The sequence below is a fragment of the Macrotis lagotis genome, chromosome 1 (assembly GCF_037893015.1).
Source record: "Macrotis lagotis isolate mMagLag1 chromosome 1, bilby.v1.9.chrom.fasta, whole genome shotgun sequence".
Taxonomy (NCBI): domain Eukaryota; kingdom Metazoa; phylum Chordata; class Mammalia; order Peramelemorphia; family Peramelidae; genus Macrotis; species Macrotis lagotis.
The window spans coordinates 509,799,670-509,871,758 of record NC_133658.1 but is presented as its reverse complement, the minus strand read 5'-3'; positions in this window follow the sequence as shown (position 1 = coordinate 509,871,758).

Genomic DNA, 72,089 nt, shown 5'->3' with positions numbered 1-72,089 from the left:
TTTACTAAAATCTATTAAATTAATTTGCTAATAATTTTAAGATTAAATAAATTAAATTAATGTCTCAATAATATATTGTACAAAAGATCAAAGGAAGAACAATCTCTTTTTTTATTAAAAGCAGAGTACAATTTGTTGACTGTAAGTCTCCTGTAAATGGTGAAAAATGTTAATTACTCTAAAACAACTGAATATATAGTATAACAATTCAGTTCTTTCAAGATAGTATTTCAAATCTCTCAGTAATTCTTTTCTGATTGACTTTTATCCTGAATGTTTAAAACTCAAATCTCTCAAAATGTCTCTCTAGAATTGCTAAAAGAAGATACATTTCCAAATTCCCCATAAACTCATTCTCAAATGTCAGTTTACCTTAGTCTCTCACAGACATTTTCTCTATATGTGTTAACTTTGCCAATCTCCTTAGGAAAGAAATTTTCTTAATATTCTCTTTCTTTTTACCTTTTTATACTTTCTTAAATCTTGTATTTGAAGTTCAAATTTTCTGTTCACTTCTGGTCTTTTTAACAGGTAAGTTTAAAAGACCTCTATTTCACTGAAAATTCATCTTTTTCTCAGAAAGAATATGCTGTATTTTACAAGAAAGTTGATTCTTAGTTAGCAATACTTTGCCTTCTGAAATATCATATTCCAGACCTTCTGATTCTTTCCTGTTGAAGCTGATAAATCCTGTATAATCCTGACTGTGGCTCCCTGACATTTAAATTGCTTCTGTTTGGTTGCTTACAGTATTTTCTCCTTAAGCTGAGAATTCTAAATTTGGATACATTATTCCTTGGAGTTATAATATGGGGATCTCTTTCTGCAGGAGACTGATGGATTCTTTCAGGTACATTTTGTCTTCTTGTTTTAGGATATTAGGGCAGATTTCCATGATAATTTCCTGAAAGATGTTGTCCTGGTTCTATTTCTGATCTTGGTTTTCAGGTAAACAAAAAAATTACTTCTCCTGGATCTATTTTCCAGATCAATCCATTTTCCTAAGGGAATTTTTACATTTTCTTCTATTTTTTTTAGTCTTTTGGTTTTGTTTGGTAGAATCTTGATGTTTCATAGCATCATTAGTTTAAATTAGACCAATTTTAATTTTTAGGATTTTATTTTCTTCACTTAGCTTTTGTTTTTCTTTTTCCAGTTGGTTATTTTACTTTTAGAGGAGTTGTTTTCCTTTTCAACTGATCAGTTTTACTTTTTAAAGATATTGCTTTCTTTAGTCATTTTTTTATAAATCTCCCTCATGACTCATTTCTTTTTTCAATTTTTCTTCCTTTCTCCTTTAGTTTTTAAAATCTTTTTTGAGTTCTTCTAAGAAGTCTTTTTTGATTTGAGACCAATTCATAATCCCTTTGAGGTTTCATATGTAGGCATTTTGTCAGTGTTTTCCTCTTATGAAATAGAATTTTTATTGTCCCTATCAGAATAGTAGTTTTCTATACTGTGGCACAGGGAGAATAGTGTCAAGTTTTTTTTTTTTTTGTTTTTTTTTTTAAGCTGGGGGCTTTTGGTTTAGTTCCTGGCTTACCGTTGTAGCTTCTCAGATCCTCATGGTTTGCTCATGCATTAGGGTAACTCAAAGGCACACCAGTAATTCAGGGCTTGAACATTGCTCTCTGAGTTGGTTTGGGACCCTCATTGCTGGCCTTCTGTATCACTAGCCTGCTGAACCAAGGACCTGAGCTGTGCTTCTGGAAAGACCTTCCCAGTTGTCTTTCCAGATCTCCTGTCTTCAGTGGAATACAATTCTCTTTTACCCAAATGAGACAGACCTTTTCTGAAGTTCCTCTAAGGTATCCTGACTTGAAAACTTGTTTCACTTTGTTCTACTGTGGGTTCTTTTGATTTAGGTTCTATTTAGAGGATATTTCCAAAGTTGTTTCAGGAAACTCTCCAGAAGCTTCCTAACTTCACAACATTATATTGACTCCATCCAGGAAGTTCTGTAATGTTATTTTTCAAGGATTTTTATCTCAAAATTATTGATTATTGAACCAATTCAAGCTTTTCTATTGTTTCTCGAGCTTAGTTTTCCCCTAGTTTTCAATAATGATTATTGAATAACCACTGAACCCCATAGGCCAAAAAAAAAATTACACCAAACTCACGATTAATAGTGACACAGCACTGACTGCAATGTAGCCCTTATATGTTCATTATGATTAAACATCATAGCCGTAGAAGGGATTTGGGACAGCCACGGAACCAAATCCAAAGTACTATCATTCCAATCTAGTCTGAGAAAATTTCCTGTGGGATATTTCACTTTCTAGTTTTGAGAGCAACTAAATTGCCTAGTGAAGGATCAGGAAAACTCCCAAGGATTTTCAAGCTTCTTAGAGTATAACTTTGTTTACATCCATCAAACTGACTCTCTCAGTTGTTTAAAGTATCGGCCTTCCATAACTTTTAACTCAGCCTAGTATCAATTTTTTTGTTGTTTTTGTTTTTGTTTTTTTTGCAAGGCTAGGTAATTATTAAGTGTCTGAGACTGGATTTGAACTCAGGTACTCCTGACTCCAGGGCTGGTGCTCTAACCACTGCACCACCTAACCACCCTGTAGTATAAATTTTTGAAGTTTATCTTTCTAGAACTTTTTTTGTGTGTTGGTTTGGATTAAATAATGTATAACATAATTCTTACACCCTTCACTTCATCATTCATAAAGTAGATCACTTCATAAAGAGAGAACGAAAAAAAAAAAAAAAGGAAACAGCCCAGATAGAGGATAAAATGAGATTGATAGAAAAACTTTTAAACTCCTAGTCCTTGTTTTGGAAGCTAATTTTGCTAGGTTCTAGCTTTTCATTCAGTCTCTCTATCTGTGTGAATTCCTAAGTGAATAATATTTGTTATATTTTAGCTTACTCATACAAATGGTTAGATTTTATTTGATTCAGATTATAACTTAAAGCAAACTGTGAAATGTGTAGGAGCAAATTTGTAAGAAAAATATTAATCAAATCTTTATTTCAGTTTTAGAGAACTGTTTAATAATAATCCCATTTCCATTTATTCCAGGATTATTTACTCTAAGGAACAAAATCAAAATAAATGGATAAGTTTCTTGGAAGAGTCAAAATGAAAACATTTCTGAACTTAATTTTAATCACAAAGATATCATTAACTAATTACAGTTAATTTCCTGTCAATCAATTAACCCCTTTCCAAATAATTCCCTGTATCATGATTATTTGTAATCTTTTATTATTTCATATATTCTGTGTTCTTTCCCATTTCTTTTCTATTCTCCATTATGCCATCTTGTCAAACCCTTAAAAAACAAAGAAGAGCTCACATACTGCATAAATACTATTCTCAAAATTACATTTAAACCTCTGCCTCTTGACAGAATCAGTAATATCCACCCTCCATTTGATAAATTAGATAATCATCTTTTCTGAGAACTCTATGGTGGTAACAGTGACCCTGCTTTATGGTTTTCAACAGCATACCCTTTTAACACTTAAAGAATATAAGAATCTTGAAAGTGTTGTTCCCACCCTTTCTGTCCCTCCCCAACAGCTAGTATAATGCCTTAAACATAGTAGAGGTATTTGTATTCAATTATGATAATCAATAGCAATTATTTTAGCCATCATTGCCAACTGAAGTGGGAAGGTGTCTGGACCTGTAATGTCACTGTGGCATAGAATTCCTAATGAAGAAACTTCATCTAGCAATGCTTCACATAAATTCAGTTCACTCGCAAGTCAAGACATCACCCTTCTGACCTCTTTGGTCCTCTTCAAGAACAAGAACTAACAAAAACAGCAGCAATTTACTAATTCAAATTGGCAACTCTACTAAAACTTATAGTCTTAGATCATTGTACTGGTGAGAGGTCAAGTGACTTTCTCGGGGTTACTTTGGCATTATTCAGGAGAATCTGGACTTAAGCCCAAATCTTCCTATTATGAGACACCAGCTCCCTAACTCCTCTACCATGCTGTCTCTCTCAAAAAAAAAAAAGCTGCGCCTTTTTGTCAGGAGGCAACTGGAGCCATGTAAAGAAATTTGCAACTTCCAAAGGCAACCCATAGACCTTTCCTCCTTTTGTTCAGTTCACTGTCTATTTGCAGTGCTGTCCAGGGTAGATGTATTGATGGACAAATTTAAAGATTGTCTATTCAATTGCACATCATATCACAATAGGCATTTTCTATGTACTTCATTTTTTCCTGCCTACATAATTAGTCTAAACTCTTTAGAGTGATTACGGATCTCATTTAGGAGACTCCATGGTGTTTCAGGGCTTGGTGTAATCAGCACAATGTCATCAAAACTGAACATCATTCAAAAGGCAATGGAAATGCATATGGTGGGTATGAGAAGATAGCAGCATATTACAAAATAACATGATCCTCTCAGCTACCCCTCCTCAAATAAATTCACATATTGATTTCTTTAAGAGATGATTAACCCAAGTTTAAGATACTTTGTAGATCTATACTCCTAAAACTCATGAGGTCCTCCTGTCCACTGGTGCATTTATTTTGAATTTAGGCAGCCAGAGAAAAAAATTAGCTCACAGCAAAGGCATTTAGGGAAATGGTACAATAAGAATAGTAGCAGCAAAAATCCCCTCACCCCAAACTTGGATTTCCTCCCCCCCAAATAAAGTGTCAGTGGGTAGATTGGACGCAGAGAAAATTCAAAAGCAGCAAGGTATACAAATAGGAAACATATGTGACCAAGACATGTTGAGGTTGTGTGGGGGCAGGAGAACTCACACTTCCAGTACTACAGAATTTCTGGGACACTGATAATATTTATCTTACAGTTTCTGACAGCTGTTGCTTGACTTGATTTTGATCGAAGCTGCTATGTTGGATGATGCTGTAGTCACCATCTCCTCCATTTTCCTTCTCAGCTAATTTCAGGTTCTAAGGCAATGCTATGGACTTTCAGAAAGAATTCTCTGCTCAGAAGATTCTCAGTTCTGGGGAATACCATCCCTATAACAGGCACAAGATTCTTGACTCTTTTCATTTACTTGCCCAGATTCCACAGCTTGGATTCAATCCATTATGATGCTGCCATGTGCTTCTGTTGCAAGATGGCATTGCCAGTGGAGGGGGGAGAGAGGTAGAGAAAACTCACCCCCACTTTCCTGCACTCTTTTAGAGGCCTAAGAGAAAAGGTAAAGAGAAAGCTCTCAAGATGCTGAAACACAGGAATCTTCCTACAGAGCCAGGCTATGCAGGAAGGTAAATTCTCTTCCTGAATGTCTCAGAGTGAGATCAACTTGTTTTTTTTTTTAATCAAAGCTATAAAAGTAATGGCTGATCATCTTCTTAGGCAATCATGGCTGATTTAAATCTAAAGATCTGCCATTGTTGAGGCCACCTTAAACCAGGTCATGAGAGCTAATTATATTTTTAGTATGAGCATTTTCACCTCAGAAATTGATAAATATCATAAATCAGGACTTGATTCATTGGTTTGTTGGTTGTCTAGCATTAAGAATGCACTGGAGAAAATGTCAATGATACAAGTTAAACTTAAAAGTGTCCTATGTAGATTTTGTTTTTGCTTTTGTTTTTGTTAAACATTTGCCAGCATACCCCTGGCAATACCCTCTTCAAGGTACAAATGAGTCACTCCAAAGTTTCACTCCCTTACATGGTAAAAGCAGACCATTCAAAATCTGAAAGTGAACATCCTTATGTATTATTACTTCAGTTACATTATCCTTGAATTTGTAATTTCATCAAGTGGGAGAGTTCAATTAATCAAAGGTACCCTGAGTGAGTCTTACTGCTTAAAAAGGATATGAAGGATAAACAGTATAAAGACTGTCATCAAATAAATATAAAAACTGAGGGGTGGCTAGGTGGTGCAGTGGCTAGAGCACAGGCCCTGGAGTCAGGAGTACCTGAGTTCAAATCTGGCCTCAGACACTTAATAATTACCTAGCTGTGTGGCCTTGGGCAAGCCACTTAACCCCATTGCCTAGCAAAAGCCTAAAAACAAACAAACAAACAAAAAACTGATAACAAAATCTAGGGCAGGTAAGTGATGCAGTGGATAAAACACCAAACCTGGATTCAGGAACCAGTCTCAGACATTCATTAGCTGTATGACTCTGGGCCAATCATCTAACCCTGTTTGCCTCAGTTTCCTCAACTCTAAAATTAACTGGAGAATGAAATAGCAAACCAAATGAGTTTACAATGAATTAGACCTGACTGAAAAACTCAACAGCAACAACACCAGCAACAATAAACAAAATAGATGTGATAAGAGTTAGGGAAGATAACCTAAGCTACCTAAGTTCTCTACTGGTATAAAAGATGATATCCTAAGAAATATTACCCCCCCCACCCCTCGCCAGATGTTAAGTGGACCCTCTTTGTCAAATTCATGAGAAGACAGGACCAAGAATTGCATAGACTAGAGATGCATGGATGGGTTGAGTTTTTTTAATTAGTTGGAGGCACTTCAAAGAAATCATAAATCTATTAGAGTCTTTGGGTATTTGAGATCATTAAATTGAGTTCCTGTTTTAAACAAAGCTTCAATCTGATTAAGCAGATACTTGAAGAAATCCCCAAGAAAATGCTCTTTCACAGCATAAACACTGGCAAACTATGGGTTTTACATTTTTATAACAAAAAAAAAAAACCTCATTACATTGCTTTTGTCTTTCTCTTATTCACATTTCTCTATTATGGATATGATTGATCAAGCACATAAAGTGTACATTTGTGAAATTTTTATTATCTCCATGTTGACATACAGAAGTTGTACATAAGGTGGACCATTTTGTTGTCATTTAGTCTGTTACCAGTTTGGGAGTGGGATGGCATTTTTTTTTTTTTGCTTGGCTTCAGATCACTTTACAAAGAGTAATTTTTTAATTCTATACTTTAATCCCATTTGAATCTCCTTCATGTAGTCCTTGTTTCATTCATCTGGCAGCTCCCATAAAGATCCATTGCAAGTCATAGTCTTTTAGAAAAAAATTAATTGAAATATCATAAAATGTAATTTTTCCAAGCCAAATGTTTGCTGTCTATTTCTCAGATCTACTTGTTCTATAGAACTATCTACATATGAAGCACAATAGACCTATTCAATCCCATGCATATATCCTAGAGCTTTCTGGGTAACAAAACAATTGTCAAAATGGCTTCAGCAGCAATACATTTATACCATTTTGAAGAAATTTTGAAAAATTAAGATTCTATCTATGATGCTATAATGTCACCGGTTTTCACTTCTTTATTCAGATTTTACATGAAACCAATGGAAAGTATGGGTAGATAGGGGACACAATGGATAGAGCACCAGATCTAGGGTCTAGAAGACTCATCTTTCTGAATTCAAATCTAAACTCAGATAGTTAATTTTTGTGAGAGCTGTGACAAGTCACTTAAACCTGTTTGCCTCAATTTCCTCTTCTATAAAATGAACTGGAGAAGAAAATGGGAAACCACTATCTTTGACAAGAAAACTCCAAATAGAATAACAGGAATCAAATACAACTACTGAAATGACTCAACAACAACAAATAAAGTTGAGCTACTATTCTGATGGATCTTACTTCTTCAAGTATAGAATATAGATTTTTAAAGCCAGGTAAGCTAAATTAAACAGTTAGTTCAAAGAGAGGGATTATACAAATGGACAGAAATATCCAGTAACCAACTTGAAAAGAAATGATTGTATATAGGTGGGTGGGTGAGTGGTGGGAAAGCTCTTCTAGTCAAGAGTATAGTTTCAGGAAAAAACAGCCTGACTATAATTAGCTATATATTAAAGGGTTGCAAAGATTTCAGTTACTGGTGGAAGGATTCATTATTTATCAAAACTGCTGGAGAAATCAAATCAGAGAAAGCAAAAGGATCCTATATATCCCCAAACTTATAGTAACTTGGTTTTTTATAGCAAAGAAACTAAAAGGAACAAGGATAGTGATAATTTTAGAGAAATCTTATATGAATTGATGAGTAAAGCAAGCAGAACCAGAAAAATTTGGTAATAATAAAAATATGAGAAAGGCCACCATTTTTGAAAGACTTTAGAGGTGTGATAACCAACTATGATTACAAAGAAATAAAATTAAAGCAAGCTACCTATCTCCTGAAAGAGAGTGAATGGATTTAAAATGCACGAGACAATTTTGGACATAACCAATGCAGTTAATTGTTTTCCTTTACCATACATATGTGTTATAAGAGTTCTCTTTTTCCTTTCTATTTTTCTTTCAACTAAGAAGTGAGGGGGAAAGGGAAAGAAAACAAATGCTAATTTAAAAAATTAAAAATTAGGGGCAACTAGATAGTGCAATAGAGTGCTAGCCCTGAAGTTTGAAGGACCTGAGTTTACTTGACATCTATTAGCTGATGTGACTGGTTAAATCACTTAACCCCAATTGCCTTACCAAAAAAAAAAATTAAATTAAAATAATTGGAGAATTTGGATGATATGAACTCAAGAATGCTTAAAAATCCAATATTTAGTGATTCCAAGAATTGTCTGATCCCAGTTCTATTCTCATCTTTTCAGTATCAGATCAAATAGGTTAAGGAATTTGGCATGTAGCAACAAACTTTTAAAATAAATTTTAAAATAAATGCAACTAATATTTTTAAATGTGTTTTCCAACTATAAGTGGGTAAGGGATTCAATGGATACAGTAGTAGGCCTGGAGTCAGGAAAATCACATAATTATATGTGAATGAATGAAAAAAACACTGATTAATTGCTTGTTAAATTCCAGGCACCAAGGATATCAAATAATACCAAGTCTATTTCTATCTAAATGCAGTCAGAAAAGATGAGAATAAGATCATCTCCGTAATCATAAAGAAAAGAAACTTACATTCAGAAACTCATAATCAATTAAGAAGTAGTTAGTTATTAATCTACCTGTATAATAATAGTTCTTAGAATATTAGATATAATATTAGAATATTAATTCTTTAGAATACTAGTAGAAAAGAATAATAGGCTAACTATTTTAACAGGATAACATCATTTCTATTTAAATATTTTCAGAAAAAATTACAATCAGATAAAAATAACAATAATAACGATCTCAATATCCTATACAAACATAATATGCATTGCATTTATATAATAATATTAATAAAATTAAATATAAAATAAGAATAACAACTTTTACCATTTCTATCTGAATCCTATTTAAAAAGATGAAGAATGAGATAATAGTGGAAATAATAATTATTGTTAAAATGATAATATTCATAAGACAGGTATATATAAAGAAAACAAAGGAGCAAAAGGATTGGTGGAAGTTCTCAGAGTACATGTTAGATTTATTTATGTATTATTTTCACTATCCATTTATTTATTTAATATTATTTTTTATTTCATTTTGATGATTTATTATTTTATTTATTATATTATTTATTTGTTTTATTATGATTTATTATTATTACATTTATTTATTCAACAGCTGCAGGACAAGCTTTTTATATAATCTTATATGATCCTCAAAACCCCCATTTTATGGATGAGGAAACAGGTTATGTATCTTATCCAGCATCACAGAGGTAAGAAATGTTTGAGGTTGTCTTCTTGACTTGAGGCCCCTAGTTCTCTATCCATTGCACTACTTAGTTGCCTCAGAATTAAAAGTGGATTTAAAATTTAAAAGTGGATACAATAGCTATTGAATAAATAAATGCTTGTTTCTTTCCCTTCCTCAGAGCAGTTTGATGGGTCCTGTCCATCTATATACTATTTTTAGCTGTATTTTAAAAATCCAGTAGTCTGTATGTATCATCCTTACTCTTGTTCTGTAAGTAATTCTTTTTTTTAAAGATTTTATTTGAGTTTTACAATTTTTCTCCCAATCTTACCTCCCTCCCTCCCCCCACCCCCCCACAAAAAACAATCTGTCTTTATTTTGTTTCCATGTTGTACATTGATCCAAACTGAGTGTGTTGAGAGAGAAATCATATTGTAGGGTTCTGGTTTTTAATCCACTCTCCTATTCGCTTATATTTTAAGGGAGAGTTCCTCCCATTCACATTCAAAGTTATGATAACTTATTCTTTATTGCCCTCCATGCTATCTTCCCTCTGTTTGTATTCCCCCCTTTCCCCTCCCTTTATCCGTATTCCCCAGTATTTTCTTTCTGAATTATCATCCCCTTCAGTGTGTTTGCCCTCCTATATCACTCCCTCTGCTTTCTTTGCCCTTTCCCTTTTCCCTTTCCTTCCTTTTGTTAGTTCCCCTTTTCCCCCTCCCCTTCCCTTTTTCCATTCCCCACTCCCCTTTTTCCCCCTTTTAATACTTGAAAGGTTAGGTGTTTTTTAAGTTAACTAAGTATGTATAAATTGACTTTAAGCCAAGTCTGATGAGAAGATTCAGGTGTTTCTCATCTCCTCCCTTCTTCCCCCTATTACCATAGGTATTTTGTACCTCTTAATGTAATGAGATTTACCTCCATTCAATCCCCTCCCTCCTCCTGTCTCCTTTCTGTCCCCCTTTTTAAGGAGGTAGTGTTTTTAAAAATCATTCTATCTGAGTCAAAGAAAATTCTGAGTATCCATCACTTCTAGCTAAGTACATTCTATCTAATAGAGTTAAAATTCTTGAGAGTTGTGAGGGTCTTTCTCCCAAGTGGGGTTAAAGCTAGTTACATCCCATTGGATAGCAGTCTCAGGAATAGGTCATGAATGTCCATCACTTCTGGCTAGGTATATTTTCTCTGTTAGAATTACAATTCTCAAGATTTATGAGAATCTTTTCCCCCATGCTGGGATGCAGCTGATTTCAATTTGTTGGATAGCAGTTATTTTTTTCTTTTACTTTTAACACCCCCCCCCTTTTTTTACCCTTTCATGTGTCTCTTGAACCTCCTGTTTGATGTCTATTTAGCTCTGGTCTTTTCATCAGGAATTTTTAGAATTCTTCCATTTCGTTAAATGTCCATCTTTTTCCCTGGAAGAGAAGGCTCAGCTTTGCAGGATAGTAGATTCTTGACTGCATTCCAAGTTCCCTTGCTCTTCGAAATATCTCATTCCAGGCCCTTTGATCCCTTAATGTTGATGCAGCTAGGTCTTGTGTAATCCTTACTGTGGCTCCTTGATATTTAAATTGTTTCTTTCTAGCTGCTTGCAGGATTTTCTCTTTTATCTGATAGTCCTGGAATTTGGCCACAACATTCCTTGGTGTTTTCATTTTAGGATCTTTTTCTGGTGGGGATCAATGTATTCTTTCAATAACTACTTTGCCCTCTGGTTCTATGATATCAGGGCAATTTTCCATCACTAGATCCTGTAATATTAAGTCCAGGCTTTTTTTTTCTCTTCAATGTTTTCAGAAAGTCCAATAATTTTCAGGTTGCCCCTTCTTGACCTATTCTCTAGGTCAGTGGTTTTGCTAATGAGGTATTTTACATTTTCTTCTATTTTTTCTATTTTTAGATTTTGTTTGACAGGCTCTTGCTGTCTCATGAAGTCATCTGTTTCTGCAGACTCCATTCTTTTTTTGGGGGGGAGGAGTTTTCTTCATTAACCTTTTGCAATTCCTTTTCCAATTGGTCAATTCTACTTTTGACCAATTGAGGTTTTGAGAGAATTATTTTCTTTTTGCATTTGCCCAATTGAGGATCTAAGAGATTTATTCTCATTTTGTATTTGTCCAATTGTATTTTCTAAGGATTTGTTTTCTTGTTGCAAGGTATTCATCTTCTCTTGGGTTTCTTTTGCCAAATTTTCCAATTGATTTTTAAACTCCTTCCTTAATTCTTCAAGGGAGTCTTCCTGTACTGGAGACCAGATCATATTCTCCTCAAAGGTTCTAGGTCTCTCTGAGTTAGGGTCTTTTCCTTCCAAGAATTTTTCTATGGATCCACCTTTCTGCTGACCCTTCTTCATTTTGCTAAGACCTTGAGTTGGGGAGGGGCTGGTTCACAGGGGTTTGGTGTTGGGATCTGTTACAGGATTTACTCACTGAGTGAAATTTCTCTGGCTGGCCAGTAGGAGGTGCTGTTTGCTTTCTCTGGAGTTTCTGTGACCTTGATTGAGGCCTTCTCCCTTAGCTTGAAGGATGGGGTTAGAGCTATTGAATTCTTTTGCCTTCAATCAATGTTGGGCTTTACCCTGGGGTGAGGTCATCCTTCTTCCTATTGTCAGCTGGGCTGGTTCTTCTGCTCATGCACCTGTGCCTGAGGCAAAAGTAGTCTGCAATTGTTTCTTCCTGGAAAGGCCTCAGCTGCAATGGAGGTGTGGACTCAGAGTTCCTCAGACCTGAGGAGCCCAGGGATGGTGTCCACAGCTCTCCTGCACTGCAACTCTCTCCCCAGCCCTGTCAGCAAGCTCCAGAGGTTCAGCGCACCTCTGCTCCCTAGGTGACTCAAGTCCCCGGGTCTAGCCCCACCGCTGATTCAGCAGGTCCATCTCTTGGGCCCTCAGACTCCCTGGCTCCAATTTAACAGATAATCTGACTGATCTGGGGCTGATCTGGGGCTGATCTGGGGCTGATCCGCCCTCTGCATCTGGATTTGCCCACCCAAACTCACCCAAAGCTGCAGAAGACAAATCCTGAGGTAGATGTTCTTTCTCCTGGCTTGTCTTTCTGGGTTTTGTGGGTTGGATTTCTGTTAAGAGGTTTGTTTCATATGATAGATGGGGAAAGATCAGGAGACTTTAGAACTGTGCCTGTCTTCTCTGCGCCATCTTCTCCAAAAGTCCATAAGTAATTCTTTAAGTTCTTAATCTAATATATAAATACATTGAGAACTTCTACCAATCCTTTTGCTCCTTTTTGACAAAGGAATCTTATTTATCTTTATATACTTGTATCTGGAACATCTCCCTGAAGGCAACCAACTTGTCAACAAAGAACTGAATGATATGGATTTATTTGTAGAAATGCTGGAGTTTAGGATTGCAATCCAGGACCCTATCATTACCATCTGATATTGTATTTGAAATGTCTTGAAATTACCATCACAGATTTTGTAAGGAAAGAGTAGAAACTGGGCAATACATTTCAATAGGTTGCAAAAACTTGATACTTGCTTAATACTTTATAATATGACCACATGGTTAGAATAATATGAATAAAGTTTCTTATCTTTCCTAAAAGAACAGATGAAAAATTCCCATATTACTTGTGCCATTTAAAATATGCTAGTGAATTTAACAAATAAACTATACTGAAACCAGACTATCCTCATAAATAGAACTTTTGCCCACAGTTGCTAACACATAACTTTAAATCATAAAAATTTGAGAACAATGTTTATAATTTGAGTTGTTATACCAAAAGTTCATAATCTCTAAGTTTAGTGGAACAAAAATGTTTTAAATATCTAGAGACTTAGGAGAATAGATGAAAATCATATCAAAAGAGGTTGAGGCTCATATCATTTCTTTTATCCTGTCAGAAGCAATTAGGTCATGCTTCAATTTCCTTAAGTGTAAAATGGGAAGACAGTATCTGGCACATAGTAGGAATTGTCAACTGTCAAATTTTTCCCTCCCTGTTTGCTATTAGAGTTGTGCAAAGATGTTTTCAATTAGCCTACAGAATTCAAGCATAAATCTTCCTTTTCAATGAGGATGCTCAGGACAGTCAAGTCTTCATTCCTTTCTAGGTTACATTTTCTGACTTGGAAACCTTTGCTAATAAAGATATTATTGTGATGAAGTAATCTAATGCGAATACTAATGTTAGGTTTAAAATATGCTATATAGAAATATAGCTAATGTTATAAATCTATATTTTAGTGGGAAATTATGTATTTTTAGGCAAATTCAAAGGTAACTGAAATAACTTTTAAAAGTAATTATGTCTACACAAAGATAGAATACCATATTCCAAAGCAGGAAGGTAATCATTAAAATAAAGACAAAGAATTTTAAGAAAGGGTTTATCAGGCTAAAGGAAATAGCTGAAAAAGATTGTATAGGAAAACATTGCTTAAGAGAAGAATTTTGGCAGTCCAAGTAGAAATCATCTCTCTCTGAAAGTAAAAAGATCAGGACAAGGATACAAGCTTTATTGGTTAAAAGATATATTCCTAATGACCTGAAAGATAAAGGGAAATGCCACCAAATGTGGAGAGGCCTCATCACCTAAAAAGAGCACAGAGAAATTGTGAAGGCCTATAAGAACAAGAACTAGAAAGCTAAAGTCACAGAGAAAAAAAGAAAACTACAATTTAAATCTATCAAATTTAGTGGAACAAAAATGTTTTTAACATCTAGAGATATAGGAGAATAGATGAAAATCATATCTATATAAATCTCTCAAATATAATTGAGAGATCAAGAAGAATATTTACTAGACAGGAGGGAAAACTGAAATACCAGATAACAACAACCCCCAAACTTGTCTTTACATGAACAGAGAACTGAAAACCAAAGCCAATAGTACAGATTAGAAAGGCAGGAATCGTGCCAGCTAGTTGACACAGTGAGTAGAGCACCTGTCCTGGAGACAGGAGGACCTGAGTTCAAATCCAGCCTCAGACACTTAATAATTACCTAGCTGTGTGGCCTTGGGCAAGCCACTTAATCCATTTGCCTTGAAAAAACCTAAAAAAAAAAAGAGTTCACTAATGGTGAATAATTCTGGCTTGTCAGTTTCCCTTCCTCTGAGTTCTTGATTTTCCACAACTTTAGACACTGGCTTAGAATAGGGAAGAAGGTGGGGTCCAGAAGATGCTATAAGAATAATCATTTTTATTGTAGCTGACAACAACAGAATGTCCATCAAATAGGGAGTTGTTGAACAAACTATGTTGTGTTGTCACAATGGAAAGTAATTGCACAATAATGAAAGATGAAAGAGGCATTTTCATGAAAACTGAGAAGACTTGTATGAATTAATGTAGAGCAAAGTGAGAAGTGTGTGATAACAATTTGTATAGTACATTGTAAAGAAAAACAACTTTGTAATAAAACAACTTCGAATGACTTAACGATTTAAGAATTCAGACCAATGAAAATGATCAGTAACTATTCCAGAAGGCCTATGATGAAATATGCTACTTCTTGGGAGGTGATGCCATGACAAGCATATGAATTGGATTTGAGTGAGGAGGAGCCATGCTAAGTCACCAACCTCACTTTTACCTCCAGGGCCATCTAGGGCCAGTGGCCAGATATGAATCAGAACTACTGGAGATGGTCCTGGATGCAAGGCAATCAGGGTTAAGTGACTTGCCCAAGGTCAGACAGCTAGTAAGTGGCAAGTGTTGATAGTAGCATATTTAATTCATTTATTTTAAAATATACTTTTAAAACTATAAACTTTTAAAAAATAAGTTTCTAAGGTACTCTTTTTAGGTTTTTTGCCAGGCAAATGGGGTTAAGTGACTTGCCCAAGGCCACACAGGTAGGCAATTATTAAGTGTTTGAGACTGGATTTGAACTCAGGTACTCCTGACTCCAGGGCTGGTGCCTTATCCACTGTGCCACCTGACCCCAAGGTACTTTTTTAAAAAAGTACAAGAAATACTCTTTTGTGTTCCATTTTGTATAAGGAAATTTCATTTTTTTTGATGTTCATTAAATTAATTAAATTCTGATCTCTTCTTTCAGATTCCAGGAATATTTTTTGAATCTTCTGAAAAAAATCTATAATCAGTCCTCCCAATTTTCCTTTAGATAGATATTTTTCAGTGAATAACTATTTTTCTCTTTCAGAATCAGAACTTTGTCTCCTGGTTGATGATATAATCATTGGACTTGATACTGAGTTTTGTAAATTTGCTACTTTGAGTAGCAAGATCTGGGTTAAGTGTAGTTATATTCATTGTCTACTCCAAGAACTACAAAAGAACACATCTAATTGGTATAAAATGTATTAGTATGCCTTTGAGCACTGCTACTTGTGTACAAAATTGGAAAACTGACAAGTTTATTCAGGAAGACATGGAATTCTTTTGGGTCATATTATATAAACCAATCCTGGAGGCCATCCCCACACAGAAATAGCCAACAACTGTTAAGAACAGAAACATTTCCTAGCAATCAGTAGGTGTCATTGCATAGTCATCATTAAACACCCCCCTACTGATACCTTGGAAAAAACCTGAAAAAGTTTTTAGGGTCCGAAAATAGCTGAAAGCATATTCATGAATTCAAGAGGTACTTCAACACCATTTCCTTTCTTCCCTACCTCACTTTTTGGCATTAATTCATAGGAGAAGCAATGCTAGAAGCTATAGGGGCCACATGAACACTCTAGAGTATGCTCCAGACAAACTGGCCTGACAGCAGTTTGATCCCATACATCAAAATTCTAATTCTTGCTTCAGTGCTCCTATATTCAGAATGCCCTATGCCTCATATCTACCTCTTTGAATTCTTAGCTTTTTTCAAAGGTACAATCAAGGGCTATCTCCTACACAAAATCTTTTTTTTGATTCCTATTATTATTAGGACTCTGTCTCCCTAAATTTTATTTTGTTTAATCATCTTTTTAACTGTTGTATCTCCCTCTAGATTGCAAGTAACATGAACAAAACCAACACCAAAATCCCCCATCTTTTTATTGTTTTTATTCCCAATGCATTAGACCCTGTACACAGTAGATAATAAAGATTTATTTTGTTTAAACAACTAAATAGAAAGTATCTTATACAGTTTTTCTTCAAAAGGAAAATTCCAATATTCTAGGTCTGTCAGAGGGATAAATGTCTTTCCATGGGGGAAAAAAGATTGGTTTAAGGTTAGGAGTTGAAAGGGGAATTAGAAGTCATTTATTCCAACTTCTTTATTCTAAAGATGAATGACTAAAGTTCAAGAGAGCTTAAGTAACTTGTCTAGGAGAAAGGATTCAAAGCTAGGTCTTCTGACTATTTTTATTAGTGTTCTTTCTATCATATTACAAATGTGTGTACCTAAATTTGATTAAAAATAAGAAGAAATAAAATAACAGGAACTAACAGAAAGGAAAAGAAACAACAATAAACTTTAATAATAATGAATTTAAATCACCCAGACAATGGAAATAATTTTAAAGATGAATTAGAAAAGAGCCCAAAATTTGCTTCAAATAAGGAACTTAAAGACCGATGAAGAATAACATTAACATAACAAATACAAAAAGAGGAATGTAAGGGAGAAAATCTTTTCATTGAATATAGCTAATAAGGATCTGATATCCATGATTATAGGATGTAACATATCAAAATTAAAAGATCAAAAGTCATTTTCCAATTGATGACTGTTCAAAGCTTATGGAACCAGTACCAGCTATGTGGTCAGTATTAATAAGATAAAATCTAGCTTCTAATGTTTTCTACCTGTTACTCTGGGCAAGTTCTTAGTCTCCTTAAGTTCATGTGTCCAAACCTCTCTACTTTTCATATCTCTCAAAAATTAGAATTTTGCATAAGAGGTAAAGCACCTATAAATATCCTCAAAGTCTAAGACACCTGGAATACTAATAAGCTAATAACTTGATAAATTAAAAGCAAAGAATGCTAATCCCTAAATACCAAACAACTGTTTCCCCACTTGGTCCTACACACTCTGACAGGGCTTTAAAACAGGACCAACATGTTCATACGTGAAGATCCACTTAGCAATATCTTTATTGCTAATTCAGTCTGCACCATTCCTTTATTTTCTCATCCCTCAACTATGAAGAAGAGAGGGAAATAGATGAAAGTGACCACATCCCATCAGCAGTGCAGTAATGTTTAATTCAGAGAATCAAGATATAGAGTGAAGTGGAGCAGAGTGCCAACATATATAAAAGGAAATGTTGCTGGCATACAGTTGAGACCTCTCTCTTTTCCCCCACTTCTGAAGTAATTTGGAGAGAGAGAGAGAGAGAGACTGAAATCAATGAAAAGCCAATTACCCAGCATGGAAAGAGATAGAGATAGTTATGAGGTCCAGTTCTTGAAAAATCTGCCACAGAAGGGGAAGGAGTCAAAAGGGGAGCAATAATGTAATATAAACTAAAAAAAAATCTCCTGAAATTACCAAATGTCTCAGGGGGAGGAAAATTCAGTTATATACTTATGCTTATACTAGCAGCTATATTAATGGAGAAGACTTTACTAGTGGAAGTGCATATGGCCTCCAGACATATATGACTAAACATTGCAAAATAAGTATTGGAAGACAAAAGAAAAGGAATTGACTTCTGATAAGGAAGTAGATTCTATGGGTTTCTAAGAGAGCATGAAACCATTTCAGGATTTTCCAAAATGATTCAAGAAAAAAAAAAGAATTGCTAAAGAAGTATTTATGCAAGCAAACAAATGGAATTATAAAAAACCTTTGAATCCGCAGTAGCAAATTTCACTCTCCAAAACAGAGAATGACTGATTGAAAATGCAAAGACAGAATTGAAAGACAATTTAAAAAAAAGAGAAAGAAAAAGCAACAATGATAAAAGGAAATATGATCTCAAGGAAAGTAAAACATATTGAATTTAAACATAGAAAACATAAAGACAAATTATGGATCATGCATCTTCCAGAAGAAAATGACAAATCAAAAAATGATAACACTATAATGTGATATATGAAATACTGAATGAAATATGGAGTTCAAAAGTTTCATAACTAGAAACAGAACACCAAATGAAAGAATGTTATCCATTCCAGAAAAAAATAATTGAAATATAGATATATAATAGTTAAATTTAATGATTCCAATTAGACACATCATACTTTACAAGAAACCAAGAGAAAGTCTTTCAATTATAAAGGAAAAAAATTACAATGTTACATTTTTCTGCACCTATCGGAAAGTCCAAAAAAAAAAACCCCTCATTATTTTGTTCTAAAGAATAAAAGCAATCAAAATGAAAAGCAAGGTGACATATCCTGCAATAATAAAACTGATAATCAGAGAAAGATATGAACGTTTGATTTTATATAAGAATTAATATGGAGGAATAAGCATTTTTCTTATTTCTGTGACTTCTCAAACCTTTCCACAACAAAAATTATGCAAAAATCAAAGGTAAAGTAAATTCTTCTCTCGCCATCTTCTAAGGCATCAAGAATTTTTTTTAAATTTATTTTTATTGGGGGTGACTAGGTGGCATAGTGGATAAAGCACCAGCCTTGGAGTCAGGAGTGGGTTCTGGGTTCAAATCTGGTGTCAAACACTTAATAATTACCTAACTGTGTGGCCTTGGGCAAGCCACTTAACCCCATTTGTCTTGCAAAAATCTTAAAAAATTATTTTGATTAAAGATATTATTTGAGTTTTACAATTTTCCCTCCAATCTTGCTCCCCCCCCCATGGAAAGCACTCTGTCAGTCTTTACTTTGTTTCCATGTTGTACCTTGATCCAAATTGGGTGTGATGAGAGAGAAATCATATCCTTAAAGAAGAGAAGAGAAGTCTAAGAGGTAACAAGAGCAGACAATAATATATCTTGTTTTTTTTTTTCTAAATTAAAGGGAATAGTCCTTGTACTTTGTTCAAACTCCATAGCTCCTTATCTGGATACAGATGGCACTCTTCTTTGCAGACAGCCCAAAATTGTTCCCGGTTGTTGCACTGATGGAATGAACGAGTCCTTCAAGGTTGAACATCACTCCCATGTTGCTGTTAGGGTGTACAGTGTTTTTCTGGTTCTGCTCATCTCGCTCAGCATCAGTTCATGCAAATCCCTCCAGGCTTCCCTGAAATCCCGTCCCTCCTGGTTTCTAATAGAACAATAGTGTTCCATGACATACATATACCACAGTTTGCTGCATCAGGAATTTTTAAACAAAGTTTTAACCCCCTCATCCCACAAAATTCAATGAATTGATGTTTACAGACCCTGAACTCAACACATCTATCATACTTCCCACTTTATCAACAGGAAGACTATGCTAAGGGGTAGAAGGTTTTGATATATGAACTTGCAACAAAACCCACTTCCACATTCTGGTCCCCTTTCCAGTGCTTTGGAGAGCCCAACTCTAGGATGTGGGAGTTTATTCTGACTACAACAGGGAGGCAGTATGGTAATGGTCTTTCAGGAGCAAAAAGTCTATTGGGGACCACAATTCTAAAGTTGTATCATAGCAGATAACTCCATACCCCAGTGCCAGACCAGAGAACTAAAGAACAGAGGGAATAGGGTACCAGGATAGGTTTTAAGTCCAAGGAAAAGAGCACAGCATTCAGCTAGAAGAAGTTTTTTATCATTCAAAGTCACTTGGGGGAGAGAAATATAAATTGCTTAATGTGTAAAGAAGTTGAGATGCTTTGAGATATATTGCCCAAGAAAACCCCATAATCCAAACCACCATAATCAAAAAAGACTTTTAAAATAAGCAGATAGATTTACAGGAGAACATAGCATCAGAAGGGAATATGAATTCCAGTTCTAGTAAACGAGTTCAGGCAACTATGAAGAAATATTGCAAAACAAAGGAAAATGATCCAACACTTAATGTGACAGAAGACTGTGTGAAACATGAGAGAATGGAACCACAAGATTCTGTACCTGAGTGGCTTAAATTTAACAAATCATTTCAGAAACAAATTCTGCAAGCCATTAGGAGAAATACATGTAAACATAAAGGAAGGGAAATTAAAATACTTCTAGACAATTGGCTATAGACTATTGGGTACCTCCCCAATAATGAAAAACTTAGGAGAGAATGGAATAATGTATTCCAAAGAACTATGGAACTGAGACTAGAGCAAATGTACATAATCTGCAAATCTGAGTTTAGTTATAAATGAAAAAAGAAGATGGACATTTAATAATAAATATATAAAACATTTTTCATAAGAAAAAAAGAACTGAAGAGTTTATTTCCTTCTCAAACACCCGAAATAGAACTTCAGGAGTAGACATTAAATGTTAACAGCTATGGACAACAAAGCATGATAGCAGAAAAGTCATTAAAAGACCTTTTAAATATATATAAAGAAACAGGTATGGAAGTGGAAATCCAGTGAAGGTAATAGTGAAGAGATCATGGAACACCAGGGACAGAACTTGTTGACACACTTCCTCAAGGATGTCAGTTCTATTTTATTTATTTGGCTTTTTCCAGGACAATACAACATGGAAGGGTACATGAAAGAGGGAGAGGAACAGCATAATAGAAAGGAATATGTGTTGTACTGAAGTCAAATCAAGAAGCAGCAATAAGGAGAAGACTCCCATTGTAAGACTAGGTGCTATAATGAATAGTGTGCTTGATCTGGAGTCAAATCTCAGATATTTATTATCTCTGTGACCCTGGGAAAATAATTTAAACCTGTTTGTCTCAGTTTCCTCATCTGTAAAATGAACCAGAGAAGGAAATTGCAAATTACTCCAGTCTGCCAAGAAAACCCCTCATTGGATCACAAATAGTTAAGACACAATCAAAGTAACTAAACAAGTTAGTTCTTCCATAGGCTATCAAGCAAATTCTCGGTTACCCCTGATGTTGGTCTGATCCTCAGCACAAATTAAACACAATGACCAAGAATCTTGGCATTTTGTTAAATTTTAAGTGGTAAAGTTCCCCCAAAGCCCCCAACATCCTCTCTGCCATATATTGCCTTTGAATTCAGTGGCTAAAACATATAACTAGTTAAATAGATTCTGTGTTCCTTATTCCTCCTAAGAGACCAGTGTAAACCCTGTGTATCTTGTTATAACACTGTGCTTGACAGAGAAATAAAGCACTGTAATTTTAATCCATAATCCACAGCTAAGTACCTTTAAGATGCTTAGCTTTATGGCAATTATTACTTACTCAAGGTAATGAAATCTTTCTCTATCTCATCCTTCCTTCCTTCCTTCCTTCTATGAATGAAGCTGTCATGGGAATAGATATGATAATCATACATTTTTCCTCCCTGCATGATCTAATGGGGGAGGAAGGTTTAGATGGGGGAGGAGGACAGGAAACTAGAACGTAGCAAAGAAATTGAGCTTTGTTTCATGAAGGCTGTTTTATATTCTCCCTTTTTTCCCCCTTGGTAACTCATGTTTCATCATTTTCTCAGTCTTTTCAAATTGTCTATTGCCAAAAAATGTTTAATTTCTGACAAAATGCCATAGAAAGATCCCCTTTAAGTCATGGCTGATGAATGACAGGCAGAGCAGCCCAGTCTGCAATCCTGTGTTTAATAGTTGATTCTAGTTTCCTTGTTCCTAATGAGTCCAATAATAATAGTCTCATAAAAGTAATAGGGTCAGAAAAAGCTCAAGTTCATTTTGTCCCTCTCATTTTCTTTTCTCCATTTTGTCTTGAGCAGTCAGGTCTAGAAATTGTTGTAGCTGGAGAAGGGGTTGACTTTAGCTCCCTGACAGTACAAACCATGGGTATGTTGGTAAATGTTTAACAATTGGATCTATGAAAAACAGGACATTTTAAAGTTTAATCTTCACAACCAATATTTTCCCCATCACTTTTTAAACTGTAGACAACCAACAAAACAATAAATCATACCCTGATTTTTAGCTTTTACTGATTTCTGAGTTTTCCACATGAAAATTTTAATAACTGGCTATTGTGTTCTCCAGCACATCTATAGTGAAGACTCTAGTGTAAAGGAGTTTTTGAAGGAGGACATGAGTTTGAAGAGGGAGAAAGTCAAATTGAAGAGGGAGAAAGTCAAATGAGATGAAGCTCTCACTACTTTGGGAGCAGGGTAGACAAAAAAACCCCAAACATGTCCTTTAGGGAATTTGGGAACAGATCTTACTGACTCCTGAGAACCTAATGTTAAATTCTCAGAGTACCTTCATTCACCTTGAAAATCAGCAAACACTACAACTCAGGACTTGATTTATTATTTTGTTGATTGTCTTGATTCAAGAAAGTAATGGAAAATGTGTGAATAGTTCAGATTAAATTTAAAAATATGTGTGTGTATTTTTTTTAACCCAGCTGTTAAACATTTACCAGCATGGCTTAGCATGGTGCTATTGTTGCCTTCTACCTTTCCTGCCCTGGGACAAAGCTCCAGTCATTCTGTTCTATTTATAGCCCTGATTATGAAAATCAATATGCCTATCTATGCAGTCCTTTGAAAAGAGTCCAAGGTTTTTAAAGGTTGAAGGTAACAGATGACTAGATACACTCAAAAACAAATTTAGTTCAGGTAATATTTTCCTTGACTTAATTTTTAAGTTACTGCTTTTTAGGTTTATGGAAAAAAAGCTATTTATGAACACAAACAGGTGTGTTTACAAGTGGAAACCAAGTAGTTGGTTACAAGGGTCCTCACTTAGCATATGATTAAGTGATGATTATATATGCAGATTTAAACATTAAAATTAGTCTGCAGAAACAGGCACTTCTGAAACTCTGCTTCTAAATGTTGCTGTTTATGCACACTTGTAGTATATTTACATTACTCCATCAGGAGTTGGATTTTCCCACACATGGGAATTGTCTGTAGAAATCTAGAGGGGGGAAAATGAAAAAGTTGTCTTTATGATGTAAATCCTATGCCTCCATTTGCCAAGAATAAAAGGGTGGTTAGATAAAAGGAAATGTTCCTTAATTATCAATTATCTTTTAAATTGTCTTGCCTGTACTAAAGTGGTGTGGTAGAGCTTTTCATGTAGGATTCTATATGCTGGAGATACTGGCAGAGTGTTTTCGGAATCAGCTTTATAGTTCAGAGGCATCTGGTGGAGTGGGACTGGTTATTGTTGTTTCTAAATCAACAAAATGCTTGCTGTGCTGGGAGCCAAGAATAATTGTGGGAGAGATGAATGAAGGTTTTCTTCTTTAAGGAATGCGAGTGTCCTGAACCAGGCTTTTGATGTTTAGGGTCTTTTTACCCTATGCCAATATGGTGTACAGACACTTTGGGGGCTGAGCCAGTGATAGAAGAAGGGGACTGTTGGACAGAGAGGAAATAACAGTGTTTCCTCTCCCTCTACCACTATGGAAAATGAAGTGTTTTTCCCCCTATGTGACTTCATCAATGTGTAGCCCTTTCCCCCATACACATTGCCATGGAGACTAGGAAGGCAGCTGAGAAAAGACTGACAAGCTTACCATTTACTACAGGTTCCCTAAGGTTTTAGATATATTTGACCTCGGGGCAGGGGGGGGGTATTCACTGAGAATCAAATAACAAACATTTTTAAAGTGAAATCCCAGTCCCAAAGTTCCTTGGTATGAAATTCTCTTCTTATTAGTGGAGATCAATGTCTGTGCCTGTGTGAGGGAAAGGATATAAATACTACCTACTGCCAGGACTGTCATAAGTGAAGGGAAAATAAATACAAAGAATGGGACAATGCTTCCTGAAAGGAACTTACATTCTAATTCAGAGAATGTGAAGGATCTGGGAGGGAAGTGAAGAGGAGGCTAGGCACAGTTCCTGCAAAAGAAAGCAAGGAAAGCATGTAGAACTAAAACCCATATGGTGGTTGAGCATGCATGGAGATGGAAAGAAAGGAAAATAAGATTCCAACTGACTGGAGTAGAGAGCAGACTGGATGAAACAAATGGTTATGTAGATGAGAGGGCTCAACTTTAGCCCTCAACTTATTTACTTAACTAGCAATCACAGTGGGTAAACTCTACCTGCTCAACCACTTTCATGTCCTATTCTCCCTTCTACTATACTACTAGGCAGTAGGTTTACCACCATTCCACTACTATATTAAACTGAGCATTGATATTTTAATGTTTGTTTATGTTGCTGTACCATTAAAATTACTAAGAAAGTATATGGCCATTTACAATGATTTTACTACAAGTCAATAAATGTAGTCAACAAGTCACCTAACTACATACACAGGGGCTCAATTGAGTTTTGAAGCTGTGACCTTGAACATATATCATTAATTTAGTCATCAAATAGACATTTTCTTGATCAAAGATGTGTTTACTTCCCTATACTATATTTGATTTGCACAAATATGCCACCAGTTCCCCTTTTTTCATCTTTCTTTCTTTCTTTCTTTCTTTCTTTCTTTCTTTCTTTCTTTCTTTCTTCATTTATTTATTAATTGATGAGCCAATCAGCATTAAATGACTTGCCCAGGGTCACATAGCTGGTAAGTGTCTAGTGTCTGAACCCAGATTTGAACTAAGATCCTCCAGACTCCAGGGCTAGTGCGCTATCCATTCTACTATCTAGCTCTCCCCCTTCCTTGTTATTAATATAATACTAAAGTAGCTTGCAATTTTTCAGAAAAGGAGGTGTAGGAGGAAGGTAAGTTAAGATACTGGCCCAAATTTAAATTTTTTTCTTTGTTTTACATAAGTATTAAATATCTCCAGGGTTTTATTTAGATTAAAAATTGAATTTTTGATTAGGTATTTCTAGGGTTCTAATAGAACTATATTCTTTAGCCTCTCCCATATTTCCTCTACTCTGATCACCATTCCAAGAGAGGTAACTCAAATTCTACCAGTCAATAATTGGTTAGATAATCTTGTGCAAATCACTTCCCTTTTCTGAGTATCATATTAGTCACCTGTGAAATTTAATTCAATAAATATTTATTAAGGGCCTGGGTAGTAGAGACATACATGATTCAAATAAGTCTGACTTTATGGAACATATAGTAAAATGTGGGAAGAAGACCCAAACACAGAATTATCAAATGCAGAGTTGTAAGGGAATGATGATGAGTATGATGATGATGATAATAATAATACTCCTTATATTCCGATTTAAAGTTAGTAAAGTATTTTACCTATAATTATTTTACCTACATTATTTATATCATTTTATTTGTTATTTATTTATTATATTTAAAAATTATTTTGTATTTTTTATAATTTTATATTTATTTTCATATTTTAATTTATTATTATATTATTTTACCTATACCTATATTTATTTCATTTGATTTGAAGGGACAAGATTGTTTAGGGAAATAACAAAGGCAGGGTATAAAAATGTAGAGTGCTGATAGCACTTGCACTTATATTCCTTCAAGAGAGTAGAAATGGCTGCCATTTAAATCTAAATAAAGAAGTAGGAAATTGAAAGCAGGTTTTCTTTCCCTCCTCAGCAACATTCGCAGATTAAATTTCTTCTTGATTCAGAAACAATTTGTTCCCCTCCCCATCTTGCAGCCTCCCTTGTGTGTTATTTTCTCTGCCTTTGTGAATAGTGTACCCAAAAATTCCGTCCACCAATCACGGTGGTCAAGAATTCTGTCTACCTATCATGTGGTGTCCCAGGTTAATATATCATGTGGTTTAATTCCAGGTGGCTTTCAAGTCCAGTGTTTTTCCCAATAAATTTTTTCCAAACATAAGAGATGGTGTGCTATGCTTTCTCCATGTAGGTTAGATGTGGCTTAAGGGAGGCAAGGACAGATCTCTCTAGGGCCTCTTCTACCCACCCTTCTCCAAGGGTTATTTTGATTCTTGGCAAACGGGGAAGTTAGGAAATTGGATCACAAGACCAGATACTTCATTTACCTCAGATGGTTGGGATATCTGGTCAGAATTGCACATATACACATTCTTATACACACACACACACACACACACACACACACCCACACATATACTTGCGTGTCATATAATTCTGACATATATAGTAATATATATATATCTGTCTATAGCTATATAGATAAAGCTAAGCCTTCTCATATATTGGGAGGATAGAGGAAATAAGTTTTAGGTTCAATCTGAAATCTTATTCTTTAGCTCTTAATAAGGAAAGTGTGTCCCAATCTATAGATTTCCTCCCCATCAAATACCAGTTACACAAAGACAACATATAATGAACTGGAAATAACCTCAATTATTCAAGCTGATAGCAAATAGAAATCAAAGAAGCTATGCAGATGAATTAATAGATTCTCTTATTTGGAGTAAGAAATCTCAGTTCAACCTAGACAGAGTCCTAGATCTCTCTCAATCAAAAATTATCTTTAGTCTCTTATAAAAGGAGACAGGGTCTTCCGGCCAAGATGGTGGAGAGAAGACAGGCACAGTTCTAAAGTCTCCTGATCTCTTGGCCAACTATCACATGAAACAAACCTCTTAAAAGAAATCCAATCCAGAAAACCCAGAAAGAAAAGCGAGGAGAAAGAACATCTACCACAGGATTTGTCTCCCACAGTAGCCTTGGACGAATCTGGGTGGGTGAGTCGGGGCTCAGAGGGAGGATCAGCCCTGGATCAGCCAGATTAACAGCTGAATTGGAACCTGGAGTCTGAGGGCCCTGAGAGCCAGACCTGCTGGATCAGCAGTGGGACTGGACAAAAGGGGCTTGGGTCCATGGGGAAACAGAGGCATAGGTGTTGGTACTGTCCCCCTGGAGCTCTGGGACCAGGCTGGGGGAAGTATTCTGGTGCAGGATTTCTGCAGACACCATCCCTAGGCTCCTCAGGTCTGAGAAACTCTGAGGGCACACCTCCATTGCATAGAGGCCTCTCCCCAAACAAAGGCAAACTACTTCTGCCTCAGGCCCAGGTGTGTGAGCAGAAGAACCAGCCCAGCTGAGGAATGACATCAGGCCAGGGTAAAGCCCACCATTGATTGAAGGGAAAAGAATTCAATAGTTCCAACTCCTGCCTTCTGGCAAGGGGAGAAGGCCTCCCAACCAAGGTCAAAGACACTCCAGAGAGGGCAACCAGCACCTCCTACTGGGCAGCCAGATAAACTTCACTAAGTAAAGCCTTTAGCGATCTCAAGCCCAGGTGAACCAGCCCCCCCCCCCAAATCAAGGTCTTAGCATAATGAAGAAGGGTCAGCAGAAAGGTGGATCCATAGAAAAATTCCTGGAAGGGAAAGACCCCAACTCAGAGAGACCTGGAACCTCTGAGAATACAATCTGGTCTCCAGCACAGAAAGACTTCCTTGAAGAAATAAGGAAGGAGCTTAGAAATTTGGGAGAGACAATTAATACCTTGCAACAAGAAAACAAAACCTTAGAAAGTACAATTGGACAAAGTAGTTATTGAAAGAGTACATTGATCCCCACCAGAAAAAGCTCCTAAAATGAAAACACCAAGGAATGTTGTGGCCAAACTGCAGAACTATCAGATAAAAGAGAAAATCCTGCAAGCAGCCAGAAAGAAACAATTTAAATATCAAGGAGCCACAGTAAGGATCACTGAGTTTTTTTGACAGTTTTTTTCTCATGGTTCCCCTCTTACTTAATTAAAGTCTCCTCAACCTCTTTTTTGAAACATTATTCATATTTTTACCTCTTAACTGTGAATATGCCCCTCAGATTCTGTTCTAGACCTTCTGTCTATATACTCTCTTGGTGACCTCTGTAGCACCTGGGAGTTTAATTGTATAGATTATTATTTAGATAATCCCCAGATCTGTATATCCATTTCTAGCACCCTGAGCTCCAATCCTACAATTTCAAACTCTATATCCCATAGACATGTCAAACTAAAAATGTCTGAACAAATCCTTAAAATTCATCCTCCATCTGGACTTTCCCTTCTGTCAGAAGCACAATCATATTTGAAAATACATAGTAATAATGCTTGTTAATGCTTAATAAATGCTTGTTGAATGACTCTTTGAAGATAGTCAAAGTATATTAGAAGTTATGGATCAGAAATGAGGAAAGAGAAAGACCAAAGATGTAAACACTATACAGAAAACTCACAACTCTATATCATGAATTTTCTTCAAAAACAGAATTGTAAACACTGGACATGGTGAACATTGAATAACTTCATTAATGAAATAGATGATATTTTAAGACAGGATTAAAAAAAAACCCTCATTAATGTAGTAGAAGTCATTTCTTAATCGTTATCTATATTACCCAGGCTACCAATTTGTTAAAATCAAAATCAAAATTTGTATAAAACAGAAGAAAAAATAATAATGAAAAAATACTGCATGCAATTGAAACAATTTAATCCTGATCTATTTTAAAAAGTTTTTGATAATAATAATGGTGAGGAAGGAAGGACATTAGCATTTTTAAGTGTGCCTTGTTTGATCTTCTATGTATCAGGCTTTATAAATATCATTTGGGCAGTGAATAGAAAATCCACATTGATATGGATTATAATATATTCATACTGAAGTTTTTCTAATTTAAATAAATTGTCATAAGAAGACTAAAATAGACTAACAAATGACTTGGACAAGCAAACGCTCAACTAATTATCAAGCACAGAGGGAGGGCAGTCAAAGGTAATGTTAACTGTGAATGTTTATAAAATCTTACTGAGAAAAATTATGGAAGATTAGGAGTCATTTGAAAAATATAAAAGAAATATAGAATGGGAGAGAATATGTTAAAAGAAATATTAATGAAAAACCCAAGCAAGCAAAGTCATCTAAGATTAGAATGTTAGTTCATTGAGAGTAGAGATAATTTCTTTATACTTGTAGATATATAATGTGATACATAGTAGGCACTTAATAAAATCTTATTGATTGATTGATGATTGATTAGATCATCACAAATAAGAAAAATTAAAAATGCCTGCAAAAATTTTTGTAACATCCTGTTAGTGAATGAAAATCTAAGTCATCAAGAATGATGACTTCTGAGAATTTCAGTGTTATAATTGCATACTTAGTTCAGAAATTTTATATTTATTGTTAAAATATCAGTTGTCAGAAATATGTTTTCTTTTAGTAACTGTTTTAGTTGGGTCCTATATGTTTTGGCTCACTCTGTTTAATATTTTGGTTGTATTTATCTAGTTCTGAGAGGATAACTTAAACTCTCTAGCTCTGAGAGGATAACCTAAAGTCTCCTATCTTATGGTGTTATTGTGATTGAAGATTAGCAGTCATTGGGAAGGAGCATGAGAACCATTGAAAGAGAGAGAATATACCCACAGTCCTGAAGCCATTATGATTATAATGAGTCTCTTCTTCCACCTCTGCCCTTTCACTCATCTTCTTAGCTTGAAGAGAAAAATGACTATCAAAAGAGCAATACTGATCTTTCATGACCTGCAAGAAATGTAGTTGATTGATTGTGTTTTTTTTCCTTCTGAAACACCATACTGACTGATTTCTGAAGGACTATCACTATATGCAGAATGCTCTCCTGGCATCTCCTGGTTCACTGAATGTAAAGACAGGATGGAATTATTTCTTTTATACTTCTACTTGATTCTTTTAATGCTGCTTTTCACATTTTGATCTAAAAGAATTCAAAATTTTAAACTTTTAGAGTATATTATTTTAATATGTGTTCTTATAATTTCTAATCATAAAAATAGTTTAAAATTGGATTTTATGATACATAAGTTCCTAATTGCATATTCACACCTCAAAACTGAGTTATTGGATTAAAGCTAATTTAAGTTTTTGCTATAACAGTTACTATCAATATCTTTTTTGCAATTTTGCTTTTGCTTTAAAAAATTTAACCATGCTGCCATTAGATACGTATAAAATTAATATTATTATTTCTTCATTTTCTATGATACCTTTAAATATAATATATTTTTTCTATGTATCTTTCTTTATTTTTATCAATTTTATTGTTGCCTTATCTGAATTCATGATTCCAACTCCTACTTAACATTCTGTTTTATCTCATAATTTTTAGTATACCTTTCTGCTTTGAGGATTTTTTGAAAGAAGAAGATATTGGGGTTTGTTTCCTTATATACTTTTCAATTATTTTTTCTTTTTGTTGATGAATTTAATCCAGCAAAGTATATGATTATAATTATTTTTGTGTGTTATATTTCATATAAACATATACACATATATATACACATACACCTATAAATGTATGTGCAAATGTGAATTTAAACACACATCTGTATGTATAACTGTGTTGTGAGGATGTATAACTCCTCTTTCAAGTCAGCATTTAACCTATGTGGAGTTTTTTTGCATATGTTAATCAGACCTAATTTCTTCCTGAAACACTTCTTGATTCCTATTTTTCTACCTAATTGTATGCTTCAGTTTACTTTGATTACTGTTTTCTTTCCTTTTGCCTTTTCAGCTTACCCTCTCCTTGTTTAGACATGAATATAAGATTTAATACCACCTGTTCCCTGGCTATCACCTCCTCCATTCTTCATCAATGACATTAATTTACAGTGCCCTTTTCCAAAAAGAATTGTTCTCATTCTACTGTCTTTCTTGTCTCTTATCCATTCTTTTGTAAAAGTTTGGATTTGTAAAAGTATGTTTGCATTGAGTGGGCTTTATTGTTTGCTCATATGTACCTAATGTAACTTAAAGAGAGGCAAGAATAGATTTCCCTAGAGTTGCCTTCTTCTACCCTTCTCCAAGGGAGACTGATCCTTGAAAGGAATCAGACCATAGGTTGGTCAGTCTGCTCCTTTGGGAGAGAGAGAGAGGGGGGGAGAGAGAGAGAGAGAGAAAGAGAGAGACAGAGACAGAGAAAGAGAGACAAAGACAGAGAGACACACAGAGAGAGACAAAGACAGAGAGACACAGAGATAGTGGAGAGAGAGACACACACAGAGAGAGAGTGGAGAGAGAGAGACAGAGAGAGAGAGGAGAGAGTGAGACAGAGACAGAGAGGGACAGAGACAGAGACAGAGAAAGAGTGGAGAGAGAGAGAAAGACAGCAAGACAGACAGAGAGAGAGCAAGACTGACAGAGAGAGACAGCAAGACAGACAGAGAGAGAGACAGCAAGACAGAGAGAGGGGGGACAGAGACAGAGAGACAGAGAAATAGAGACAGAGAGACAGAGACACAGAGAGAGAGACAGAGAAAGAGAGACAAAGAGACATAGAGACAGAGAGACAGACAGAGACAGACAGAGAGAGGGAGAGAGAGAGAGACAGACAGCAAGACAGAGACAGCAAGATAGAGAGAGAGAGGGACAGAGAGAGAGACAGAGGGAGAGAGACAGAAACAGAGAGAGACTTTGACTCTAATGGGGGGAATAGCAAGCAGGAAAAACTAGGAAAAGAATGATCAAGTTTTAAAAAAGGAAAACTGATGAAATTTAGAGGAAAGACGGGAGATGAAAATGGCAGGGAGTCCAGCATTGGAAAAGAGAAGAGAAGTTACATTAACATGGAGATCAACATGCTTAAATCAACAGGGAGATGAGGTCATGTTATTCCTGCCACATGGCCATTTCCTGGGGAGCTTACACACACAGACACACAGACACACACACACACACACACACACAAACAGACACACAAACATACACACACATGCAAAGACACACAGACACACAGAGAGAGGCAGAGAGACAGGCAGAGACAGAGAGACAGAGACAGACAGAGACAGAGGCAGACATATAAAGAGAGAAATCTTTAGATAAATGCTATACCTATCCCTTAATAAGGAAGGAATTTCCCAAGCCCCCTTCCTATTGCATCACACAGTTCCACAATGACAATACAACAGATAGTGAATAAATCCATTTGCCCAAATAGATGGCAAAACAGAATAAGTATACATAGGGGAATGCAAAAAAAGTATACATAGGGGAATCTAGACAATCCTGAGAGAATGAACTCTCTCACTGGGAGTGATATAACTAAGCTCAATCAAGAGAGAGTGTTTCAGATCTCATCCAAGGGAAAATTCCCCAAAGGCTCAAGTGTAGTAAGCTACAAATACAGGCATGATCAATGTGCCAACTCCTCTACTTGTTGACTTCTTCCCACAGTTTTTCTCCCTTCAGGAACTTGCAGAAGGATTAGAATGACCTTTCTTCTCTTTTGAAGCTTGAAGCCAGAAGATCAAGATTTCTTTTCTCTACCTCTCATCAACATTACCTCTTATTCAGACTTGAAGCATTGAGTAATCAACCCAAAGGAGGAGAGTCCTCCCAAAATGGGCTGTGATGGTCAGGCTTTACTAGGATTCTTTAGAAAATAGATTCTTAGTTTGCTGTGTGCATCATGGACTCTTCTGGTGGTATGGTGGACCCAATGGAAAACTTCTCAGAATATTTTTTTTAACAATTGAAGAAAATGCTAGATATTAGCAATAAATGAAAATAAAGATGGTAATTTTTTCCCATTCATATTCATGGACCTCATGAAATCTAAGCATGAATAATATGGGAGAGAATTCCTGTTCTAGAATGTTAATTCTTCAGGAATGCTAATTCCCAACAGAGGCAGCTGTTGGGCATATAGGAAAGTCTGATGCTGTTCTTTTTCTTCCCTCCTTGCTAATCTTTTTTGAGGTCATGGAAGTCTCTTTCTGAACCTATGACTCTTTTCAATATTCTCTGAGTCATATTTCCCTGGGGTTCCAGTCACTTTTGCCATCATATGATAGTAACATATATGACCCTCACTTGGAAAACTAATTTCTTAAAGTATGCAACTCTCATACATTACTTTCAGAATATTTTACTACTAGATTTTTTCCCATCTTTTCTTGCTATTTTGTGCTCACTTCACAATGAATTCAAATTGGCACTATAGTGCCAAGAAATACACAGTTCTGGGCAGCTAGATAGCACAGTAATAGAATGAAGGGACCTGAATCCTGAGTTCATATCCAGCCTCAGAATATTCTAGTTCTGTGACCCTGGGTAAATCACTTAATCCTGTTTTTCTTTTTCTTTTTAATAAAGATTTTATTTATTTTGAGCTTTACAGTTTTGCCCCTGACCTTACTTCCCTCCCCCGCCCCCCTCCCCCCACCCCCACAGAAGGCAATTTGTCAATCTTTACATAATTTCCATGGTATACATTGATCCAAATTAAATGTCATGAGCAAGAAATCACATGCTTAAGGAAGAAACATAAAGTATAAGAGATAGCATGATCAGACAATAAGATATCAGTTTTTCCGCCTAAATTAAAGGTAATACTCCTTGGTCTTTGTTCAAACTCCACAGTTCTTTCTTTGGATACAGATGGTATTCTCCATTGTAGAGAGCCCCAATTGTCCCTGATTGTTGCACTGATGGAATGAGCGAGTACATCAAGGTTGATCATCACCCCCAGGTTGTTGTTAGGGTGTACAGTGTTATTCTGGTTCTGCTCATCTCGTTCAGCATCAGGTTATGCAAATCTCTCCAGGCTTCCCTGAATTCCCATCACTCCTGGTTTCTAATAGAACAATAGTGTTCTATGGCATACATATACCACAGTTTGCTAAGCCATACCCCAATTGAAGAACATTTAATTGATTTCCAATTCTTTGCCCCACAAACAGGACTACTATGAATATTTTTGTACAAATGATGTTTTTACCCTTTTTCATCATCTCTTCAGGGTATAGACCCAGCAGTGGTATTGCTGGATCAAAGGGTCTGCACACTTTTGTTGCCCTTTGGGCGTAGTTTCAAATTTCTCTCTAGAAAGGTTGGATGAGTTCACAGCTCTACCAACAATGTAATGGTATCCCAGATTTCCCACAACCCTTCCAACAACGATCATTGTCCTTTCTGGTCATATTGGCCAGTCTGGGAGGTGTGAGGTGGTAAGTGAAAGAAGTTTTAATTTGCATTTCTCAAATAAATAATGATTTAGAACAATTTTCATATGACTATGGATTGCTTTGATCTCTTCATCTGTAAATTGCCTTTGCATATCCTTTGATCATCTGTCAATTGGGGAATGGCTTTTTAAAAAAAAAATTTGACTCAGTTCTCTGTATATTTTAGAAATGAGTCCTTTGTCAGAAATATTAGTTGTAAAGATTGGTTCCCAGTTCACTATATTTATTTTGATCTTGGTTACAGTGGTTTTGTCTGTGCAAAAGCTTTTTAATTTAATGTAATCAAAATCATCTAGGTTGTTTTTAGTGATGTTCTCCATCTCTTCCTTAGTCATAAACTGCTTCCCTTTCCATACATCTGACAGGTAAACTAGTCCTTGATCTTCTAGTTTGCTTATAGTTTTGTTTCGTATGTCTAAATCCTGTAACCATTTGGATCTTATCTTGCTATAGGGTGTGAGATGTTGGTCTAATCTAAGTTTCTTCCATACTAACTTCCAATTTTCCCCAGCAGTTTTTTATCAGAGAGTTTTTATCCCAATAGCAGGATTCTTTGGATTTATCAAACAGCAGATTACTATAATTGTTTCCTGCTGTTGCACCTAGTCTATTCCATTGTTCCACTATTCTGTTTCTTAGCCAATACCAGATAGTTTTGATGACTGATGTTTTATAATTTTAAATCTGGTAAGGCAAAGCCACCTTCTTTTGCACTTTTTTCATTAAATCCCTGGAAATTCTTGATTTTTTATTACTCCATATGAATTTACTTGCAACTTTTTCTAACTCATTAAAGTAATTTTTTGGAATTTTGATTGGTAAGAGTACTAAACAGGTAGTTTAGTTTTGGTAGAATCCTCATTTTTATCATATTACCTCTACCTATCCATGAGCAGTTGATGTTTGCGCAGTTATTTAAATCTGATTTAATTTGTGTGAGAAGTGTTTTATAATTGTTTTCAAAAAGTTTCTGAGTCTGCCTTGGCAAACAGAATCCCAGGTATTTTATATTGTCTGAGGTTACTTTGAATGGGATTCTCTTTCTAGCTCTTCCTGCTTTATCTTGCTAGTCATATATAGAAAAGTTGAGGATTTATGAGGGTTTATTTTATATCCTGAAACTTTGTTAAAATTGCTAATTGTTTCCAGTAGATTTTGGTATGATTTCTTGGCATTCTCTAGGTATACCATCATATCATCTGCACAAGAGTGAGAGTTTTGTCTCTTCCTTCCCAATTCTACTTCCTTCAGTTTCTTTTTTCTTCTCTAATTGCTGATAGTAACATTTCTAATACAATATTGAATAGTAGTGGTGATAATGGGCACACTTGTTTCACCCCTGATCTTACTGGAAATGCCTCTAGCCTCATCCCTTTTAATATAATTCTTGGGTTTTTTTTAGTTTTTTTTTTTGCAAGGCAAACAGGGTTGAGTGGCTTGCCCAAGGCCACACAGCTAGGCAATTATTAAGTGTCTGAGACCGGATTTGAACCCAGGTACTCCTGACGCCAAGGCCAGTGCTTTATCCACTACACCACCTAGACGCCCCAATAATAATGCTTGTTGATGGTTTCAGATAGATACTGTTTATTATTCTAAGGAACAGTCCTTTTATTCCTACACTCTAGTGTTTTTAGGAGGAATGGGTGCTGAATTTTGGCAAAAGCTTTTTCAGCATCTATTGATAGGATCACATAATTTCTGACAGGGTTGTTATTGATACAATTGATTATAATAACAGTTTTCCTAATATTGAAGCAAGCCTTCATTCCTGGGATGAATCCTACTTGATCAAAACATATTATCCTAGTGGTAACTTGTAATCATTTTGCTAAGATTTTATTTAAGATTTTTGCATCTATATTCAGCAGGGAGATACGTCTATAATTTTCTTTCTCTGTTTTAACTCTTCCTGGTTTAGGTATCAGCAACATATTGGTTTCATAGAAAGAGTTAGGCAGAGTTCCATCCTCCCCTGTTTTTCCAGAGAGTTTATATAGAATTGGGACCAATTATTCCTTAAATGGTAGAATTCACTTGTGAATTCACCAGGCTCTGGAGAGTTTTTCCTTAGGGAGTTCAATAATGACTTCTTGAACTTCTCTTTCTGAGATAGGGTTGTTCAGGTATTTAATCTCCTCTTCGTTTAACCTGGGCAACTTATATTTTTTGTAAATATTCACCCATTTCACTTAGATTGTCAAATTTATTGGCATAGCATTGGATGAAATAATTCAGAATTATTATTTTAATTTCCTCCTTATTGGTGGTGAGTTCACTTTCCTCATTTATGATACCAGCCATTTTGTTTACTTCTTTCTTTCTTTTAACCAAATTGATCCAGAGGTTTATCAATTTTATAGATTTTTTTCATAAAACCAACTCTTGGTTTTCTTTTTTAATTCAATAATTTTTTTGCTTTCTATTTTATTAATTTCACCTTTAATTTTTAGAATTTCTAATTTGATATTTAATTGGGGATTTGTAATTTGTTCTTTCTCTAATTTTTTTACTTGCATATTTAGTTCATTGATTTCCTCTTTCTCTAATTTATTCATGTAAACATTTAAAGATATAATATATGCCCTGACAGTAACTTTGAATGAATCCCATAGCTTTTGGTATATTGTTTCATTATTGTCATTATCTAAAATGAAATAATTAATACTTTCTATAATTCATTGTTTGATCCACTCATTCTTTAAAATGAGGTTATTCAGTTTCCAATTAGTTCTGGGTCTATATCTCCCTGGCCCAATATTGCATATGATTTTTATTGCATTGTGATCTGAGAAAGATGTATTCACTATTTCTGCCATTCTGCTGTTGATCATTAGGTTTTTATACCCTAGTACATGGTCAATTTTTGTATAAGTGCCATGTACCGCAGAGAAAAAGGTATATTCCTTTCTATCCCCATTCAATTTTCTCCATAAGTCTATCGTTTCTAGTTTTTCTAACAAACTATTTACCTCCTTAACTTCTTTCTTGTTTATCTTATGATTTGATTTATCTAGATCTGAAAGCGAGAGATTGAAGTCTCCTACTAGAAGAGTTTTGCTGTCTATGTCTTCCTGTAGTTCATTCAGCTTCTCCTTTAAGAATCTGATTGCTATCCCATTGGGTGCATATATATTCAGTATTGAAATCACTTTACCATCTATGGTACCTTTTAGGAGGGAGGATATAGTTTCCTTCCTTATATTTCTTAACACTATCTGTTTTTGTACCCAATAAGGATTGCTATCCCTGCTTTTTTCACTTCAGCTGTAGCAAAATACATTTTGCTCCAACCTTTTACCTTTACTGTATATGTATCTCTCTGCTTCAAATGAGTTTCTTGTAAGCAGCATATTGTAGGATTCTGGTTTTTATTCCACTCTTCTATTTGCTTACGTTCTAAGGGGGGGTTCATCCCATTCACATTCAAAGTTATAATTACTAACTCTTTATTGCTCTCCATGCTATCTTCCCTCTGTTTGTATTTTCCTCCTTTTATCCCCCCCAATCCATATTCCCCAGTATTTTATTTCTAAATACCACCTCCCTCAGTGTGTTTGTCCCCCTATATCCACCTGCTCCCCTTTGTTTCCCCTTTACCTTTTTCCCTTTTCCCTTCCCTTACTTCTGTTAGTTCTCCTTTTTTTTCTCCCCCTCCCTGTTTCCATCCCCCCTCCCCTTTTCCCCCTTTAATACTTGAAAGGTAGGATTTTTTTAAGTTAACTGAGTATGTGTGTAAGTTAACTTTAAGCCAAGTCTGATGAGAGGAAGATTCAGATGTTTCTCATCTCCTCCCTTCTTCCCCTCTATTACCGTAGATCTTTTGTACCTCTTAATGTAATGAGATTTACCCCATTCAGTCCCCTCCCTCCTCCCTTCTCCTTCCTGTCTCCCTATTTTAAGCAGGAGGTGTTTTTAAATTATTCTATCTGAGTCATAGGAATTCTGAGTATCCATCACTTCTAGCTAAGTATATTCTATCTAATAGAGTTACAGTTCTTAAGAGTTATTAGAGTCTTTCTACCAAGTAGGCTTATAGCCAATTTCATCCCACTGGATATTAGTCTCATGGATAAGTTACGAGTGCCCATCATTTCTGGCTAGGTATATTCTCTCTGTTAGAGTTACAATTCTCAAGAGTTATGAGAATCTTTTTTCTCCCATGCTGGGATATAGTCACTTTCATCTTATTGGATAGCAGTTTGTTTTCTCCTTCCCCCTTTTTTAATCTTTTCATGTGTCTATTGAACCTCCTGTTTGATGCTAAAATTTTCTATTTAGCTCTGGTCCTTTCATCAGGAATTTTTGGAATTCTTCCATCTCATTAAATGCCCATCTTTTCCCCTGAAAAAAAGGAGGCTCAACTTTGCGGGATAGTGGATTCTTGGCTGCATTCCAAGCTCACTTGCTCTTTGGAATATCTCGTTCCAGGCCCTTCGATCCCTTAATGTTGATGCAGCCAGGTCCTGCATAATTCTTACTGCTGTTCCTTGGTATTTAAATTGTTGCTTTCTGGATGCTTGCAGGATTTTCTTTTATCTTATAGTACTAGAATCTGGACACAATATTCCTTGGTATTTTCATTTTAGGATCTCTTTCTGGAGGGGAATCAATGTATTCATTCAATAACTATTTTACCCTCTGGTTCTATGATATCAGGGAAATTTTCCATCACTAGATCCTGTAATATTAAGTCTATGCTTTTTTTTTTTCTCTCTTCAATGTTTTCCGGAAGCCCAATATTTCTGAGGTTGACCCTCCTCAATCTATTCTTGAGGTCAGTGGTTTTGTGATGAGGTATTTTACATTTTCTTCTATTTTTTCTATTTTTTGTTTTCGTGTAACAAGCTCTTGCTGTCTCATGAAGTCAATAGTTTCTGCCGACTCCATTCGTTTTTTTAGAGAGGTGTTTTCTTCATTTACCTTTTGCAACTCCTTTTCCAACTGGTCAATTCTTTTTTTGAAAGAGCTTTCCATTTGACCAATTGAGGTTTTGAGAGAATTATTTTCTCTTTGCATTTGCTCAGTCGAGGATCTGAGAGAATTATTCTCATTTTGTATTTGTCCAATTGATGATCTGAGAGAGTTATTATTATTTTGTATTTGTCCAATTGAATTTTTCAATGATTTGTTTTCTTCTTGCGAGGTGCTAAACTTCTCTTGGATTTCTTATCCCAAATTTTCTAATTGATTTTTCAATTCCTTCCTTATTTCTTCAAGGAAGTCTTTCTATGCTGGAGACCAGATCATATTCTTCTCAGAGGTTCTAGGTCTTTCTGAGTTAGGGTCTTTTCCTTCCAAGAATTTTTCTATGGGATCGCTAGAGGCTTTACTCACTGAGGGCAATATCTCCAGCAGGCCAGTAGGGGTGCCAGAGGATTTGCTCACTGAGTGTAACTTCTCCAGCTGGCCAGTAGGGGGTGCTGGCTGCTTTCTCTGGAGTATCTGTGACCTTGATTAAGGCCCTCTCCCTTGGCCTAGAGGGAGTGATTTGAAGCTGTTAAATACTTTTGTCTTCGATCAATAGTGGGCTTTACTCTGGGGTGAGGTCATCCCTTTCCCTATTGTCAGCTGAGTTGGTTCTTCTACTCACACACCTGTGTCTGGGGCAAAAGTAGTCTGTAACTGTGTTTTATCTAGAAGAGGCTTCAGCAGAAATGGAGGCATGGACTCCCAGGTCCACCTGACCAGAGGAGCCCAGGGATGATGTCCACAGCTCTCCTGCACTAGAACTCTCAACCCAGCCCTGGTGGTAAGCTCCTGAGGGTCAAAACTAACACTGATGCCTCTGCTCCCCTCGTTGACCCAAGCCCCTGTGGTTGACCATGCTCTAGCCCCAGCTGGTCTGGTTCTTGGGCCCTCAGACTCCCGGGCTACAGCCCTGCAGCTAATCAGGCTAATCTGTGGCTAATCCAGGCTCCCAGGCTCTCCATGTCCTGTGCTCCCAACAGAGTCCACCCTCTATGCTCAGACTCAACCATGACTGCAGAAAACAAATCCTTTTCTTTCTGGGTTTTGTGGATCGGACTTCTGTTAAGAGGTTTATTTCATATCATAGATGAGGAAAGATCAGAAGATTTTAGAACCGTGCCTGTCTTCTCTCTGCCATCTTGGTCGGAAGAAAAAGTTAATCCTGTTTTTCTGTTTCTTCATCTGTAAAATGAACTAGAGGAGGAAATGGCAAATCACTCCAGTATCTTTGACAAGAAAATCACAAATGGGGTCATAATGAGTCTGAGACAATGAAAACAACTAAACAATATACAACTCCAACTCCTTGCTCTGTGATCTTTCCCTGAATGGTTTTATAATTATTCTTTGATTCTCTAAAGGTGGGGCAGTAAATTGAGCCTTTAGGTCATCTCTCCTATTAGATTCTGACAAATGATTATCTTGCCTCCCATTTTCTCCATTCTGCATGAGAGGAATTCCTCTGTATTTATCCCCCTTGTGATAGTGATTCACTGTTTAAGGCATGAGGTTAATTCTTTTTAAATAAGAAAATGAGACTACAAAAACGTTACGCCAACCTTCATCTATGTCCCTATATGCCTACACTCATGAAAACAAATTTTAGTAATATTTTATTATTTTATGAAAGTATGTATTTTTTCTGATGTTTGATTATTTCACATACTAAATATCTTGTTCACCTCTGAATTCTTTTTAATGAATGATTTGGTTTCTTCCTTCTTATGGAATGTCTAATTTTTAAAATTTTATATTTGCATTAAATTTTTAGATATGACATTTTGGGGAAATAACTGGTTCCTCTTGTTCTTTAGAATATGATATCCCAATATTTTTTTAAGTTTTTGTTATGGGGTTAAGTGGCTTGCCCAAGGCCACACAGCCAAGTAATTATTAAATGTCTGAGGCCGGATCTGAACTCAGGTACTCCTGACTCCAGGGCCGGTGCTCTATCCACTACACCACCTAGCCATCCCCCAATATTTTCTTTGACTTAGAGTAATTACATGTGGTGAGACCAACATTCTACTTACCTACACTCCCATGCAAGATAGGTTAGTTTTTTCTTAAAACATTGAAAACATTCCTAAGATTTTATTGGTTCATGTGACTAAAGGCTCAGGATAATAAATTTTTTCTTAGTCTTCTGAATACTAAACAGATATACAATGCTCTAGTGTAGCTCTGACTCTAGGCTAGAAGACATGTTGGATAACTCCAGTGAGGGAATGCCAATCAGCTAAATCAGTTCAGGGTATCCTCAATATGCTCATGAATACTTTTTTGCCTGCTGTGGTTAAATAAATCTCCTTCTATCACTGTTGAATGAGCTCTAAGAGTTTTGGTTTACTCCAATATCAAATATAAACTACCAAGAGTATAGATTTAGTCAAATCTGGCCCAGAATAGCATAGGACAATCCTGTACCATTTTGACTGGTTCTTCTTCTAATTTGAAGTATTTTTTCCCTTGCAACAAGCAAAATTTCTTTATTGAGGTGTAACTTCTGAAGTTTGACCATGATATTTTCTGATGAATTAAACTTACTTTGCTGGATTATTTTTTCTGATCTGAGATTGTCAGTCTATATTGATAACTGATTCTAATTTTAAGGACTGTTTTAATATAATTTTTTGAAGAATAGATTTTTTATGATGATTTTAGGAAAGGTCTATAATCCTTAAATATCATCTTTGCAATATAATTTTCATTTTCAGAATTCTTTATTTGTAGAGGACCCACGTCTTCTGATCTCTAAAGAAAAATTAAACTTTTCCAATTTTTTTCTTCCACTGAATTCTTGTATTCTAATTCTCTTTTTCAGACTTATTGAATATAGTTTTTCTATTTTTTCAAATTCAAGCTAGACTTGTTACTTTCTTAAGAGCTCTAATTTCCATCTTAAGTCAGTTGACTTTTCCTCTTAGTTCTTTTTATATTTTAAGAGAATTTGCAAAAATTTGTTAGGATAGTTTAATCCTCAGGAGATTTTTTTTTACTTAATTCTTTTCCATGCAAGCAATTATCGATTTAGATTTCTTTTTTTCTTTCATTTCTCCTCTTCAGTCAGCTTTTTCTGTTTGTATCAATATTCTTGATTTTTTCCCATGGCTTACTTGCTAAAAAAAATGCTTATCAACAGTCTTTTCCCTTCTGAAAGTTCAACATTATTATGGTCCTTTTCTTTTCCCCTGACATTTGTTGATGGTTCTATCAGACTACCAAATAAGTTTTTAAAAGTGCAAGAGCATCCAGTTGGGTACCTGTGGCAGAGAAATAATGAGTAGTTATTGTAGATGAGCCTGTCTCTCACTTTTGCAATTCTTACTTTTCCTTTGCTATACCCTGTACTCTTCTGGAGGATACTGTTGAAGGTGTGCCTCAAGAAGCTTTTGAACTGATATCTCTTTTTCACCTTCCTGTCACTCCTTTTCTACATAAAGCTATATTAAAGATTGTCCCAGGTCATCATGTAGACTGGGTAAGAGAAGAGCATGAGAAATCTGCTATATTGGCAGACTTTAAATGCAAAAAATTGAGCTGGTGAGAAACCTTATATAAAGAAAGCCCAGTGAGTCAGAAGCTAGGACACAGTAGAGTGATATTAGCACAATTAGCATGAAATCCCACTTTTCTGAGCATTCATTTTAGTAGAAATCCTTCCAAATTATTTGGTGAAAACCAATTCTTCCATTTAATAGACTACCATAGTCCACATAATCTCTGAATGAAATGAAATAGATTGAATAGTCACAGTTTCTCTTGTGACAGAGACATGGGTCATTTTTTTAATTTTTTTTATGAACAGGCTCTTTGACTCCTATTCATGGAATTGTAGAATTTAATACTTCTTTAGAACCTTTTTAGTCATCTTATATGGCAGTTTCCAGCTGGTAGATTTGGATATACAAGTATATTTTGAATTTTGGTAGATTTCTATGAAGATTGTTGATGCCACCTTCCTTCTATAATGTCTGTTGACTTGCCTCTTGATAAAAAAGATACTTCAAATGTCTCTATGCTTGGGCCTCTCCTCTACCTTTTTATCAGTCCTTTTCTCCCCCTGAGATACACTAAGTGCAACCCCTTATCAGTGAGTAGGATATGAGAGAGGGGATCACGATGGGAACTACAAGACTCCAGTCTACTACCAAGGGATTGAAATTATGCTAAAAACTGTTGTTGCCATTAAGTGTCTTCTTCTAAAAACATGTTGAGGATCATTCATCCAATCCATGTTTCCCATTTTTTTTGGAAGAGGAAACTGAAACCCAGTAAATAATAGCTTAACATTTATTTAGATATCACTATGGATACATGATATAATTAGATTTTCTCAATAAGGTCTATAAAGAAAATAGCACATCATTGTTTTACATATGAGAAAAGTGAAGTCTTACTGATATTATATGACTCTTCTCATGTCATATTACTGGCAGAGACAAGACTAAAAGCCAAACTATTGATCATCTAAACATATTTTTTGCATGCTTGGATTAATTTGTTTTTTCTATTCACCTAGATTGATACTATCGTGAGTAATTTTGACAATAAAAGCTGGAAACCAAGGAGTTATACTGAAGTATCACTTTTGCTCATGTTCAAAAGATAGTGTTTCTTCCTTAGATCAAGTTAACTAATTTTGTGGCATATTATTGCCCAAAAGAAGATCCTCACAATTGTGGAGTTTTGCTCACTAAGTTCATAACTTATTTCACAGTAAAGACAGTGAGCACTTAGCAATAAGAAAACAAAGCAAAACTCTACAGCTGAATTTGCATGTGTGTTTGTATGTGTGTGTGTGTGTGTGTGTGTGTGTGTGTGTGTGTGTTGTATGTGTGTGTGTGTTTAGTATCTTTACTAATTTTTTCACTTTCCTGGATTGTCATAGCCAAATTACTAGTGAGAATCTTTTCAATACAAGGCTGATCCTCAGATAACACACTTAATTTGTTTCTAGAAATGTACCTGAAGCCTTTCCAGAATGATAGATCCTGTAGGTAGGGCTGGCATTTCATAGACAGTCTTAAAGAATTTGATAGTATGATGAAACCTCAGCCATTGTAGATGACTCCAAGTTGCATCCTGAAACAGAGATCCATCACTTTAAAGTAAATATTCTTCTAAAGGTGCTGTATAGTTAAGAATCATGAGGTTCCATAGACTCTGAAGAATTAAAGTTGTAGGTCACTCAAAAGGCATGAGGCATAGGGGGTAAAGTGAACTACTGGAGATGAGCAAGCTGCAAAATACTATCAATGAAGCACTGTTCAGAAGAAGTGGCATAAAATATATCATTAAAGAGATATGACTTGAAAAGAAGATAGGTCAGTGGGGTAATGAAAAAAGAGGTAATCAATGGAAAATCCACATCTACATTGTGTCTATATAATATTTAGAAGTCAAAAGGAAGGCATGTTATCTCTACCATGAGTCAGTCGATAAACATTTTAAATTACCTACTTTGTGTTGAGCACTATGATGAGCTTTGGGGATACAAAAGAAAAAAGTCCCAAACATTATCAAAGAGCTCAGTCTAATGGAGGAGACAATGTACAAATAGCTATGCACAAACATAATATATACATGATAAATTGGATATAATCAACATAGAGGAGAAATTAGTATTAATGGAGATCAAGAAATGCTTCTTTTAGAAAGTGGGGGGACTTCCGGCCAAGATGGCGGAGAGAAGACAGGCACATTTCTAAAGTCTCCTGATCTCTTCCCCATCCATCACATACAACAAATCTCTTAAAAGAAATCCAAACCAGGAAACCCAGAAAGAAAAGCCAGGAGAGGAAAATCTACCTCAGGATTTGTCTCCCACAGCAGCCTTGGCTGAGTACCGGCAGGTGAGTGTGGGCTCCAAGGGAAGATCAGCCCAGGATCAGCCAGATTAAGAGCTGAATTGGAACCAGGAGTCTGAGGGCCTGAGAGCCGGACCTGCTGGATCAGCGGTAGGGCTGTATGAAGGGGGCTTGGGTCCGTGGGGAAGCAGAGGCGCTGGTGTTGGTGCTGTCGCCCTGGAGCTTCGAGAAGGGGCTGCGGGGAGAGGTCTGGTGCAGGAGAGCTGCGGACTCCATCCCTGGGTTCCTCAGGTCTGAGAAACTCTGATTCCAAGCCTCCATTGCAGGGAGGCCTCTTCCCAAACAAATGCAAACTACTTCTGCCTCAGGCCCAGGTGTGTGAGCAGAAGAACCAGCCCAGCTGAGGAATGACCTCAGGCCAGGGTAAAGCCCACCATTGATTGAAGACAAAAGAATTCAATAGTTCCAACTCCTCCCTTCTGGCAAAGGGAGGAGGCCTTGCAACCAAGGTCACAGACACTTCAGAGAAAGCAACCAGCACCTCCTACTGGCCAGCCAGAGAAACTGCACTCAGTAAAGCCTTTAGAGATCCCAAGCCCAGGTGAACCAGCCCCCCCCCCAACTCAAGGTCTTAGCATAATGAAGAAGGGTCAGCGGAAAGGTGGATCCATAGAAAAATTCCTGGAAGGGAAAGACCCCAACTCAAAGAGACCTGGAACCTCTGAGGAGAATACAATCTGGTCTCCAGCACAGAAAGACTTCCTTGAAGAAATAAGGAAGGAGCTGAAAAATTTGGGAGAGACAATGAATACCTTGCAACAAGAAAACAAAACCTTAGAAAGTACAAGTGGACAAACACAAAAGGAGAATAAATCTCTCAGATCATCAATTGGAGAATTACAAAATGAGAATAATTTTCTCAGATCCTCAAATGAGCAAATGCAAAAAGAAATTAATTCTCTCAAAACCTCAATTGGGAAAATGGAAAGCTCTTTCAAAAGTAGAATTGACCAACTGGAAAAGGATTTGCAAAAGGTTATTGAAGAAAACTCCTCCCCCCCCAAAAAATAATGGAGTCTACAGAAACTAATGACTCCATGAGACAGCAAGAGTCAGTTAAACAAAATCAAAAAATAGAAAAAATAGAAGCAAATGTAAAATACCTCATCAACAAAACCACTGAACTTGAGAATAGATCGAAGAGGGGCAACCTGAAAATTATAGGACTTCCTGAAAACATTGAAGAGAAAAAAAAGCCTGGACTTAATATTACAGGATCTAGTGATGGAAAACTTCCCTGATATCATGGAATCAGAGGGCAAAGTAGTTATTGAAAGTGTACATCGATCTCCACCAGAAAAAAGATCCTAAAATGAAAACACCAAGGAATTTTGTGGCCAAACTGCAGAACTATCAGATAAAAGAGAAAATCCTGCAAGCAGCCAGAAAGAAACAATTTAAATATCAAGGAGCCACAGTAAGGATCACGCAGGACCTGGCTGCATCAACTTTAATGGACCGAAGGTCCTAGAACGAGATATTTTGAGGAGCACAGGAGCTTGGAATGTAGCTAAGAATCTACTTTCCTGCAAAGCTGAGCCTTCTCTTCCAGGGAAAAAGATGGACATTTAACAAAATGGAAAAATTCCAAAAATTTCTGATGAAAAGACCAGAGCTAAACAGAAACTTTGGACATCAAACTGGAGGTTCAAGAGACACATGAAAAGGTATAAAAAAAAAGGGGAGGGTGGTAAAAGGAAAAAAAACGCAATCCAGTAAGTTGAAACTGGCTATATCCCAACATGGGGGTAAAAAAAAAAGATTCTCATAAACCTTGAGAAACGTAACTCTAACAAAGAGAATACACCCAGCCAGAAATGATGAACATTCATGACCTATTCATGAGACTACTATCTAATGGGATGTAACTAGCTTTAACCCCACTTGGGAAAAAAACTCTAATAACGCTCAGGAATTTGGATTCTATTCGATAGAATATACAGAACTAGAAGGGATAGACATTCAGAATTTTCTATGACTTAGATAGACTGATCTAAAAAAAAACCCACTACTGCCCAAAAAAGGGGGACAGGAAAGAGACAGGAGGAGGGAGGGGATTGAATGATGTAAATCTCATTACACTAAGAGGTACAAAAAACCTATGGTAATAGTGGGGAAGAAGGAAGCAGAGGAGAAACACCTGAATCTTCTTCTCATCAGACTTGCCTTAAAGTCAGCCTACACATACTCAGTTAACTTATAAAACATCTAACCTTTCAAGAATTAAAAGGGGAAAAGGGGAGGGGGGGATGAAGAAAGGGGAGGGGAGTATGGGAAATAAGGGTAAATAACAAAAGGAAGGGAAGGGAAAAGGGAAAAAGGGAAAGGGGAAAGAAAGGGGAGGGTGTGATATAGGAGGGCAAACACACTGAAGGGGGTGGTTTTCAGAAACAAAAGACTGGGGAATATGGATAAAAGGGGGTAAGGGGGAAAAATACAAACAGGGAAGATAGCACTGAGGGCAATAAAGAATTAGTAATCATAACCTTGAATGTGAATGGGATGAACTCTCCCTTAAAACTTATGCAAATAGCAGAGTGGATTAAAAACCAGAATCCTACAATATGCTGCTTACAAGAAACTCATTTGAAGCAGAGAGATACATGTATAGTATAGGTAAAAGGTTGGAGCAAAATATATTTTGCTTCAGCTGAAGTAAAAAAAAGTAGGGGTAGCAATCCTTATCTAAGACTAAGCAGCAGCAAAAATAGATAGCATTAAAAGAGATAAGGAAGGAAACTTTATCCTCCTAAAAGGTACCATAGACAATAAACTCATTTCAATATTGGATATATATGCACCCAGTGGGACAGCACCCAAATTCTTAGAGGAGAAGCTGAAAGAACTACAAGAAAACATAGACAGCAAAACTCTACTTGTGGGAGACCTCAACCTCCCACTATCAGATCTAGATAAATTGAATTATAATACAAACAAGAAAGAAATTAGGGAGGTAAATAGATTGTTAGGAAAATTAGATATGGTCAACCTATGGAGGAAACTGAATGGGGATAGAGAGGAATATACCTTCTTCTCTGCAGTACATGGAACTTATACATAAATTGACCATGTACTAGGATATAAAAACCTAAGAACAATCTATGAGCAATCTATAGCCATATGAAAAAATCCTCTAAATCATTAATTATTAGAGTAATGCAAATTAAAGCTTCTCTGATGTACCACCTCACACCTCTCAGATTTGCAAGTTTGATCAGGAAGGATAATGATCATTGTTGGAAGGGATATGGGAAATCTGGGACACTATTACACTGTTGGTGGAGCTGTGAACTCATCTAACCCTTCTGGAGAGCTATTTGGAACTATGCTCAAAGGGCAACAAAAATGTGCATACCCTTTGACCCAGCAATACCACTACTGTGTCTATACCCTGAAGAGTTGAGGAAAAAGGGTAAAATCATTACTTGTACAAAAATATTTATAGCAGCCCTGTTTGTGGTGGCAAAGAATTGGAAATCCAGTAAATGTCCTTCAGTTGGGGAATGGCTTAGCAAACTGTGGTATATGTATGTCATGGAACACTGTTGTTCTGTTAGAAACCAGGAGGGATGGGATTTCAGGGAAGCCTGAAGGGATTTGCATGAACTGATGCTGAGTGAGATGAGCAGAACCAGAAAAAAACACTGTACACCCTAACAGCAACATGGGAATGATGTTCAACCTTGAAGGACTTAATCATTCTATCAGTGCAACAATTGGGAACAATTTTGGGCTGTCTGCAAAGGAAAGTACCATCTGTATCCAGATAAGGAGCTGTGGAGTTTCAACAAAGTACAAGGACTATTTCCTTTAATTTGGAAAAAAAAAACATATATCTTATTGTCTGATCTGGTTACCTCTGAGAATTCTGTTCTCTTTAAGGCTATGATTTCTCTCTCATCACACCCAATTTGGATCAAGGTACAACATGGAAACAAAGTAAAGACTGACAGATTGCTATCTGTGGGGTGGGGGTGGAGGGAGGGAAGCAAGATTGGGAGAAAATTGTAAAACTCAAATAATATCTTTAATAAAAAATAAAAGAAAGGGGGGGGTCTTTTCCAGGAATGAGCCAGGAGACAGAATAAAGAGGGAGAGAATTCAGGCAGGAGGAGTAGCCAGTGAAAATGCTGAGTTGGGAGATGAGGGATCTTTTGCAAAGAACACAAAGGAGGACAGTGTCAATGGAATGCAGGGTGCAAGTGTGAGAGTGAGGAAGGTATAAGAAGACTGGAAGGGTAGGGATGGAGAGGGACAAGCTATGAAGGGATTTGAATACCAAAGGGTTTTACATTTGATTGTGTAAGGAGTAGGAAGCAACTAGAATTTGTTAATTGGAGAGGGGGAGATGATAGCATAGTCAAACTTGTGCTTTAGGAATAATATTTGACAGCAGAGTGGAGAATGTACTAGGCTGTGCAAGGACTTGTGGTAAAGAGACCAGTCACTATTCAGCCATTGCAATAATTAGTCTTGAGGTGATAAAGGACTTGCATTAGAATTGTACTGTCAGAGAGGAGAAAGGAATGTATATAAGAGATGAAATGAAAGTACAGTAAGCAGGACTTGGCAATAGATCAGATATGGGATGGGGGAATGTGAGAAAGTGAAGAGTTGAGGAAGAATTCAATTAAGAGGGTCCAGATTAAACTATGAAGAAACAAAAAGACAAGGAGAAATTTCCAAACAATTGATGAAGCAATAATCAGGCCTACTCTACAGATGCAGCAGGTCTTTAAAAATGAGTTACCTAGAAGATTCCAAGATACAAGAATTAGTCGTAGTCTTCCAAGGTAAGACCAGATGCTTCTTTAATTCATTAAAAACAGTCAATCTGGGAAATGAACCAAAATATTGTGGGGTCCTTATAATTATATTTGAAAATCACCTTATTAGGATTACAAGTCTCTTGGATCACTCTGCCCCTCAAATGAAAAATTTTAGGTGCTATTATTTTTTTGTGTGCATTAGAAAAAAGAAAATATGTTTTCAGGCACTGAGGGGCTTTGCTTCTCTGGGGTTTGAGTTGACTGAAATTCTGTTTACAAGTTAGAGAAGAGAGTTTCCTGTCCAATTTGATTAAATAATTAAAAATCTATGACATCTTTGTTCATGTGATAGTTTCTTAAAACTTGATGACATCCAATGCCCTTTTTTAGATAATTTCTTCTCATTATTTTCAGCTGAAACTCCTTGAATGTTATAAAGATCGGCATTTATTATACTGCCATAAAAAATATAAAGTTGACAAAGTCTTCTGCTAGAACAGATGGGCCTCTTAGAGTTCCAACCAATGCAGATTAAAAGCTATTATAAACTATAAAAACAAGTCATTATGAATTCCAATTGTGCCTTTTGTTAACATGTGCAATGTTATGCTATGTGGTCATATTGACCCAATGTTCCTAAAGTTTAGTATTGCATGAGTCTCTTAGGCTGAATTTGTTGATTTGAAGATATATATGGTTAAGCATGTAAAATAAGAGCTTGAGTTAATTTTCAGAGATTGGATGTTAATGTTAGCATATTTCCAAGATAAAGCATATGTCAAGAGAGATAAGTCTAATTGGCTTAGGTGTTTCACCATGCACCAGATCCTTTTTTCTTTGCTGCCTCTCAAATCAAATCAAATCATACACACACACATATACAACTATGCCATATGTACCATAATAGTCATGATTTCATTTTATTTGACAATGGAGTAGAAAGAGCACAGAATTTGCAATTGGTCAAGTCAACAAACCTTCATTAAACACCTCCTATTGCCTGACTATGTGCTAAACACTGAAAACATAAAAGACAAAAAAAAATTAAAAATAAACCTGCCGCAAAATAAAATAACTAGTCCTTGTTCTCAAAGAATTCACAGGGGAAGACAACACATAATCAGCTGCATGCAAACAAGATGTATGCAGGATGAATTTCAGAGGAATGGAACTAAGATTATGGAGGATTGGGAAAGGTTTTATGCAGAAGACAGGATGTTATGGATGACTTGAAGGAAGTCAGGAAGTGAAGATAGAGGAAGAGAATTCCAGGCAGAGAGGCAGTCAGTGAAAATACCTGGATTTGGTAAACAAAGTTTCTTGTGCAAGAAAGTGTGAAGATTAGGCCATGTCACTGGATTGTAGAGAACATGGAGTACAATAAGGTGCGGAAGTCTAGAAAGAGAGGAAAGGTCATAAAAAAACTTTCAAAACTAGAGGTTTTTATATTTGATCCTGTAAAACATAGGAGGCTGTTGGAGTTTGTTGGATAGGAGTTGACATGATCAGACCTATATTTTAGAGGCATCAATTTGATAGCTAAATGGAAGATGAACTGGAATGGGGAAAGACTTGTGCCAAGGAGACCATCAGAAGGTTATTTTAATAACCCAACCCTAAGTGATGAGGAGTTTAATCAGTTGTGGCAGCATCAGAGAAAAGAAAAGGGGAGAGAAGTACAGGAATATAAGAGATGTTAAAAAGGTACAAATGTCCGTACTTGAAAAATGACTTGTGACGACTGCATGGTGGTGCCTTGAACAATAATAGGGAAGGTAGAAAGAATGGAGGGTTGGGAGAGGAGGGAGATGGTGAGTTCAGGTTAAGTTGTGAGACATTGAGTTTAAAATGTCCAAAAGATAGACATGTGAGATTGGAATTCAGGAGAGAAGTTCACATTGGCCGAATAGATTTGAGGATTATCTGAAGAGAGAAATAACTGAATCCATGGGAGTTGATGATATTGCTTTAAAAGAAAAAGAATAATATAGAGGGAAAATACAAGAGGACCAAGGGTAGAGCCTTGGGTTATCCATGGTAAACATGTATGACCAGGATGAAGTCAGTGGAGGAGACTGGGGAATGGTCAAATAGATAAGAAAAGAATGAGGAGAGACCAGTATCATGAATAACTAAAGAAGAGAGTTTCAAGAAGAGGGTAATTTACAATTTCAACAGCTTCAAGGTATACAAGAAGGATGAAGATTGATAAAGGGCCATAAGATTTGGAAATTAAGAGATCATTGATAACAGTAGGAAAATGCTGTTTCAGTTGAATGATGAAGTCAAGCCAAACTATAGAGAGTTAAGAAGAGAGTGAGAGGAAATGAAGTGGAGAACTGATTGTAAATGACCTCAAGGAATTTAGTGATTTAGGACTGTAGCTAGCAGAATTAAGTGATTTCAGAAGCTAGATTTCTAAGTGCTTCAAGTGAATGAAAGAAGCAATGAGTATAGAGAACTTTTTTTCCCTAGGAATTTGGCAGTGAAAGAATGAGTATGTAAAATAAAAGTTTGAATTAATATGAATTTTCAGAATGGGGAAGAAATAGACCTTTTTTTTTTGTAGAAATCTAGGAAGGAATTAAAAGACAGAAAGAAATGTAAGATTAGAGAGAGAAGGGAGAAGGTTGTTAACAGGGGAATCTGTTGGATAATCCAGGAGGGATAAGATCATGGAGAATGTCCATGTCCATGTCCAGGGGTTGGGCTCTAGGAGAAGAACTGCCACTTCACCACAGATTAGGAAAAAAAGAGGAGAGAATGGCTGATAAATATCAAGGGGAAAGGAGGGAGTTTACAGCAAACAGTCTTTGCTTACAGTCAAAAGTATGAAAGAGGGCAGCTAGGTGGTGCAGTGGATAGAGCACAGACCCTGGAGTCAGGAGTAACTGAGTTCAGATCTAGTCTCCAACACTTAATAATTACCTAGCTGTGTGGCCTTGGGCAAGCCACTTAACACCATTGCCTTGCAAAAAAAAAAAAAAAAAACTAAACTAAAAAAAAAGTATGGGAGAAAAATCCTTAGATAAGAGGCAAGAAGGAGAAGAAGATGTGGGAGTCCTGAAAAGATAAGAGGAGTTCTATGAGGAATGGGATAGAGTTGCTGAGGAGGAAAGAATTGTATGATAAGATGAGAGTTCAGTTCCAACTAGATAACATAAATCCATGGTGGATCAGGTTGAGAGGGAAGTCTATATATATTTGCAAGGTTCTTGGGCTTACCACTTTCTACAAGGAGCAGCTAGGTGGCACAGTGGATAGAGCACTAGCCATAGAGTCAGGAGGATGGGAGCTCTAAGCCAGCCTCAGATACTTGACACTGGCTGTGTGACCTTGGGCAAATTACTTAACCCTGATTTCCTTGAATCCAGGGCCATCTCCAGTTATCCTGATTCATATCTGGCCACTGGACTCAGATGACTATGGAGTAGGAAGTGAGGCTGATGACTTAGCTCAGCACCCCCTCACTTAAATCGAATTGATGTGCTTGTCATGGCATCACCTCACTGATGTCATGGTCTTCTTTGAGAATGAAGGCCAAAATTAGCATCATCAGGCTTATTCTTTCCTTGACCTAATCTTCTCATAGGGGCAGCTAGGTGATTCAGTGTATAGAGTGCCAGACCTCGAGTAAGGAAGAATGGAGTTCAAATCTGATCTCAGACACCTTACCAGCTGAGGACCTTGGGCAAATCACTCAGCCCTATTTACCTCAGCTTTCTTATATGTAAAATGAGTTGGAAAAAACAAAGAGAGAAATAGCAAACAACTCTAGTATCTTTACCAAGAAAACCCATAATGGGATCACAAAAAAGTTAGACATAACTGAAATGACTGAACAACAACAATCCTTTTAGAAAAGATAGGTGCTTTACCTAGCTGTGTGGCCTTGGGCAAACCACTTAACCCCATTTGCCTTGCAAAAAAAAAAAAAACTAAAAGAAAAAAAGAAAAAGAAAAGATAAGTGCTTAACCCATGTCCAATTGAACATAGTTCTGAAATCAAAAAGTTTTCCCTAGCCTAGTTGAATTTCTAAACTAGTCAAGGAAAGAAGAAAAAAAGATTACAAAGTACAGAAATTCTCCATCTCTCTACCTCCCACTCCCATTACCCCTTGCCTCCCCAATTCCTTGTCCACCACTATCCCTATTCTTGGTAATATTAGACTTTTAGGATATCCAATTTGAAAAGCAAATAGTCATGCAGGGAAATGAAGGGTCCATGATTGATACTTTGTAAACTATAAACTACAAAAGGGCAGGAATCTGTTCTCTTGCTGTTTAGTTTGATAGTATCCAAGTTGGTTTCTGGGTATTTTGATGAGAATTGGATATTGAAATGTCATCAGAGAGGGCTAAAGTAGAAGTGACAGCATTATAGAAGAGGGCAAGAGGACCAGAGGGAATGATTATTATGGTGGAATATGAGTGACTTATGTGCAAGTCCAGGCCTGTCTCCCCAACACTTTATAGGTAACTGCAGATGTGGATCTTGGAGGATTGGATTTGTCCCCAGGGTGTGCCTTGATTTCTGAGAGTATAGAGTGTATATTAGAACTGGACAGAAATAATCTAATCTTATAAAGATCTAAAGCAGGATAAAGAATAAAGGTAAATTTCCAAAAAATTCCTTTTTCATGGGTTCAACTCAAAATCATTACACAATAGTGTGACATTATCCCACATCTTTTCTAATAATCTGGATGTTACAAAGGATGAATGGGAAGGAAGAAAATGTGAACTTGCAATAGTAGGAATGGGAGTCATTATTATCACTGCCCTCCCTTTTTTTGGGGGAAAACTCCAAGTATTCAAGTAAGAGATAACTCCCTTTCCTCAACAGAGATTTGCAGAATATTAGATAAAGAAAGGACCTTTGTGATCCTTTAGAATAAGTATTAATTTTTTTTGATGTCAATAATCCATTTGACAATCTGGTGAAATCTGTGGATCTCTTCTCAGAATAATTTTTTAAAATATAAATTTTAAAATAAAATATATAGGTATTATGAAAGAAACACATTGTATAAAAATATAATTATCATGAATATTTTAAAAAATAGTTCATGGATCCCAGGTTAAGACCCTTTTATCTTGTATTATCCCTATATTTTATTCATGAGAAAAATGAGACACAGAAGAGTCGTGACTTTCCTAAGGACTTCAAGGTTTCCTAATTCAGGTGTTAATTTCTTGGTGTCAATTTAGGACATATGATATTCCATTGAGACTGATCCTTAATTCTACTCTCTTTAGAATTTTTATTGGTTGCAACATAAAAGATAAAGATGAAGAGTAAAAAGAGAAAAACAATACAAGAAAAAATACAAAAGAGAAAAACCAAAAATACAATAATTATAGCTTTTAATCTAGGCAGCATTAAACAGATCCATAATCTAATGGGTAGTTTTGATATATCTTTTTAAATTTTTTTTATTTATTTAAGGCAATGGGATTAAGTGACTTGCCTAAGGTCACACAGTTAGGCAATTATTAAGTGTTTGAGGCCATATTTGAACTCAGGTTCTCCTGACTCCAAGGCTGCTGTGTGATTTAATGCAGTACCTAACTGCACCAATTTTGATATATCTTAATAAGTTTAAGTACATACCCTCCCTTTATTTAAACAAATGCATTTACTAGGAAACCATCTTCCTTACACTTACATGTTTAATCAGTTGCTATCTCTCAATTATATTTGCATGATTAATTATGCTAAACTTTTCAAAGCATGTACTTTATTTGTGCATTCATTATGGATTTGGGGGGATTTATCTGATATCTCAAAACAACAAAAATAAAATAAAATTAATAACAATCTTTGTTGATGACCTGGATAAAAGGATCAGGGGAATACTTTTCAAAATTAGAGATTAAATGATAAAATTGTTTATACTCCTAAAAATAGGAATAAAATGAAAAATAAACCTGACAGATGGGAAAGAGGGTTCTAGTAAGATGCACATAAAACTGAAGGGTTCTAAATTTAATCTATAGCTGAAAGGAGATTTGAAGATGTCCCTCATTTACATTTGAGGAAACTGAGACTTGCCCAAAGTCACACAACTGAGTCAGCACATGTGCCTAGCACACAGTAACAATGCTTAATAAATGTTTATCACATTGAATTTTGACTCTGCAATTAGCACTCTTTTGCCTGGACCAAGGTGCTTCCATTTGATATGAATATAAGTTGATTTGCTTAAACATAAAAAAAAATAAATTAAAGTACTATTGTTTGTCCTTTATTTTCTATTCTGAACTCTAAAACTAAATAAAATAAACATGTCTACTTACAAGTATAGCAGAAAAAAATAATCATACATGTAACTGAGAGTTTCTATTATGTACTGCTTTCCCTTTTAAATATACACATCAGGCATAGATGTCATTATAGAATGTGGATTTCTACATGGAATTGTCTAAACAGGGCTTGAGGGAAGGGAGGCAATAGATACCTCTAGTCTCTTCTGCCCCCTTCCAAGGGAGTCTTTGATTCCTATAAAGAATAAAGTAGGATATTGGGGCCATGACACTGGCCCACTCTGCTCTCTTTAGAAAAGGGGATACTAAACTAGAATTATATCTGTCTTCTCTAAATATTGCTAGTCTAGACTAGAGGAAGTAATTTTAGGTTAAAACCACTTTTCCTGGTTGCTGCACATTAATGGGGATGGTTGTCCAAACTATATCCAAAGGCTTGACTCATTTTCCACACAAAACTAGTTATATAAAAACCATCACCAAAATGAATAGAGAATAAATCCATTTATCCAAGCCAAGAGAAAATAAAAATCAGAGAAGTTATACAGATTGAAATATGCCAGAGGATATATGAGTGAATGAGATTTCCCACTGGGAATGAAATATTTTAGCTGAACTGCATAAGAGCTCCTAATCTTACTGAAGGGAATATTCCCCAAAGTCTCTAATGGGGCAAGTTTGGAAAACTGGGGCATCCTTGAGGTGCTGGCTGCTCTACATTTTGGCTTCTTCTCATGTCTTTTTCTTCCCTCTCAAGAGCCTGGATCCTCTCCCAAAGATAGAACCTAGAAGAAGGAACTCTGTCCTCCAAGCTTTCACCAGTTCCCATTCCTTAAGTAACAATGCTCTGCATCAATGAAGAATCTTTTGTAAATACTAGGTTTGATCCCTAGGTTACATTTATAATACATTCAATATGTAACTTTCAATGCTCTCTTACTCATCTATTTCCTTCTGACCTTCCTTCTGTTTTTAATGTTTGTCTTTTAAATACTTCAATGACCTTGGTTTCTTTTCTTAAATAAATAGGTTTCTATAAATAGGTTTTTATGTAAGGATGTCTTGTTTTTCCAACTAAACAGTAGTTAGTTACTTATTTTTATGATCTTGAATACATTTTGAGGAACCTCATTTTCTTTTTCTGTAAATAAGAAAATTTTGACTGCATATTGGGATTCTTTGTATCTTTTCCCTTCATGGTCCTTATTTCTTTTATTTTGATACAAAAGTATACAATGTTCTGATTAAGAAATTACTTGTTAGAAAGGAGGGGATAGTGTATACTCTCAATCAGGTGCTTAAAGTAACTTTAGTTGGAACTATGAAAAATTTCTTCCTAGTGGGAAAAGAAAATCATGTTCTTGCCAGCTCAAATAAACAAATTAAGGTCTGTGGTTTTACCTATTTCCCCCTCATTTTCTATATAGAAGACAGGTTAAAGCTGCCTTTCTGGGTTTAGCCAACAAGTGTTCTTTGTACTTACATACCAATATCACCTTTCATCTAAGGCATTTGAGATGCTTGAAAATGTTAAACCTCATAACCTTTCTGGGAATTGGATGAGGATTATTACCCCCATTTTATAGACAAGGAAACAGAGGCATGCAGGTTTCACGACTTTCCCAGGGTGGCAGAATGGAGCTGTAGAGGAGGCAGACAAAAACCGCATACTTCCAAGATTCCCAGACTGCTGTTGCAATCATTGGGTCGTGTACAATCCTTAACATTCTTTAGAGCCATTGGGAGAAGCTGCCAGTGTAAATGGAAAAAAAAAGCATAACCTGAAAAAAACTCATAAAAACTCAAATTTTCTTGAAAACCCTGGGAATTTATATGAAATTTCACATTTACTAAAATTCTCATTTTCAAACAGTTTTTCATTGCCAATGTTTACTTTGTAAATGGTATAATTTTTTCAGAACTCTGCTAATAACTATTTTCTGAGGCTAGAGATGAAAGTCTCTGCTGTTTTTTGATCTACCTTTGTTAGAACTGAATTCCTCCGGGATGGAATATCCCCCCCCCCCAACCTTCTTGCCTCCCCCAAATACCAAAAAAATAACCTGCAGTTTGCAAAGACACCAGGGAACACTTTAAATCATTTTAAGCCTAATATTAAGGGACAATAATGTAAGAGTCAGGGGGTTAAAAGCTACAATACAGTGATCCGAGGGTAATTTCCCTGCAGGTGTGTAGCTTAACAGGGTGTTAATTGGGTAGACTATGAATGCTGAGCCCATAGGAAGCCCAGAAAGTACTGCCAGCATTTGTTAGTAGAAGGAACAATTCCAGAACTGAGCCCTGTAATCAAAATCAAGAAAAATTTAGCTTGTTTTCTCTGCTGCAGCCATTATTATAAAAAGAGACTTAAAATATGTTTTAATTGGTGCTGAAGGCATCTTGACTTCATCATGAATCAGAACAGTTTCAGGTTTGGGAAGCCCTTCTGTACTGCAGAAGGAAAATAAAAGATCTAATTTAAGCATGGAAGTTTCTTAACAAAAACAGCCTGTTCTAATCCACAACAAAGAATGTAGAAACAACTGGGAGTAGGTTATTTTTTTTCTGAACACCTTTCCCAGATTTAACAAATTGATTTATTTAGCATGGGAAGGAATGAATTTACTGATTCAAAATCAATCAGAATAGTAAGGTATGGTAGGTAAACCACCACAAGACTAACAATTCAAACTTTAAAGCCTCAACCTCCTCCTACTGGGAGTTCCTAACTCTAAACCCTGATTACCCGGGGGGGGGGGGGGAGATGGAGATGGGGGGGGGGATCGACAATAGACAAAACATAACCTCAGCTTCATCTACTCCATATATAATTTCTGTTACTAATTATGCATATGTTTTCTCCTTCATTAAGATGTACCCTTCTAGAACCCCTGTTCAGTTGTTTTCAGACAAGTCCTATTCTTCATGAACCTATTTGGGTTTTATTGGTAAAGATATTGGAATGGTTTGCCATTTCTTGAGGCAAACTGGGTTAAGTGACTTGCCCAGGATCACACAAATACTAAGTGCCTGGGGCCAGATTTGGATTCAGGAAGACTGAGTCCTCCTGACTCCAGGCCCCAATACAGTTATGAAGCTAGCTTGCCCTTCTTGAGCACAGGGATTTTTTTTGCCTCCCTTTGTATCTACAGGAAGCCAGGGTAAGTCACTTAACCTTGTTTGCCTTAGGTTCCTCATTTGTAAAATGAGTTGGAGAAGAAAACGACAAACCTCTCCAGTATCTTTGCCAAGAAAACCCCATAGATAGTATGGTCCAAGGGGTCATAAAACATTGGCATGATGGAATGACTTGTACCCCAAGTGTTTAACATAGTGCCTGGAACATAGAAGATATTTAATAATGCTTTCTAACTCAATAATTAGGATACAGCTCTGATTCTGCCTCTATACTGTTATAGCTATTTTTCTTAATGTTTTCAGTTGTTTTTTTTAACTTATTTTCCTAATCAATTTTCTGCCTAACCTAACTCACTGTGTTTTCATGAAGATAAAGAGGGAAATTGTTTCAAAACATCATGTCATATAATTGAAACATGTCATACAATTGATTTTTAATTTTAGTTGCCCTGGACCAGAGATTCTTTTTTAAATTTTTTAAAATTTTATTTATTTTAATTTTTCATCTGTATTCACACATGTATTTTTAAGTCACAAAACTTCTTTCCACTCTCCCTTCCCACCCCCTTACCCTCAGCAGCAAATAGTCAAGTTAGCTTTGTACATACATATTTTTGATAAACATGTTTACAGGTTATTCATTTTTGGTAGGTGGAATTAGGATTAAGGGAAAGAGATATATAAGACATAATTTTATAAAGTGTAAGACCAGAGATTCTTAAACTGTTTTTGGTCAAGGATTCTTTTGGCAGGCTAATGAAAAGTCTATTCTCAGAATAATGTTTTCAAATAATTAGAGGAAATGCTAAATTTTGGTTCAAAGTCATATATATATATATATATATATATATATACATATACATACACATATATATATGTATATAATACACATACACACATATATCTCTATATGTTGCCTGTACAAATTCACAATCCCCTGAAATTTATCCACAGGACCAGGGTAAGATTGCCTGTCTTACACTTTGATACACCTGAATTTATCTGCAATGCAGTTTTAAGGATTTGGGGTCAGATCACAGCAAAGAAATTCATACTTTAATATGAAGTAAAGGAAAGGTATGTATATCTATATTAACTGCTCCTAAAAATTTTCTAGTTCAAAAAGGAATCCAGCAGAATCCGTCACTTTTATCTCTTGAGTAAATTTATTTTATTACTATTTTTAACTGATATATATATATATATATATATATATATATATATATATCAATTAAAAATGAAAATACTTATTTGGGATTTATTGTCATATGGATTATTCTACTACATTTAAACAACCTGGCCTTTGGTGTAAGTCTTCGGTTTAAAGAACACAAACAATAAAACAGAACTATTATGGTCCACTGTGTCAATACAGCTGCTGCCCATGACCCTTCAGCTAAAAACCTGTATGTACATTTTCCCCAAAGGAATCATGTTACACATTACAGCCCATACATTATTAGTGAGTGTTCTCCTTACCTAAAAACATTAAAGATTAAGTGTTTTTCCCCTAAATTCCAGAATGCCCAAAGGCACAAATATTCACTACAGATGGCTAGACATCCCAAATTAGACAAAAACCCAGAGTTTATGGTAGTGGGAGCATAGGAAATCTGAGCATTCACACTTCTTTCCAAGAATTGATTTGTATTCTGAAGCTCTTCTTTTGCTCATGGGCCAATTTCTCTGAAGTATTTATTTTTTTCTTCCTTCTCTTATCTTCTTTAGTCTCTCCCACCCTTAATTTCTATAACCTCATTTTCTCTCATTCCCTTTTTTCTTACTTTTCTTTTGACTCCTAATTTTCTTTTTCAATTAAGCAAACATTGATAAAATATTTATTGATTTGAATTCAATTCAACAAGTTTTTATTGAATACCTATATAGCTCATTGCCCATTTTCATAAGACTCTCCTTATTGCTGTAGATTAATTACTTCATGCTCTTTGCCTATGTGTGAGATTGAAGTTGTTGAGAGTTAGAGAGAGAGAGAAGAAATCCTAGGGTTTTTTTTTAACTCCTTAGTTTAAGATAGAAGATAGAAAGTTCCAGATTCTCTTTAGAGACCTGAATTGCTCTCCTTAGGATGATGGGATTTTCCTTTTCTCTTCAGTTCTTATCAACCCTTATCCCCACACTGATGGGGGCATTAGTCTCCATCAATATGGAGAGTCTTTTGCAAATGAATTTAAAACCACCTAGTACACCTAGATTCCAGTCACAGTGGATAAAAAAAAACCCCAAAAACTCTTCTGGTCCTCAATAAGTTTATAAATCCAGACTAGGAACAACAGGAATAATTATTAAGAGTAAGAATCTTTAGGTTTTGACAGTCTATCTCTACATATGAAATGTCAGGAATCAGACGAGAAAGCTAGAAAAGATGCTACCTATTTTACCTATGAAATCATCTCATTTGATCTTCACAATAACCCTGTGAAGAAGGTACTATAATTATCCCCATTTTACAGTTGAAGATACTGAGACAACTCCTTCACTCCAACTATGGACCTCCCTGGCTTTCTGTTAAATCCCAACTAAAATCCTACCTTCTATAAATGAAGCCTTCCCTAATCCCTCTTAGTTGCAATATCTTCTATTTTTCATGTCCTATTCATATTGTATAGAGCTTGCCTTACATTCATACACAGATATGTTTGCATGTTGTCTCCTTTGTTAGATGTTCCTCAAGTTGCTATTTTCATGCAGAAACTGTCTTTTTCCTTTTTTGAGTACACAATTTTGTACATAACATAAAGCCTGCCCCAATAATTGTTAATGCTCATCTCTTGTGTTTTAAGTTTTTCCTTTGTGGTGGAGAAAATAGTTGTCCTATGCTACTAGAAATATGAATGAATGAATGATTGAGAAAGCATTTATTAAATACTGGCATTAGTAGAAGGGATTATTATTTAAATTGTCTATCAATGCTAGATAATTGATAAATTAATTCCTCTGGATATAAATAAGAAATTCACATGAGTGAGTGTAAGCTAAGGAGGGCCACTGGGTCTTAAAAGTTTTAGAGATACCAGTACATCCACAAAGGAAGAGATTGACATTGACATTTTAGAAATAATAGTAGGATTCATTTGATTTTGGTTATAGTAATAGAAAGGAAATAGAATCCTCCAATTGTTGGTGAGGCAATTTTCAAAATGGGAAAGCAACTTTTCTAGAAAAGGATGTTTGTACTTAATTTTTTTTCAGAAAGCCTACTCTTGATCCATACCTAAGTTCTTGTTTAAGAGACTTTCCCCAGAATTCTATCCCAGGGCAGAGGCAAAACAAACAATAGAATGCCCCTAAAAAACAAATAATAAAGTCTCAATCTTCTCTGTTATGGAGTCAGGCTCCTCTAGAATTTAACTCCAAATATCAGTACCATTTTGGGGAAAGAGAGCCCTGCCTGCTGAATTGCTTGTTATAGGAAAAAAAGGAAGTTATTATTTAAATTCTTTTTCTTTCCCATTTCAAATCTTGCCTAAAACATTATTTATTTGCTGTCAGGAAACACCTGATTTATTGCAGGAGAGGAGAGAATTAGTGCTTGGGAATAGAGGTAGAGAAAGCTATGGAATGAACAAAAAGACAGTTAAATTTCAGAAAGCATGAGCTTCTTCATGCCCTTGCTTGAATATATCACCTTGATGTTTGTAGGAGGCAAAAAGAATTGAATTCCTTTTCAAGGGAGCTGAGAAAAACATTTAAAAATCAAATCCTTCACAAGTACTTCTACTTTTGCATTTGATTCTTCTCTTCCCTACCTCCAAAATATTTCTCATAAACTTTAGGTATTAAAGTCACCAGCAAAAGAGAAACAGTTGTGTATTGGAGGTTGTAGGGTCATGAAGCTTCCTCAATTTCCAGAGTTTATCTGTGAAATTAGGAAAAAGTCTTAGGTTGCAGTGAATAAGGCAGGATGAATGGAGCACTAGCATTGTGTTATATTAAACTTTAAGAAGTGAGGAATGATTCCAAAGCCCGAGTCAGCAAGCTTGAAAAAAGTATTGAGAAAGCTGCTAAGGTAGCAGGAGAGAGAGGGGAATTTGGGGGTTTATCATTCTCTTCCCTTCCCCAACACTGTCCTGACCCCTTTTACCACTGTACCTGTCAATAAGACATTCTAAGATGTACAATAATGTTGAGAGGATGATAACAATTTGATTATCTTAAATGGATATTTTCTAAATACTTTTGATTCTATAGGAGGATAGGCAAAGTGACCTTAGGACTGATTTGGAATTACAATCCATATAAGTATTGCAAAAAAGTGAAATAACATATTCACTATTTATCTCTGGGAAATATATGTATGTATTAGTATTCAACATTACTGCCTGATTGTCCTTATTTCTATACTTCAAAGTACTAATCATGAGTTGTTTTTCTTTTTTACAAATAACTTTCAGAAGAAACAGAGATTTCGGGGTGTGGGGGGAGGGAGAGAGAGAGAGAGAGAGAGAGAGAGAGAGAGAGAGAGAGAGAGAGAGAGAGAGAGAGAGAGAGAGAAAGGGAGAAAGAGAGGGAGAGGGAGGCAGTGACAGAGAGAAAAAAAAGAAACTGAAAGATGCAAAGAGAAAAAAGAATAATGATGGTTATCATTATCATCATTATCCACAGAGATCTACCTCAGTTTTTCATTATGGTACAGAAGTGACTCTGGGTTCTATGCAAATAGGGAGGAAGTTCTTTACCAAGCTGTAAAAGCTCTGAGAATGGCCTCAAATTTAATAGGCTAATGCTTTTGACTGAGGTCTGACATTGATAAGTATGGAAATAACTCATATTATTGCTTGGTCATTAGGTAACAAATTACTTATCTATGGTTATCCATAGCACAAGGTAAAAAAAAAATTTGGTCCCTGGTCAAATGCAGCCTCCTTCTATGTTTGGTTGTAGTGAAGGCAGAAGATTTTAAGACTCATACAAATTTTATAATATCTGCAAACATATATGTAACTGTTGATATTCTAAATGTGGCATTTTTGTCTAGTAACCAGTGAGTCAGAGGTGAGCCACATCAATATTAGTATTTTATAAATTAATTCAAAAGTCATAAGAAAATTGAATCTGTGAACAGATGATTCAGATATTGTGATGGAGAAGAAAATAAAGGTGTTGGAAGAGATGATTTCATCATTCACACAAAGACAGAAAGAATCATCATTTCTGGTGATTCTTAGATCTCATCCTGAAGTGCTTATGGTGAGCATAAATAAAAGGAATGGCAGGCATCAGCATTGGATGAAGAGAAATTCCAGGAAGAGCTTGGAAAAATCCTCTCAACCATGTCAATATGTATTTCTGTATTTGCTGAATGATGTGAAGGTGAGTGCAAGAGAGGATAAGGAAAAAAACCCAAAACACCATGTTTCCAGAATACTACTGTGCTATAAGAAATGATGAACTTGATAATCTTAGACTTCAGAAGAATTGCACAAAATGAGGAAAAGAGAAGTGAGCAGAACCAAGAGAATATTGTATTATAGTAATAGAAATCTAGTTTTAAGAACAATTTGAGCAACTAAGCCATTTTTGATTATTCTAAATGCACACATTAAAAATAGACATATGAAGAATGATATTATCTGCATTCAGAGAAGGAACTGATGAGTAGAAGTCTGTATAAAATGTGTTTGTGTATGCATCTATTTATGTTTAATGATAGCCATTTCTAGAGTGATCTGGTGAGGGAGGGAAGAAAAGGAAAAAAAATTTACATGATAACTTTGTTATATATTTGGAGGGAATAATAAGTTGTACTTGATAGATTTGCAGTTTCATGGGCAATCATCTTTTTTATTGTACTATACAATGGAAATATTTGTTTTGTTCCATGAATTGAAAATTAAATAATTAGAATCTTTTAAAAAATTAAATAAAAAGGAAAAAAATTGGAAAATATGGCCAAGGTTTAAGAAACAGGGAGCCCAAATTTCTTTTGCAAGAGAGTCATACAGAAGCATAAAACAGAAAAATAGAACCAGAGTTAAAATCTGCGAACCTTCTCTCTTAATATTATTTCTTTTAAAAGTACAATGGAATGATCTTTAAATGAAAGCAAGAGTTCAGATAGCTTTCAGACTACTCACCTAAGAAGAACATAGAACTGAACCACCATTTTCACACATATATACACACATACATTCAAATTAATAATTTTAATTAAACTTTGCTCAACTCATGAGCTGTTGACAATGAGCCTCAGAAAGCCACTATTGCTTTGAATTAGCTTGTGCAATTATGACAAAGTGACCCTTTCCTTAAAATAATTGAAAACAATCACAAACAACACTTTGGAGAACTAGTGAGGTGCTAGATATTATCCAAAAAAAATAATAACTTGCAAAGCCTATTCAGGCTTGTTTTTTTGAGAACAGAAGAGAAATCTATAAGGGATGCTCCCACACTTCCATCTGTATAGTTATCTGTTGTGTGGAACACCTGCTGTGATGTATGATTTATAAGATAATATAAAGTACAGAAGATTGAATTCTAAGTTTTGTTTTATTGAACTAGATAAATTGAGAGGCCACTATTGTTGTTAGGCTGAGGTTTGGAAGAAGCCCCAGTCCATGAAATCAAGTTAACTTCACCACAGGAGCCTAGCACTTCTTAATTAAAAAGAATAATATCATATTTTCTACAGAATTATGAAATTATAGCCAAATATCCTTAATAATTACCCTAACTCTCTGGAAGTGATACTTGCAAAGACAAGAAATAAAATTGCTTTCTTTGGTACTTTGGTGAACATATGATTTCTTATAATGTATTTCCTAAATGATGCTGAACATAAACACTCTTATCATCTTGCAAGGGCAGGAATCCATTAAAAATATTTTGCTCCTATTTTTTTAATGTGGAGAAAAAATAATTAATTTCTTCCAGAAATCATAGGGTCTACTTTTGTGTGTGTGTGTGTATACATTGCTATTTGAAGCATTCTCCGTGGTTTGATAAATGCTTAATATCAAAGATATTATCTTCAATTTCTTATTGACAACTTAAAAATTTTTTATTTGTTGAACTATCTAGCCTTCAGAGGTCTAGAGTACTCCAATAAGTGAGTCATAATGAAGTGAAAAGAGAATTAGGATATTAGGAGACTTAGAATCTATTGTTGGTAAATATTTAACAAGTGGTTTTCTTGGTGAGGGGATGTATGTAGGACATACTTTTAAGTCTTACCTTCAGTCTTAACATTTTCTTTATTTTTACTAAAATCCAGAATTTTTTTTAGCATTTGTCTATTTCTAAAGTGTAAATGTTTGCAATGAAAGTTTAATAAACACCTCTTGTGAATGAATTTGAGTTGGTTCTACCACACCCTTGGTTCTAATTCCACTTTGGCTACTAACTCCATTTGTGACATTGAGCAAATCATTTCACCTCTCTATGCCTTAGTATTCCTATCTGTAAAAGTAGAGGTTAGAAGCAATCACCTAAGATCCTTTTCACCTCTTGGGAATCTATGATATCTGAAAAAAAGACCTAATTAACATCAGATTATTTGATCTCTAGCAAAAATCTGAGACTGGTCATGAAAATTATGCATTCCTAATTCATTTTAGTCATGGTCTGCAGGTGGTGGATCTAAACAATCTAACTGACAGATCACCCACTTCCCCATTTGGGAAAGAGATAATATGAACTATGAGAACTGTCTTTTTATGATAGAAAATTTCTCTCATAGGAATTTTCTGTAGCTGTACAATCCAAGCCATTGGAGATAGGGTTCTAGATCCATCCATGACACCAAAATAAAAAAAAGCTATAACATGGTACAATAGGAAAAAAAACTGATTTGGGTCTCAGAAGCACTAGATTTTAATCTAGGGTTAACTATCCACGTGACCTTTAATTTTGCACACCTTCTCTAAATTGCAGTTTATTTATCTATAAATTTGGAATTTAATCATAGAAATAACTCTGGCAAATAGTAAAGTAGGCTGTGTGTCTGGCAAGAACACAAAGAAGAGTGGTACATTTCCATCACTGAACTTATAAATCTTTCTACCTAGCTTATGGGACCACAATTCATCTACTGGAATTCCGACCAGAGTTAAGACCATAACTGTATTTCTTAAACTCAAACCAGGGTAAAGAGAGGAGAGGGGAGGGGAGAAGAGGAGAGGGTCAACATAGTGGAAGTAGTTGCAGCAAGTATAAATCTCTCGCACTATGCACATGCCTTACTCACTAACCTCTTCTTTGTAAATAAGGAGTTGAAGAGAAAAGAAATGAAAAAAGTATAAAAGAAAATTATATACACAGTTAATAATAATGACTTTGAACATAAATGGGATGAACTCACACATAAAATGGAAGACAGCAGAATAAATAAAGTAGAATTCTAAATGTATTGTTCACAAATATACCCTTGATACAAAAAATAATGTAAAATAAAATAAGGAACTACAGCAATAATCTATTATGTTCCCATTAAACTTAAAAAAGTAGAAATAACAATCATGATTTCAAAAAAAGGCAAAATCAATTAAAGTGATATTAGCTTATATTTCATAATATGGCATCATACTATACTATGTCACACACACACACACATACACACACACACACAAGTATACCCTATGATAATGTTGGATTTATAACAGGAATGCAAGGTGGTTCAATGTTAGGAAAGCTATAAGCATATTAATAAGAAAAACAAATGCCATATGATTATATTATAGATTCAGAAAAGACTTTTAACAAATTATAAAATACATATTTCATAAAAATACTGAAAAGCGTAGGAGTACACACATTTTAATACAGTAAGTAGAATCTATCTAAAGTCAAATCTAACATTATATGTAATGAAAAATAAACTAGAGGCCTTTTCCATAAGATTAGTTATTATCACTAATTTTTCCTATACCAATAAAACAGGAAAATAAATTGAGGAAATAAGTATAGGTTTAAAGAAATAGAATTATTGCTTTTTCAGATACTAATTGGTTATTTAGAGTACTTTAGAAAAACACTTAAATAATCATTGAGAAGATTAATAATTTTGGGTTTCTTTTTTGTTTTTTCAGGTTTTTGCAAGGCAAATGGGGTTAAGTGGCTTGCCCAAGGCCACACAGCTAGGTAATTATTGAGCCCAGATTTGAACACAGGTACTCTTGACTCCAGGGCCGGTGCTTTATCCACTGTGCCACCTAGCCGCCCAGAAGGCTAATAATTTTCACAAAGTTTCAAGATATAAAATAAATCTACATAAGTCACAGAAATTTCTTTATATTATGAACAAAATCCAGACAGAAATGGAAGGAAGAAAAAAGTCCAATTAACACACTCATTGAAACTATAGTAATATAATTACAAAATAAACTTTACAGAAATAAAAACAAAGTTAAACAAATATTCATTTCTTGTGGGTAGAGTGAGCCAGTACATCCCAAATGACAATATTACATATATTGACTTCCTTATTCATTATCAAACCAATCATGCTACCTAAGGATTCTCTTATAGTGCTAAAAAATATATATACCTAAAGCAACAGAATATAAAAGAAATAATGAAAAAAATGGAAGGGAAGGGATTTTAACAGAAACAGATCTCAAGCTGTATTACAAAGCAGTGATCATTGAACCATTTGTTCCTGGCCAAAAAAGAAAGAGTTCAATTATTAGAAAAGATAAGGCATACAACATATGGAAGCACGTGAATTTAGTAGCCTAATGTTCAGGAAACCTGAAAACTCTAACTACTAATGATTCACCATTTGACTAAAAATTTCTGGGAAAACTGGAAAGAAGTCTGCAGAAATTTGGTTTAGATCAACAACTCACATCATGTACCAAGACAAGCTACAAAAGGATAAATGATTTAGATAGAAAAGTACTTCTTTTATAGATGTCCTGGTTGCAAATATTTGTATTAATTCCATCCCCTGGAAATCCAAAATTCATGTAAGCATTTAACTCACCTATCAACAAGTTTGGTACAAAGCCCATAGCATCAATCTTGGTGAATGTAAACATGCATACTATGTAGTAGATGCCACTTGTTGACTCCACTAGGATTGTTGCTTTGGTCTCAGAGTTCCTAACATGTTTTAAAAACATGTAATTGAGACTTCTGAATAGCCTGGAAAGACTTGCACGAACTGATACTGGGAGCAGAACCTGAAGAACATTATACGCACTAACAGCAGCACTGGCTGATCAGCTGTGATGAACTTTTTCACTTCAACAATACAATAATCAAAGAGAATGCTAAAAACTTGTGATGGAAAATACCAATCCTTTCCAGGAAAGGAACTGTTAAGTTTAAATGCAGAACAAAGCTCATTATCTTCAATTTTTAAAAGTTGTCTTATGTATTTTTTTCTCTAATTTTTTTCTGATTTGATTTGATTCTTCTTTACATGTATAGCCTGTATTGTTTTCTGTCAGGTTGGGGGAAGGAAAGGAAAGAGGGAGAAAAATGTAAAACTTAAATCCTTGCAAAAATGATCATTGAAAACTACCATTGCATGTAGTTGGAACACTAAATAAACAAAATTTTAAGAAAATCCAGTATAATTGATAGGCTTGGGTTGTGGGTCTTCTATTGGATGGTAAGGCAGAGCTCTGCCAAAGCTAATGTTCCCTTAAGAAACTTGTCAAAGTCTCTGCCTTGGTCAGAATAGACCCAAGCAGGGAATACCTACAATGAAAATATTTCCCCAGCAATTCTTTAGATACTATGGATGCTTTCCTGTTTCTGAGTGTTTATACTTGGGAAATGATCAGTCATCAATAAGATATATAGCTTAAGTTTTTACTGGTTCCTTTCAGAGATAAAGCATCAGTGAAAAGTTCCAAAGGTTTCCTAGTGTGTGTATTCTACAAACATAGTCTCATTTGGTTATGTTTTCCCTTGTGAACTTTGAAAGTCTCACATTCCATAATAATATCTTTTCCATTCAGGGAAAGAAAGAAAAAGACAATTTTGTTATTATGCTTGTCTTTACCAGATCCAGAGTCTTCTCTTGATTCATGTAGTGCTTTCATGGCTAAAGAGCAATGTGATCTGTGTAATAATTTTTGGATACCATATTTAAAATCCATCTCTAACCTGCTCTTGTCTCAATAATAAAGTGCTACTAAACAACTAGAAGTTGAGTCCCTTAGCATTATTTCCTTTCTTCTGAGCTTGCATCACTTCTCTCAGCTCTTTAGTCAGCTGTTCTCACCACTAGCAATCCACAGGCATTTGGGACCAAAAAAAGATTGGCTTAATATAACAAGGTTGACATTTATGACTGGCATGCCCTCTGGTGGAAGTCCCAAACTCTCAGCTATATTTACACTTGATTGTGGTCCAGCTTCCTGAGTATCGCATATAGCTTTCACGCCTGCTTTTGGTATCACTGCAGTTTTTGGCATCATGTGGCTTTTGGGAAAGAGTGCATGCATTTACATTAGTCTTCCCTGGTCTGTAGTATATGTTGAATTTGTAGATGACTAGGACTGCTACCCATCTTTGCCAAGCAGCGTCTAACTTGATTCTAGTTAAAAGTAGGTCAAAATTGTTAGTCTGCACTTAGAATTTATCTCCATATATATTGTCTTTGAATTATTTGTGAAAACCCATTTCAAAACCCAAAACTCCAGTTGAGTACAAGGATAATATATATAAAGTATGGTGCAAAGCATGTAGCTCTAGAGTTTTTATAGCAAATGTAACCAGGACTGTCCACCCCATGTAATATGGGGAGGGGGGCATATGCTCCTAAAGGGATATATAACAGACATCTCTGGCCCTTCTTCATCTTTCACCATGGGAGATTGGAATTCCTGCCAAGAGAGGAAGCAGGAAGTTGAGAACAAAACTTGACCACTCTGTTCTACTCAGAAGGAAGGATGTTAGACTATCTCCTCACTTAAAAATTTTATATATGTATATACATATATACATTTTATATATATATATATATATATAGATACATAATATAAATAAAAGTCTAGATGTGTTTTTCAAATTCAAATTAAATTTTTGATCACTATTCATCAATGGAGAAAGGAGGACCCTAAGGTTTATGGCCAAGGCTTGACTCCCTTCCCACCAAATACCAATTTAACAAAGAACATATATGTTAAGCAACAAAGAAACCTATTTATCCAAATTGAAAGAAAAATGGAAATCAAAGACAGCATACAAATGAGAATATGTACCAGGAATTACAAAGTTAAAGCCTTTAGGAGCAGTGTAACTCAGCTGTGAGTTTCCCTAGGACAACTTCTCAAACTCTTTAGAATAGCAAGTGGAAATAGAGACATGGTAGAGATTGCTAAGTCTTTTTATGCCAACTTCTTCCAAGAATCTTATTTTCCCTTTAGCATGAATCTGAAGAAGGTTTTGGCATCATTTATCTTTGCTCTCAAAACTGGAAGTCAGAAGTATACAAAGTCACTGAAGCTGTTGAAGGAGACTTGAAGAAACTGGCAGCATCAACATTAAGGGATTGAAGGGCCTGGAATGCAGTATTCCCAAAAGCAAGGGAGCTTGGAATGCCGCCAAGAATTCACTATCCAGCAAAGCTGAGCCTTCTCTTCCAGGGCAAAAGATGGATATTTAATGAAATAGGAAACTTCCAATTTTTCCTGATGAAAAGACCAGAGCTTGATAGAAAATTTGTACTACAAACAGGAGACTCAAGAGGTACATGAAAAGGTAAAATTTAAAAAAGGGGGTGGAGGGGGAAAAACTGTTATCAAATAAGATGAAACTGGCACTATCCCTGCCTGGAAGAAAGACTTTAACAACTCTCGAGACTTGTAACTCTATTAGAGAGAATTTAATTAGCCAGAA